Source organism: Bufo bufo, chromosome 4 (assembly GCF_905171765.1).
Source record: "Bufo bufo chromosome 4, aBufBuf1.1, whole genome shotgun sequence".
Lineage (NCBI taxonomy): Eukaryota > Metazoa > Chordata > Amphibia > Anura > Bufonidae > Bufo > Bufo bufo.
Genome location: NC_053392.1, coordinates 15,675,871 through 15,739,886, shown reverse-complemented (window position 1 = coordinate 15,739,886; position 64,016 = coordinate 15,675,871). Strand labels below are relative to the sequence as shown.

General features: G+C 54.7%; 2 protein-coding genes and 1 non-coding gene across 3 annotated transcripts; 2 read left to right on the top strand and 1 right to left on the bottom strand.

The window, feature by feature from the left end:
* The first annotated feature begins 6,335 nt into the window (after positions 1 to 6,335).
* GPN1 (GPN-loop GTPase 1) lies at positions 6,336 to 18,594 on the top strand. The gene is made up of 14 exons (XM_040426918.1): positions 6,336 to 6,499; positions 14,530 to 14,623; positions 14,702 to 14,741; positions 15,579 to 15,645; positions 15,722 to 15,759; positions 15,832 to 15,910; positions 15,982 to 16,076; positions 16,152 to 16,197; positions 16,869 to 17,015; positions 17,089 to 17,171; positions 17,251 to 17,290; positions 17,526 to 17,616; positions 18,118 to 18,225; positions 18,332 to 18,594. Exons 1-14 carry the CDS (start codon positions 6,404 to 6,406, stop codon positions 18,415 to 18,417), a joined length of 1,110 nt encoding a protein of 369 aa, XP_040282852.1. The 5' UTR covers positions 6,336 to 6,403; the 3' UTR covers positions 18,418 to 18,594.
* A 1,882-nt stretch (positions 18,595 to 20,476) lies between these two features.
* ATRAID (all-trans retinoic acid induced differentiation factor) lies at positions 20,477 to 31,287 on the bottom strand. The gene is made up of 7 exons (XM_040426917.1): positions 31,174 to 31,287; positions 24,349 to 24,473; positions 24,154 to 24,225; positions 23,958 to 24,029; positions 23,766 to 23,884; positions 23,576 to 23,676; positions 20,477 to 20,787 (listed from the first exon to the last, which is right to left on the bottom strand). The coding sequence occupies exons 1-7, from the start codon at positions 31,234 to 31,236 to the stop codon at positions 20,683 to 20,685; spliced, it is 657 nt and encodes a 218-aa protein (XP_040282851.1). The 5' UTR covers positions 31,237 to 31,287; the 3' UTR covers positions 20,477 to 20,682.
* A 26,836-nt stretch (positions 31,288 to 58,123) lies between these two features.
* TRNAM-CAU lies at positions 58,124 to 58,195 on the top strand. The gene has a single exon. It is a non-coding gene; the product is annotated as a tRNA-Met (tRNA).
* The last annotated feature ends 5,821 nt before the right edge of the window (positions 58,196 to 64,016 follow it).

The window sequence follows — 64,016 nt, the reverse complement described above, 5'->3', positions numbered from 1 at the left end:
TATCGGGGACCTCCCCACTGCTCCGTACGCCGCGCGCCCCTCCCCACTGCTCCATACACCGCGCGCCCCTCCCCACTGCTCCATACGCTCCTCCCCACTGCTCCGTACGCCCCGCGCTCCTCCCCACTGCTCCGTACGCCCCGCGCTCCTCCCCACTGCTCCGTACGCCGCGCGCCCCTCCCCACTGCTCCGTACGCCGCGCGCCCCTCCCCACTGCTCCGTACGCCGCGCGCTCCTCCCCACTGCTCCGTACGCCCCGCGCTCCTCCCCACTGCTCCGTACGCCCCGCGCTCCTCCCCACTGCACCGTACACCCCACGCTCCTCCCCACTGCTCCGTACGCCGCGCGCTCCTCCCCACTGCTCCGTACGCCGCGCGCTCCTCCCCACTGCTCCGTACGCCGCGCGCTCCTCCCCACTGCTCCGTACGCCGCGCGCTCCTCCCCACTGCTCCGTACGCCGCGCGATCCTCCCCACTGCTCCGTACGCCGCGCGATCCTCCCCACTGCTCCGTACGCCGCGCGATCCTCCCCACTGCTCCGTACGCCGCGCGATCCTCCCCACTGCACCGTACGCTCCTCCCCACTGCTCCGTACGCCGCGCGCTCCTCCCCATTGCACCGTACGCTCCTCCCCACTGCTCCGTACGCCGCGCGCTCCTCCCCACTGCTCCGTACGCCGCGCGCTCCTCCCCACTGCTCCGTACGCCGCGCGATCCTCCCCACTGCTCCGTACGCCGCGCGATCCTCCCCACTGCTCCGTACGCCGCGCGATCCTCCCCACTGCTCCGTACGCTCCTCCCCACTGCTCCGTACGCCGCGCGCTCCTCCCCACTGCTCCGTACGCCGCGCGCGCCTCCCCTACTGCTCCGTACGCCGCGCGCTCCTCCCCACTGCTCCGTACGCCGCGCGCTCCTCCCCACTGCTCCGTACGCCGCGCGCTCCTCCCCACTGCTCTTCCCATGACAGAGGTTAGAAGATCTGAGAGACTGGCTGCACGTGCGGTTATCTGACAGCATCTCGGTTTTCCCTTGTTGCAGTGTTGTTGTTGGTAACGACCACACCTCTTGTCTCAGGTGCAGCTTGTGGTCATTACTGCTCCTCTATTTGGTCTGGACTCACACTTCATACCATGCGGTTGATATTCTCTGCCTGGAGTTGGAAGAGCTGGTGTGTGGTCCTCATCCGAGTTCCTGCTCATCCATTTTCTATTGAAGATAAGTGTTCTTCTCTTTATATTTTGTTGTTCCCAGGGAGACGCTGGTTCCTTCATTTGGGAAGCATCCAGTAGTCTCAGACCCGGTCACTACTCCTAGGGATATTCAGGGTTACCAGGGCCTAGGGTTCCAGTGTATGAATATTCCCACCTTCAGGGTCTATTTATACTGACAGGAGTCAGGGCTAGGTTTAGGGTTTTCACAGGTGGTGACCGTTTCCCTTTCCCTAGCCTTGAGGCCTAGTTCCTGGTCATTTTCCTTCTGTTGTCATTCTGGTGTTCCTCAACTCTCCTTACACTGTGACATTATCAACCGCATGGTATGAAGTGTGAGTCCAGACTAAATAGAGGAGCAGTAATGACCACAAGCTGCACCTGAGACATGGAAGGGACCGTGACACCACTGCCCACTACACCGCAGGGTCTTCCCCACTGCCCACTACACTGCAGGGTCGGCCCCACTGCCCACTACACCGCAGGGTCGTCCCCACTGCCCACTACACCGCAGGGTCGTCCCCACTGCCCACTACACCGCAGGGTCGTCCCCACTGCCCACTACACCGCAGGGTCGTCCCCACTGCCCACTACACCGCAGGGTCGTCCCCACTGCCCACTACACCGCAGGGTCGTCCCCACTGCCCACTACACCGCAGGGTCGGCCCCACTGCCCACTACACCGCAGGGTCGGCCCCACTGCCCACTACACCGCAGGGTCGTCCCCACTGCCCACTATACCGCAGGGTCGGCCCCACTGCCCACTATACCGCAGGGTCGGCCCCACTGCCCCCTATACCGCAGGGTCGTCCCCACTGCCCACTACACCGCAGGGTCGTCCCCACTGCCCACTATACCGCAGGGTCGTCCCCACTGCCCACTATACCGCAGGGTCGTCCCCACTGCCCACTATACCGCAGGGTCGTCCCCACTGCCCACTATACCGCAGGGTCGTCCCCACTGCCCACTACACCGCAGGGTCGTCCCCACTGCCCACTATACCGCAGGGTCGTCCCCACTGCTCACTATATAGCTGTAAGGAAATACTATGGACCCGTCCAGAACCACAGCCAGCAAACTCAGAAACAGCTGGCAGAAGTCCTTAAAGCGGCTCTGTCACCAGGATCAACCCTAATAAACCAGACATACTGGCTGGTAGGGCTCATCATGCTGATTAAAACTATACCTTTCTTTTGTCTGTACAATAAATATCTGCAGAGAAATCTGTGTTTTTATTCATATGCAAATGAACAATTGGAGCACCAGGAGGCGGGGCCGAATCCTCTAAGCACTGCTTCCCCTTGATTGACAGGTCTAGACACGGTGAGGGCAGAGCTGTGTCCTAGTATCTACATATCATATCACTATGTACTATAGCTCTGTATATAGCACGGTCCCGTGCACCGCTCTGTATATAGCACGGTCCCGTACACCGCTCTGTATATAGCACGGTCCCGTACACCGCTCTGTATATAGCACGGTCCCGTACACCGCTCTGTATATAGCACGGTCCCGTACACCGCTCTGTATATAGCACGGTCCCGTACACCGCTCTGTATATAGCACGGTCCCGTACACCGCTCTGTATATAGCACGGTCCCGTACACCGCTCTGTATATAGCACGGTCCCGTACACCGCTCTGTATATAGCACGGTCCCGTACACCGCTCTGTATAGAGCACGGTCCCGTACACCGCTCTGTATAGAGCACGGTCCCGTACACCGCTCTGTATAGAGCACGGTCCCGTGCACCGCTCTGTATATAGCACGGTCCCGTACACCGCTCTGTATATAGCACGGTCCCGTACACCGCTCTGTATATAGCACGGTCCCGTACACCGCTCTGTATATAGCACGGTCCCGTACACCGCTCTGTATATAGCACGGTCCCGTACACCGCTCTGTATATAGCACGGTCCCGTACACCGCTCTGTATATAGCACGGTCCCGTACACCGCTCTGTATATAGCACGGTCCCGTACACCGCTCTGTATATCGCACGGTCCCGTACACCGCTCTGTATAGAGCACGGTCCCGTACACCGCTCTGTATATAGCACGGTCCCGTACACCGCTCTGTATATAGCACGGTCCCGTACACCGCTCTGTATATCGCACGGTCCCGTACACCGCTCTGTATATCGCACGGTCCCGTACACCGCTCTGTATATAGCACGGTCCCGTACACCGCTCTGTATATAGCACGGTCCCGTACACCGCTCTGTATATAGCACGGTCCCGTACACCGCTCTGTATATAGCACGGTCCCGTACACCGCTCTGTATATAGCACGGTCCCGTACACCGCTCTGTATATAGCACGGTCCCGTACACCGCTCTGTATATAGCACGGTCCCGTGCACCGCTCTGTATATAGCACGGTCCCAGACACCGCTCTGTATATAGCACGGTCCCGTACACCGCTCTGTATATAGCACGGTCCCGTACACCGCTCTGTATATAGCACGGTCCCGTACACCGCTCTGTATATAGCACGGTCCCAGACACCGCTCTGTATATAGCACGGTCCCGTACACCGCTCTGTATATAGCACGGTCCCGTACACCGCTCTGTATATAGCACGGTCCCGTACACCGCTCTGTATATAGCACGGTCCCGTACACCGCTCTGTATATAGCACGGTCCCGTACACCGCTCTGTATATAGCACGGTCCCGTACACCGCTCTGTATATAGCACGGTCCCGTACACCGCTCTGTATATAGCACGGTCCCGTACACCGCTCTGTATATAGCACGGTCCCGTACACCGCTCTGTATATAGCACGGTCCCGTACACCGCTCTGTATATACCACGGTCCCGTACACCGCTCTGTATATAGCACGGTCCCGTACACCGCTCTGTATATAGCACGGTCCCGTACACCGCTCTGTATATAGCACGGTCCCGTACACCGCTCTGTATATCGCACGGTCCCGTACACCGCTCTGTATATCGCACGGTCCCGTACACCGCTCTGTATATAGCACGGTCCCGTACACCGCTCTGTATATAGCACGGTCCCGTACACCGCTCTGTATATAGCACGGTCCCGTACACCGCTCTGTATATAGCACGGTCCCGTACACCGCTCTGTATATAGCACGGTCCCGTGCACCGCTCTGTATATAGCACGGTCCCGTGCACCGCTCTGTATATAGCACGGTCCCGTACACCGCTCTGTATATAGCACGGTCCCGTACACCGCTCTGTATATAGCACGGTCCCGTACACCGCTCTGTATATAGCACGGTCCCGTACACCGCTCTGTATATAGCACGGTCCCGTACACCGCTCTGTATATAGCACGGTCCCGTACACCGCTCTGTATATAGCACGGTCCCGTACACCGCTCTGTATATAGCACGGTCCCGTACACCGCTCTGTATATAGCACGGTCCCGTACACCGCTCTGTATATAGCACGGTCCCGTACACCGCTCTGTATATAGCACGGTCCCCTACACCGCTCTGTATATAGCACGGTCCCGTACACCGCTCTGTATATAGCACGGTCCCGTACACCGCTCTGTATATAGCACGGTCCCGTGCACCGCTCTGTATATAGCACGGTCCCGCGCACCGCTCTGTATATAGCACGGTCCCGCACACCGCTCTGTATATAGCACGGTCCCGCACACCGCTCTGTATATAGCACGGTCCCGCGCACCGCTCTGTATATAGCACGGTCCCGTACACCGCTCTGTATATAGCACGGTCCCGTACACCGCTCTGTATATAGCACGGTCCCGTACACCGCTCTGTATATAGCACGGTCCCGTACACCGCTCTGTATATAGCACGGTCCCGTGCACCGCTCTGTATATAGCACGGTCCCGTACACCGCTCTGTATATAGCACGGTCCCGTACACCGCTCTGTATATAGCACGGTCCCGTACACCGCTCTGTATATAGCACGGTCCCGTACACCGCTCTGTATATAGCACGGTCCCGTACACCGCTCTGTATATAGCACGGTCCCGTACACCGCTCTGTATATAGCACGGTCCCGTACACCGCTCTGTATATAGCACGGTCCCGTACACCGCTCTGTATATAGCACGGTTACACCAGTTGTCAGTCAGCTATCCCAGATAAACCCGATTACTGGAGGTCCCAGTTGGACCCAGTATGACGTTCCTGCACTGCCTGTAACGTTCTGCTGGGACCCCCCAGTGTTCACCATCACTGACCCCCCCTCCGACTAGCGGAATCAGCGCACGATCTCCAGACACCGCGCTCCGGCACGCTGCACTGATCGGATGTGACAGGGACGCCCCAGAGACCCGGCCGCTGGTTCCAGGATGAGCTGCAGGTAATTAAGAGCCGGTCCCAAGAGGAGGAGGAGGAGGGAGCGGTGTAATTATCAGAACCAGAGAGGGCGCAGACCGCTACTACCGCCAGAGAGGGCGCAGACCGCTACTACCGCCAGAGAGGGCGCAGACCGCTACTACCGCCAGAGAGGGCGCAGACCGCTACTACCACCAGAGAGGGCGCAGACCGCTACTACCACCAGAGAGGGGGGCGCAGACCGCTGACTGCCGCCAGAGAGGGGGCGCTGACCGCCGCCAGAGAGGGGGCGCTGACCGCCGCCAGAGAGGGGGCGCAGACCGCTGACCGCCGCCAGGGAGGGGGCGCAGACCGCTGACCGCCGCCAGAGAGGGGGCGCAGACCGCTGACCGCCGCCAGAGAGGGGGCGCAGACCGCTGACCGCCGCCAGAGAGGGGGCGCAGACCGCTGACTGCCGCCAGAGAGGGGGCGCAGACCGCTGACTGCCGCCAGAGAGGGGGCGCAGACCGCTGACTGCCGCCAGAGAGGGGGCGCAGACCGCTGACTGCCGCCAGAGAGGGGGCGCAGACCGCTGACTGCCGCCAGAGAGGGGGCGCAGACCGCTGACCCCCGCAGAGAGGGGGCGCAGACCGCTGACCCCCGCAGAGAGGGGGCACAGACCGCTAACTGCCGCCAGAGTGTGATATTAGGTTCAGGTTGCTCATCAGTCACGTGTTCTCCCCATTAGTTATAATAGTCACGTGCTCTTAGTGCTAGCAGACGTCACGTGACCAGTATTTGTGTTTGTAATGCCGGGTGTTTCTAATAAAGTTATTTGCAGGGGGCGGGGAGTTGGACATAGTGTATCCCATAGGAAGCGGAGGGGCGGCCGCTCTGTACAGCGCTCAGTGGTAGTGGAGGACCGAACAACATGGCTGAAGGCGGCGGCGACGATGAAGCGGGAGCTTCTCCCCTGTGTATGATCGTGCTGGGCATGGCCGGCTCCGGGAAGACCACGTTAGTACAGGTGAGTGTGTGACCGCGGGCCTGATGGAGAGCGATCCCTCCGCCGGCTCCTCCTGTCACATCCTCGGTGATCCCCCCGCCGGCTCCTCCTGTCACATCCCCGGTGATCCCCCCGCCGGCTCCTCCTGTCACATCCCCGGTGATCCCCCCGCCGGCTCCTCCTGTCACATCCCCGGTGATCCCTCCGCCGGCTCCTCCTGTCACATCCCCGGTGATCCCTCCGCCGGCTCCTCCTGTCACATCGGGGGCGATCCCTCCGCCGGCTCCTCCTGTCACATCCCCGGTGATCCCCCCGCCGGCTCCTCCTGTCACATCCACAGCGATCCCCCCGCCGGCTCCTCCTGTCACATCCTCGGTGATCCCCCCGCCGGCTCCTCCTGTCACATCCCCGGTGATCCCTCCGCCGGCTCCTCCTGTCACATCCCCGGTGATCCCTCCGCCGGCTCCTCCTGTCACATCCTCGGTGATCCCTCCGCCGGCTCCTCCTGTCACATCCTCGGTGATCCCCCCGCCGGCTCCTCCTGTCACATCCTCGGTGATCCCTCCGCCGGCTCCTCCTGTCACATCCTCGGTGATCCCTCCGCCGGCTCCTCCTGTCACATCCTCGGTGATCCCTCCGCCGGCTCCTCCTGTCACATCCCCGGTGATCCCCCCGCCGGCTCCTCCTGTCACATCCCCGGTGATCCCTCCGCCGGCTCCTCCTGTCACATCCTCGGTGATCCCTCCGCCGGCTCCTCCTGTCACATCCCCGGTGATCCCCCCGCCGGCTCCTCCTGTCACATCCTCGGTGATCCCTCCGCCGGCTCCTCCTGTCACATCCTCGGTGATCCCTCCGCCGGCTCCTCCTGTCACATCCTCGGTGATCCCTCCGCCGGCTCCTCCTGTCACATCCTCGGTGATCCCTCCGCCGGCTCCTCCTGTCACATCCTCGGTGATCCCCCCGCCGGCTCCTCCTGTCACATCGGGGGCGATCCCTCCGCCGGCTCCTCCTGTCACATCCTCGGTGATCCCCCCGCCGGCTCCTCCTGTCACATCGGGGGCGATCCCTCCGCCGGCTCCTCCTGTCACATCGGGGGCGATCCCTCCGCCGGCTCCTCCTGTCACATCGGGGGCGATCCCTCCGCCGGCTCCTCCTGTCACATCCCCGGTGATCCCTCCGCCGGCTCCTCCTGTCACATCCCCGGTGATCCCCCCGCCGGCTCCTCCTGTCACATCCCCGGTGATCCCTCCGCCGGCTCCTCCTGTCACATCCCCGGTGATCCCTCCGCCGGCTCCTCCTGTCACATCCTCGGTGATCCCTCCGCCGGCTCCTCCTGTCACATCCTCGGTGATCCCTCCGCCGGCTCCTCCTGTCACATCCTCGGTGATCCCTCCGCCGGCTCCTCCTGTCACATCCTCGGTGATCCCTCCGCCGGCTCCTCCTGTCACATCCTCCGGTGATCCCTCCGCCGGCTCCTCCTGTCACATCCTCGGTGATCCCCCCGCCGGCTCCTCCTGTCACATCCTCGGTGATCCCCCCGCCGGCTCCTCCTGTCACATCCTCGGTGATCCCTCCGCCGGCTCCTCCTGTCACATCCTCGGTGATCCCTCCGCCGGCTCCTCCTGTCACATCCCCGGTGATCCCCCCGCCGGCTCCTCCTGTCACATCCTCGGTGATCCCTCCGCCGGCTCCTCCTGTCACATCCTCGGTGATCCCTCCGCCGGCTCCTCCTGTCACATCCTCGGTGATCCCTCCGCCGGCTCCTCCTGTCACATCCTCGGTGATCCCTCCGCCGGCTCCTCCTGTCACATCCTCGGTGATCCCCCCGCCGGCTCCTCCTGTCACATCGGGGGCGATCCCTCCGCCGGCTCCTCCTGTCACATCCTCGGTGATCCCCCCGCCGGCTCCTCCTGTCACATCCTCGGTGATCCCCCCGCCGGCTCCTCCTGTCACATCGGGGGCGATCCCTCCGCCGGCTCCTCCTGTCACATCGGGGGCGATCCCTCCGCCGGCTCCTCCTGTCACATCGGGGGCGATCCCTCCGCCGGCTCCTCCTGTCACATCCTCGGTGATCCCCCCGCCGGCTCCTCCTGTCACATCCTCGGTGATCCCTCCGCCGGCTCCTCCTGTCACATCCCCGGTGATCCCCCCGCCGGCTCCTCCTGTCACATCCCCGGTGATCCCTCCGCCGGCTCCTCCTGTCACATCCCCGGTGATCCCTCCGCCGGCTCCTCCTGTCACATCCTCGGTGATCCCTCCGCCGGCTCCTCCTGTCACATCCTCGGTGATCCCTCCGCCGGCTCCTCCTGTCACATCCTCGGTGATCCCTCCGCCGGCTCCTCCTGTCACATCCTCGGTGATCCCTCCGCCGGCTCCTCCTGTCACATCCTCCGGTGATCCCTCCGCCGGCTCCTCCTGTCACATCCTCGGTGATCCCCCCGCCGGCTCCTCCTGTCACATCCTCGGTGATCCCCCCGCCGGCTCCTCCTGTCACATCCTCGGTGATCCCTCCGCCGGCTCCTCCTGTCACATCCTCGGTGATCCCTCCGCCGGCTCCTCCTGTCACATCCCCGGTGATCCCCCCGCCGGCTCCTCCTGTCACATCCCCGGTGATCCCTCCGCCGGCTCCTCCTGTCACATCCTCGGTGATCCCTCCGCCGGCTCCTCCTGTCACATCCTCGGTGATCCCTCCGCCGGCTCCTCCTGTCACATCCTCGGTGATCCCCCCGCCGGCTCCTCCTGTCACATCGGGGGCGATCCCTCCGCCGGCTCCTCCTGTCACATCCTCGGTGATCCCCCCGCCGGCTCCTCCTGTCACATCGGGGGCGATCCCTCCGCCGGCTCCTCCTGTCACATCGGGTGCGATCCCTCCGCCGGCTCCTCCTGTCACATCGGGGGCGATCCCTCCGCCGGCTCCTCCTGTCACATCGGGGGCGATCCCCCCGCCGGCTCCTCCTGTCACATCCTCGGTGATATCCCCCGCCGGCTCCTCCTGTCACATCCTCGGTGATCCCTCCGCCGGCTCCTCCTGTCACATCCTCGGTGATCCCCCCGCCGGCTCCTCCTGTCACATCCTCGGTGATCCCCCCGCCGGCTCCTCCTGTCACATCCTCGGTGATCCCTCCGCCGGCTCCTCCTGTCACATCCTCGGTGATCCCCCCGCCGGCTCCTCCTGTCACATCGGGGGCGATCCCCCCGCCGGCTCCTCCTGTCACATCGGGGGCGATCCCTCCGCCGGCTCCTCCTGTCACATCGGGGGCGATCCCTCCGCCGGCTCCTCCTGTCACATCGGGGGGCGATCCCTCCGCCGGCTCCTCCTGTCACATCGGGGGGCGATCCCTCCGCCGGCTCCTCCTGTCACATCGGGGGCGATCCCTCCGCCGGCTCCTCCTGTCACATCGGGGGCGATCCCTCCGCCGGCTCCTCCTGTCACATCGGGGGCGATCCCTCCGCCGGCTCCTCCTGTCACATCGGGGGCGATCCCTCCGCCGGCTCCTCCTGTCACATCGGGGGCGATCCCTCCGCCGGCTCCTCCTGTCACATCGGGGGCGATCCCTCCGCCGGCTCCTCCTGTCACATCGGGGGCGATCCCTCCGCCGGCTCCTCCTGTCACATCGGGGGCGATCCCTCCGCCGGCTCCTCCTGTCACATCGGGGGCGATCCCTCCGCCGGCTCCTCCTGTCACATCGGGGGCGATCCCTCCGCCGGCTCCTCCTGTCACATCGGGGGCGATCCCTCCGCCGGCTCCTCCTGTCACATCGGGGGCGATCCCTCCGCCGGCTCCTCCTGTCACATCGGGGGCGATCCCTCCGCCGGCTCCTCCTGTCACATCGGGGGCGATCCCTCCGCCGGCTCCTCCTGTCACATCGGGGGCGATCCCTCCGCCGGCTCCTCCTGTCACATCGGGGGCGATCCCTCCGCCGGCTCCTCCTGTCACATCGGGGGCGATCCCTCCGCCGGCTCCTCCTGTCACATCGGGGGCGATCCCTCCGCCGGCTCCTCCTGTCACATCGGGGGCGATCCCTCCGCCGGCTCCTCCTGTCACATCGGGGGCGATCCCTCCGCCGGCTCCTCCTGTCACATCGGGGGCGATCCCTCCGCCGGCTCCTCCTGTCACATCGGGGGCGATCCCTCCGCCGGCTCCTCCTGTCACATCGGGGGCGATCCCTCCGCCGGCTCCTCCTGTCACATCGGGGGCGATCCCTCCGCCGGCTCCTCCTGTCACATCGGGGGCGATCCCTCCGCCGGCTCCTCCTGTCACATCGGGGGCGATCCCTCCGCCGGCTCCTCCTGTCACATCGGGGGCGATCCCTCCGCCGGCTCCTCCTGTCACATCGGGGGCGATCCCTCCGCCGGCTCCTCCTGTCACATCGGGGGCGATCCCTCCGCCGGCTCCTCCTGTCACATCGGGGGCGATCCCTCCGCCGGCTCCTCCTGTCACATCGGGGGCGATCCCTCCGCCGGCTCCTCCTGTCACATCGGGGGCGATCCCTCCGCCGGCTCCTCCTGTCACATCGGGGGCGATCCCTCCGCCGGCTCCTCCTGTCACATCGGGGGCGATCCCTCCGCCGGCTCCTCCTGTCACATCGGGGGCGATCCCTCCGCCGGCTCCTCCTGTCACATCGGGGGCGATCCCTCCGCCGGCTCCTCCTGTCACATCGGGGGCGATCCCTCCGCCGGCTCCTCCTGTCACATCGGGGGCGATCCCTCCGCCGGCTCCTCCTGTCACATCGGGGGCGATCCCTCCGCCGGCTCCTCCTGTCACATCGGGGGCGATCCCTCCGCCGGCTCCTCCTGTCACATCGGGGGCGATCCCTCCGCCGGCTCCTCCTGTCACATCGGGGGCGATCCCTCCGCCGGCTCCTCCTGTCACATCGGGGGCGATCCCTCCGCCGGCTCCTCCTGTCACATCGGGGGCGATCCCTCCGCCGGCTCCTCCTGTCACATCGGGGGCGATCCCTCCGCCGGCTCCTCCTGTCACATCGGGGGCGATCCCTCCGCCGGCTCCTCCTGTCACATCGGGGGCGATCCCTCCGCCGGCTCCTCCTGTCACATCGGGGGCGATCCCTCCGCCGGCTCCTCCTGTCACATCGGGGGCGATCCCTCCGCCGGCTCCTCCTGTCACATCGGGGGCGATCCCTCCGCCGGCTCCTCCTGTCACATCGGGGGCGATCCCTCCGCCGGCTCCTCCTGTCACATCGGGGGCGATCCCTCCGCCGGCTCCTCCTGTCACATCGGGGGCGATCCCTCCGCCGGCTCCTCCTGTCACATCGGGGGCGATCCCTCCGCCGGCTCCTCCTGTCACATCGGGGGCGATCCCTCCGCCGGCTCCTCCTGTCACATCGGGGGCGATCCCTCCGCCGGCTCCTCCTGTCACATCGGGGGCGATCCCTCCGCCGGCTCCTCCTGTCACATCGGGGGCGATCCCTCCGCCGGCTCCTCCTGTCACATCGGGGGCGATCCCTCCGCCGGCTCCTCCTGTCACATCGGGGGCGATCCCTCCGCCGGCTCCTCCTGTCACATCGGGGGCGATCCCTCCGCCGGCTCCTCCTGTCACATCGGGGGCGATCCCTCCGCCGGCTCCTCCTGTCACATCGGGGGCGATCCCTCCGCCGGCTCCTCCTGTCACATCGGGGGCGATCCCTCCGCCGGCTCCTCCTGTCACATCGGGGGCGATCCCTCCGCCGGCTCCTCCTGTCACATCGGGGGCGATCCCTCCGCCGGCTCCTCCTGTCACATCGGGGGCGATCCCTCCGCCGGCTCCTCCTGTCACATCGGGGGCGATCCCTCCGCCGGCTCCTCCTGTCACATCGGGGGCGATCCCTCCGCCGGCTCCTCCTGTCACATCGGGGGCGATCCCTCCGCCGGCTCCTCCTGTCACATCGGGGGCGATCCCTCCGCCGGCTCCTCCTGTCACATCGGGGGCGATCCCTCCGCCGGCTCCTCCTGTCACATCGGGGGCGATCCCTCCGCCGGCTCCTCCTGTCACATCGGGGGCGATCCCTCCGCCGGCTCCTCCTGTCACATCGGGGGCGATCCCTCCGCCGGCTCCTCCTGTCACATCGGGGGCGATCCCTCCGCCGGCTCCTCCTGTCACATCGGGGGCGATCCCTCCGCCGGCTCCTCCTGTCACATCGGGGGCGATCCCTCCGCCGGCTCCTCCTGTCACATCGGGGGCGATCCCTCCGCCGGCTCCTCCTGTCACATCGGGGGCGATCCCTCCGCCGGCTCCTCCTGTCACATCGGGGGCGATCCCTCCGCCGGCTCCTCCTGTCACATCGGGGGCGATCCCTCCGCCGGCTCCTCCTGTCACATCGGGGGCGATCCCTCCGCCGGCTCCTCCTGTCACATCGGGGGGCGATCCCTCCGCCGGCTCCTCCTGTCACATCGGGGGCGATCCCTCCGCCGGCTCCTCCTGTCACATCGGGGGCGATCCCTCCGCCGGCTCCTCCTGTCACATCGGGGGCGATCCCTCCGCCGGCTCCTCCTGTCACATCGGGGGCGATCCCTCCGCCGGCTCCTCCTGTCACATCGGGGGCGATCCCTCCGCCGGCTCCTCCTGTCACATCGGGGGCGATCCCTCCGCCGGCTCCTCCTGTCACATCGGGGGCGATCCCTCCGCCGGCTCCTCCTGTCACATCGGGGGCGATCCCTCCGCCGGCTCCTCCTGTCACATCGGGGGCGATCCCTCCGCCGGCTCCTCCTGTCACATCGGGGGCGATCCCTCCGCCGGCTCCTCCTGTCACATCGGGGGCGATCCCTCCGCCGGCTCCTCCTGTCACATCGGGGGCGATCCCTCCGCCGGCTCCTCCTGTCACATCGGGGGCGATCCCTCCGCCGGCTCCTCCTGTCACATCGGGGGCGATCCCTCCGCCGGCTCCTCCTGTCACATCGGGGGCGATCCCTCCGCCGGCTCCTCCTGTCACATCGGGGGCGATCCCTCCGCCGGCTCCTCCTGTCACATCGGGGGCGATCCCTCCGCCGGCTCCTCCTGTCACATCGGGGGCGATCCCTCCGCCGGCTCCTCCTGTCACATCGGGGGCGATCCCTCCGCCGGCTCCTCCTGTCACATCGGGGGCGATCCCTCCGCCGGCTCCTCCTGTCACATCGGGGGCGATCCCTCCGCCGGCTCCTCCTGTCACATCGGGGGCGATCCCCCCGCCGGCTCCTCCTGTCACATCGGGGGCGATCCCCCCGCCGGCTCCTCCTGTCACATCGGGGGCGATCCCTCCGCCGGCTCCTCCTGTCACATCGGGGGCGATCCCCCCGCCGGCTCCTCCTGTCACATCGGGGGCGATCCCCCCGCCGGCTCCTCCTGTCACATCGGGGGCGATCCCCCCGCCGGCTCCTCCTGTCACATCCTCGGTGATCCCTCCGCCGGCTCCTCCTGTCACATCGGGGGCGATCCCCCCGCCGGCTCCTCCTGTCACATCCCCGGTGATCCCCCCGCCGGCTCCTCCTGTCACATCCCCGGTGATCCCCCCGCCGGCTCCTCCTGTCACATCCCCGGTGATCCCCCCGCCGGCTCCTCCTGTCACATCCCCGGTGATCCCCCCGCCGGCTCCTCCTGTCACATCCTCGGTGATCCCTCCGCCGGCTCCTCCTGTCACATCGGGAGACGTTGCCGTCAGTGTCCTGAAAGCAGCATTATACTATAGTGTCTGGCATCATTCTCCCGCACTGGTAACGTACTGGTCGGCCTGAGCACAAGAACTGGCATCAGAGCGGGCAGATGGCGACTTTTCACTGATGTGAATTGGCGCGGCTGCGATCACATTTGTGCTTTATGTGCAGTCATTGTTTTTCCATTTTTTTCACCTTTCTGCCATTTCTTCTGCCTGGAGTCCATTCGGGTCCGGCTGATCTTAACTGTATCTCAAGTGGGGCCACACCCTGTATGTGCTGGGGGGTGGGATGGTCGCGGCTGGGGGGTGGGATGGCCGCAGCTGGGGGGGTGGGATGGTCGCGGCCGGGGGTGGGATGGTCGCGGCTGGGGGTCGGGCTGTGGCGATTGGCTGTTGACCCCTGATTTCGGCTGTTTTCATCCTCAGAGACTGACCTCCTATTTACATGGAAAGAACAGCCCTCCGTATGTGATCAACCTGGACCCCGCCGTGCACGAGATCCCCTTCCCTGCTAACATAGGTACTGCCGCCCCCCCAATAACGAGGTAAGTAACCCTTTCCTGGGGGAGTCTCTTACCTTCTCCTCTTCTCTCCATAGATATACGGGACACTGTGAAGTACAAGGAGGTGATGAAGCAGTATCCTTCTCATGGGCGGGGGTCATCCGCTGGGTGTGGGTGGGGCACCCCCTGTGTATAGATCAATGGTGAGCGCCCCTCACTGGTGACCTCACCTAGAAGACCACATGCCCTGTGATATGCCCTCACCTAGAAGACCACATGACCTGTGACGTGACCTCACCTAGAAGACCACATGACCTGTGATATGCCCTCACCTAGAAGACCACATGACCTGTGATATGCCCTCACCTAGAAGACCACATGACCTGTGATATGCCCTCACCTAGAAGACCACATGACCTGTGATATGCCCTCACCTAGAAGACCACATGACCTGTGATATGCCCTCACCTAGAAGACCACATGACCTGTGATATGCCCTCACCTAGAAGACCACATGACCTGTGATATGCCCTCACCTAGAAGACCACATGACCTGTGATATGACCTCACCTAGAAGACCACATGACCTGTGATATGCCCTCACCTAGTAGACCACATGACCTGTGATATGCCCTCACCTAGTAGACCACATGACCTGTGATATGCCCTCACCTAGAAGACCACATGACCTGTGATAGGCCCTCACCTAGAAGACCACATGACCTGTGATATGCCCTCACCTAGAAGACCACATGACCTGTGACATGACTGATGACCTCACATAGAACACAATACATCACATAACATATTACATCACTGATGACAACGTGACTTATGACATCACTGAAGACCACATGGCCGGTGACATCACTGATGACCTGTCAGTGCTCGGTGGTCTCCTTTTTATACAGTCCAGGTTGGGGGAGGGGTTACTGTACATATGGTTACCATTCCTGAGCTGCTCCTCCTCAGATATGGCCTTGGCCCCAATGGCGGCATCGTCACCTCCCTTAACCTCTTTGCCACTCGGTTTGACCAGGTGAGTGGTTGGCGCAGTCATGTGACGGCCTTGCTCGCTGCTCCTCCGCCGCGCTCACCTCTCTCTCTCCTCACAGGTGGTGAAGTTCATAGAGAAAAGGCAGAAGAACTGTAGGTAGGTATCTCGGGGTCACAGTCTGGTCCCGCCGGGTGGACATGGACACTGACTGCTCCTCCCCCTCCACAGGTTCGTCCTTATAGACACACCCGGGCAGATCGAGGTCTTCACGTGGTCAGCATCAGGGTCCATCATCACCGAGGCGTTGGTAAGTGGTGAAAAGGGTCGTGGCCTGTATGTAAAATGGCGCAGGAAGTCACCGCTGTCTTCTCCCCACAGGCGTCCTCCTTCCCCTCGGTGGTGGTGTACGTCATGGACACGTCGCGTAGCACCAACCCAGTCACCTTCATGTCCAACATGCTTTACGCCTGCAGGTGGGTGTCAGCCGTGGGAGGTGAGGGGACCGGGTGAGGTCACCTGACCCCTGTATGACCTGCCTTCTCTTCCAGCATCATGTACAAGACCAAGCTGCCCTTCATCGTGGTCATGAACAAGGTATGTCCTGAGTCAGACAGGAGTAATCTATCACAGCCTCACCATGGAGTGGTTATAGGGTCTAGGCCTCTCCTGCAGACACAAGTGTAGGATTCAGGCAGGAGTAATCGATCACTTCTGTACCATGTAACCAGGATTCAGGCAGGAGTAATCGATCCCTTCTGTACCATGTAACCAGGATTCCGGCAGGAGTAGCTGTATGGTATGCAGGGTGCCTCTGCAGACAGGAGTAATCGATCACTTCTGTACCATGTATCCAGGATTCAGGCAGGAGTAATCGATCACTTCTGTACCATGTAACCAGGATTCAGGCAGGAGTAGCTGTATGGTATGCAGGGTGCCTCTGCAGACAGGAGTAATCGATCACTTCTGTACCATGTAATCAGGATTCAGGCAGGAGTAATCGATCCCTTCTGTACCATGTAACCAGGATTCAGACAGGAGTAATCGATCACTTCTGTACCATGTATCCAGGATTCAGGCAGGAGTAATCGATCACTTCTGTACCATGTAACCAGGATTCAGACAGGAGTAATCGATCACTTCTGTACCATGTATCCAGGATTCAGGCAGGAGTAGCTGTATGCAGGGTGCCTCTGCAGACAGGAGTAATTGATTGCTGCTTGGCTGTTGTGCATTCCTCAGACATTAGACATCTATCTTTCCTGCAGACAGACATAATCGATCACAGCTTTGCGGTGGAGTGGATGCAGGATTTTGATAGTTTCCAGGACGCGCTGAACCAGGAGACGTCGTACGTCAGTAATCTGACGCGCTCCATGAGCCTGGTCCTGGACGAGTTCTACAACGCCCTGCGGGTAACGCCCGTGTCCTGTCTGTGGTGGCGGGGTGTGTGGTCGCATGATCCTCATGCTGTTCCTCTCTGTCTAGGTGGTCGGGGTCTCGGCGGTGACCGGGGCCGGTATGGACGAGTTCTTTGTGAAGGTTTCAGAGGCAGCAGAAGAATATCAGAGGTGAGGAGGCACCGAGGCACCAGACCTCGTGCACGTCCATTACTGTGTCCTTCCATAACAGTCTCTTCTCCCCGTGCAGAGAGTACCGGCCGGAGTATGAGCGCCTCCGACAGGCTGCTGTAAGTGTGGGGGTATCGGAGCCCGCTGTATGGGGGGGCGATACTGATCCGGGATTTACCCCATCCCTGAGGGGGGGGGGGGGGGGGGCGGGCTGACCCTCGTCTTATCCTGGGATTTACCCGATCCCTGAGGGGGAGGGGGGAGCTGATGCTGACCCTGGTCTTATCCCGGTATTGCGGTGGGGGGGTCTCGGGGTGGAGCTGATACTGATCGGTCTCTTTTCCTGGGATCCAGGAGCAGGAGAAGCTGAAGGAGCAGCAGCAGCAGTTGGATCGGTTGCACCAGGATCTGGGATCTGTGTCTCTGAACCCAGGACTCTCATCAGGTACCGATAAGAGAGGTGGAGGCGCTCACCGGTACGTGGGATCCACAGGGACCTGAGGTCATGTGACTGGGGGCCCGGGAGACTGTCTCGGGGTCATGTGACTGGGGTCTCGGCCCATGTAGATGACTGTCACTAGGTCATGTGCCTGCGGTCTCGGCCCATGTAGATGACTGTCACTAGGTCATGTGCCTGCGGTCTCGGCCCATGTAGATGACTGTCACTAGGTCATGTGCCTGCGGTCTCGGAGACTCTCTCTGGGTCATGTGACTGGGGTCTCGGCCCCTGTAGACGGCTGTCTTGGGGGGGTCATGTGACTGGGGTCTCGGAGACTCTCTCTGGGTCATGTGACTGGGCTCTCGGCCCCTGTAGACGGCTGTCTTGGGGGTCATGTGACTGGGCTCTCGGCCCCTGTAGACGGCTGTCTTGGGGGTCATGTGACTGGGCTCTCGGCCCCTGTAGACGGCTGTCATGTGACAGGTCATTCTCTTCTCTCCCCCTCAGGACTGGATGAAGCGGCTGCCGGACCGTCAGATCTGATCCTCACCCGGGGTAACATGGAGGATGAGGACGAGGCGGAGGACAGTGACACGGATGACATCGATCATTCAGGTGACTCCTGCAGCTGCTCCTAATAGGGTGGACGTGGTGGACAACGCTGTCACCGGGCTCCCGTATTGTGTACGCAGCGCTCACTTCCGCACTCTTTCCTCTGCAGTGGCGGAGTCGCGGCTGGAGGAGCCGGCCTTCCAGAACTTCCTGCAGCAGGCACAGAGCAAATACCGGGAGCTGGTGAACAAGTGATGGCGCTGGCGGCCATGTTCTACGAGTCAGCGAGAGGTCAGGACCCTGTGCCGCCTCCCAGGATCTGCTTCGATGGCCAGCGGGGCCGGGTCATGTGACTTGCTGGCGCTGTGTGTAAAGATTTATATTTTTCTGTGGAATGAGCTGTTTCTTGTATAATAGACGAGGTTTTGTTAATTGTTGTCGTCTTATGACTTGTACGGCGGTGACTCCTCCCACTACAGCACGGCGCCCCCTGTGCCTGGACTGCGGCGGGGTGCACGTCCTCCGATAGTCCAACCCTACCCCTGCCTGTGTTCACGCCTTACTCTGTGACCCTGGCCCCTGTAGCTACCCTTATTTTATCACAGGGATCAGCAACCTCCAGCTGTTCTGAAACTACAACTCCCAGCATCCACCTGCTAGAACAGCCAAGCAGGTGTGCATCCTGGGAGTTGTAGTTTCACAGTAGCTGGAGGTTACAGCCCCCTGCAGCTTCCCCCTGTCCCCGCGTGTAAACTACCTGCAGCTTCCCCCTGTCCCCGCGTGTAAACTACCTGCAGCTTCCCTCTGTCCCCGCGTATAAACTACCTGCAGCTTCCCTCTGTAACCGCACCCCGTGTATAAACTACCTGCAGCTTCCCTCTGTAACCGCACCCCGTGTATAAACTACCTGCAGCTTCCCTCTGTCCCCGCGTATAAACTACCTGCAGCTTCCCTCTGTAACCGCACCCCGTGTATAAACTACCTGCGGCTTCCCTCTGTCCCCGCGTATAAACTACCTGCAGCTTCCCTCTGTCCCCGCGTATAAACTACCTGCAGCTTCCCTCTGTCCCCGCGTATAAACTACCTGCAGCTTCCCTCTGTCCCCGCGTATAAACTACCTGCAGCTTCCCTCTGTAACCGCACCCCGTGTATAAACTACCTGCAGCTTCCCTCTGTAACCGCACCCCGTGTATAAACTACCTGCGGCTTCCCTCTGTCCCCGCGTATAAACTACCTGCGGCTTCCCTCTGTAACCGCACCCCGTGTATAAACTACCTGCGGCTTCCCCCTGTCCCCGCGTGTAAACTACCTGCGGCTTCCCCCTGTCCCCGCGTGTAAACTACCTGCGGCTTCCCCCTGTCCCCGCGTGTAAACTACCTGCGGCTTCCCCCTGTCCCCGCGTGTAAACTACCCGCGGCTTCCCCCTGTCCCCGCGTGTAAACTACCCGCGGCTTCCCCCTGTCCCCGCGTGTAAACTACCCGCGGCTTCCCCCTGTCCCCGCGTGTAAACTACCCGCGGCTTCCCCCTGTCCCCGCGTGTAAACTACCCGCGGCTTCCCCCTGTCCCCGCGTGTAAACTTCCCCCTGTCCCCGCGTGTAAACTACCCGCGGCTTCCCCCTGTCCCCGCGTGTAAACTACCCGCGGCTTCCCCCTGTCCCCGCGTGTAAACTACCCGCGGCTTCCCCCTGTCCCCGCGTGTAAACTACCCGCGGCTTCCCCCTGTCCCCGCGTGTAAACTACCCGCGGCTTCCCCCTGTCCCCGCGTGTAAACTACCCGCGGCTTCCCCCTGTCCCCGCGTGTAAACTACCCGCGGCTTCCCCCTGTCCCCGCGTGTAAACTACCCGCGGCTTCCCCCTGTCCCCGCGTGTAAACTACCCGCGGCTTCCCCCTGTCCCCGCGTGTAAACTACCCGCGGCTTCCCCCTGTCCCCGCGTGTAAACTACCCGCGGCTTCCCCCTGTCCCCGCGTGTAAACTACCCGCGGCTTCCCCCTGTCCCCGCGTGTAAACTACCCGCGGCTTCCCCCTGTCCCCGCGTGTAAACTACCCGCGGCTTCCCCCTGTCCCCGCGTGTAAACTACCCGCGGCTTCCCCCTGTCCCCGCGTGTAAACTACCCGCGGCTTCCCCCTGTCCCCGCGTGTAAACTACCCGCGGCTTCCCCCTGTCCCCGCGTGTAAACTACCCGCGGCTTCCCTCTGTCCCCGCGTCGGCTGAGGGCAGAGACATGGACGCCAGAGTTACGGGTCAGAGGCAAGAATCTGGGCCACAGAAACCTGCAGGATTTGGATTAGTCGGTGACTTCCTCGTCCCGAGTCCTTTCTGATGTTTTTATTCAAACGACGTCTATACAGAATGGAAAATGTACAGATTTATTTACACATTAACCCCTCAATGATCGCTGCTGACGCTTGATCGGTAGTCTTTTGCCCCTACTCCAGTAGCAGTGAAGCGGGTACCCCCCCTCTGGTAGGAGCAGGCGGAGGTCACCTGTGAGGTCATCATCATGGAGGATCCTGCAGCTACAGGCTCTTCACCTTCTTCCGCTGCGTGCACCACAGCAGGATGGAGAGGGTGAGCGTGACCGAGGCCAGGATCCCGAAGAACAGGAGCGTGGGGAAGGAGCCCTGCAAAACCGCAAGATCATGTCATGTGACCAAACACCAGTGTGTGCGCCGCCGGCACTGAGCCCCCCTCTGACACTGGTTACCGCCAGCACTGAGCCCCCCTCTGACACTGGTTACCGCCAGCACTGAGCCCCCCTCTGACACTGGTTACCGCCAGCACTGAGCCCCCCTCTGACACTGGTTACCGCCAGCACTGAGCCCCCCTCTGACACTGGTTACCGCCGGCACTGAGCCCCCCTCTGACACTGGTTACCGCCAGCACTGAGCCCCCCCCATTATTACCTCAATGACACTGGTTACCGCCAGCACTGAGCCCCCCTCTGACACTGGTTACCGCCGGCACTGAGCCCCCCCCCCTCTGACACTGGTTACCGCCAGCACTGAGCCCCCCCCCTCTGACACTGGTTACCGCCAGCACTGAGCCCCCCCCCTCTGACACTGGTTACCGCCAGCACTGAGCCCCCCTCTGACACTGGTTACCGCCAGCACTGAGCCCCCCCCTCTGACACTGGTTACCGCCAGCACTGAGCCCCCCCCTCTGACACTGGTTACCGCCAGCACTGAGCCCCCCCCCTCTGACACTGGTTACCGCCAGCACTGAGCCCCCCTCTGACACTGGTTACCGCCAGCACTGAGCCCCCCCCCCCCCCCTCTGACACTGGTTACCGCCAGCACTGAGCCCCCCCCCCTCTGACACTGGTTACCGCCAGCACTGAGCCCCCCCTCTGACACTGGTTACCGCCAGCACTGAGCCCCCCCTGACACTGGTTACCGCCGGCACTGAGCCCCCCCCCTCTGACATTGGTTACCGCCAGCACTGAGCCCCCCCCCTCTGACACTGGTTACCGCCAGCACTGATCCCCCCCCCCTCTGACACTGGTTACCGCCAGCACTGAGCCCCCCTCTGACACTGGTTACCGCCAGCACTGAGCCCCCCCCCTCTGACATTGGTTACCGCCAGCACTGAGCCCCCCCCCCCCCCCTCTGACACTGGTTACCGCCAGCACTGAGCCCCCCCCCCTCTGACACTGGTTACCGCCAGCACTGAGCCCCCCCCCCCGACACTGGTTACCGCCAGCACTGAGCCCCCCTCTGACACTGGTTACCGCCAGCACTGAGCCCCCCCCCCCCCGACACTGGTTACCGCCAGCACTGAGCCCCCCTCTGACATTGGTTACCGCCAGCACTGAGCCCCCCCCCCCCCGACACTGGTTACCGCCAGCACTGATCCCCCCCCCTCTGACATTGGTTACCGCCAGCACTGAGCCCCCCCCCCTCTGACACTGGTTACCGCCAGCACTGAGCCCCCCTCTGACACTGGTTACCGCCAGCACTGAGCCCCCCCCCCCCGACACTGGTTACCGCCAGCACTGAGCCCCCCCCCCCTCTGACATTGGTTACCGCCAGCACTGAGCCCCCCCCCCCTCTGACACTGGTTACCGCCAGCACTGAGCCCCCCCTCTGACACTGGTTACCGCCAGCACTGAGCCCCCCCTCTGACACTGGTTACCGCCAGCACTGAGCCCCCCTCTGACACTGGTTACCGCCAGCACTGAGCCCCCCCCCCTCTGACATTGGTTACCGCCAGCACTGAGCCCCCCCCCTCTGACACTGGTTACCGCCAGCACTGAGCCCCCCTCTGACACTGGTTACCGCCAGCACTGAGCCCCCCTCTGACACTGGTTACCGCCAGCACTGAGCCCCCCTCTGACGCTGGTTACCGCCAGCACTGAGCCCCCCTCTGACACTGGTTACCGCCAGCACTGAGCCCCCCCCCCCCCCCCCCCCCTGACACTGGTTACCGCCAGCACTGAGCCCCCCCCCTCTGACATTGGTTACCGCCAGCACTGAGCCCCCCCTCTGACACTGGTTACCGCCAGCACTGAGCCCCCCCTCTGACACTGGTTACCGCCAGCACTGAGCCCCCCTCTGACATTGGTTACCGCCAGCACTGAGCCCCCCCCTCTGACACTGGTTACCGCCAGCACTGAGCCCCCCCTCTGACACTGGTTACCGCCAGCACTGAGCCCCCCCTCTGACACTGGTTACCGCCAGCACTGAGCCCCCTCTGACACTGGTTACCGCCAGCACTGAGCCCCCCTCTGACACTGGTTACCGCCAGCACTGAGCCCCCCCCTCTGACACTGGTTACCGCCAGCACTGAGCCGCCCCCTCTGACACTGGTTACCGCCAGCACTGAGCCCCCCTCTGACATTGGTTACCGCCAGCACTGAGCCCCCCCCTCTGACACTGGTTACCGCCAGCACTGAGCCCCCCTCTGACACTGGTTACCGCCAGCACTGAGCCCCCCTCTGACACTGGTTACCGCCAGCACTGAGCCCCCCCCCCCCCCCCCGACACTGGTTACCGCCAGCACTGAGCCCCCCCCCCTCTGACATTGGTTACCGCCAGCACTGAGCCCCCACCCCCCCCCCGACACTGGTTACCGCCAGCACTGAGCCCCCCCCCCTCTGACATTGGTTACCGCCAGCACTGAGCCCCCCCCCCTCTGACACTGGTTACCCCCAGCACTGAGCCCCCCTCTGACACTGGTTACCCCCAGCACTGAGCCCCCCTCTGACACTGGTTACCCCCAGCACTGAGCCCCCCTCTGACACTGGTTACCGCCAGCACTGAGCCCCCCTCTGACACTGGTTACCGCCAGCACTGAGCCCCCCTCTGACACTGGTTACCGCCAGCACTGAGCCCCCCTCTGACACTGGTTACCGCCAGCACTGAGCCCCCCTCTGACACTGGTTACCGCCAGCACTGAGCCCCCCATTATTACCTCTCTCAGACACTTGTATCCGCTGAATCCCGGCACACACAGACACTGCGTATACCCCGGGCCGGCAGGGGCGCACAGAGAGTTCTCCGGACACAGCGGAGCTGCCAACGAGACAAAGTCACCACATGTGTCAATGTGACCCCATATAAGAGCAGGAGGAGCGTGGCCCACACCTCTGCGCTGCACTCACCCACGTCTGTGGTGTTGCACCCGTCCCTCTGATCCTGGCAGATCCGGACGTCGGCGCTGATGTTCACTCTGGTCCACGCCCCGTCGCCCCCAGGACAGCTGATATTGGGGGGCAGGGCACTAACAAAACAGAAGGGGTTAATATTTTGCAGATAAATTTAAAGGGGGGGGGGGCAGTCACATGACGACTCACATGTACTCCAGACCCGTAAGACCCTGGAACGTCTTATTACACAGGTCCTGCAGAGGATTCTGGGAGAGGTCTCTGGGGGGGAACACAGGGGTCACAGGTCACATACATCGGCATCACTCCTAGGGTTAACCCTTTACTGCTGGTTTCCTGGAGACTCACCAGTTACACCATGGGTACTAATGGGAGGAGCACTTACATGGCAGCCAGAGCGGCGGTCAGATTGATGGTGGGGTCCAGGTGGGACAGCGAGCAGTTATGGAGGTCAAGCCTGAAGAAGGAGACGTCACAGATATGTAATTTATATAAAGAACCCCCCCCCCCAAGTGTAACACCCCCTCCCATATGTAACACCCCCGGTGATGAAGTCCTTCCCCGTGACGTCGGTGTTTACCCGGTGATGGTGTCGGCCCCGGTCACACAGCAGCGGGACACTATCCGGGCCCCGGGGGTGGCCGCACATCGTCTCCCCAGTTCAGTCACGTTTGTCATCTCTCCAGGACATGAGGTGCAAACGAGCTGTGAAGACACAAGGGTTAATCAGTGACTGCCCCAGAGCACAGTCATATCTGGAGATGTCACCCGACCAGTAACCACTGGTTCGACCAGTGCTGAACCAGGAGGCTGGTGCCGACAAGAGACCTAGAAGATGGGGCCGACAATCCTAGTGCCTCCGGGGCCTGGACTATATTCTGGGGGGATAGCAGTATTCTGATCACCATGAGACCCGGCGGCTGTGACCCCGGTATTATATCCTTCAGCTGGTGCCGTACTGTACTCCTCCGCACACTTCTACTCCAACATAAACTGCTACTCCTCCTCCACCGTACGCTGCTACTCCTCCTCCACCGTACACTGCTACTCCTCCTCCGCCACCGAACACTGCTACTCCTCCTCCACCGTACACTGCTACTCCTCCTCCACCGTACACTGCTACTCCTCCTCCACCGTACACTGCTACTCCAACGTACACTGCTCCTCCTCCTTCTCCGCTGTACACTGCTACTCCTCCTCCGCCACCGTACACTGCTACTCCTCCTCTGCCACCGTACACTGCTACTCCTCCTCTGCCACCGTACACTGCTACTCCTCCTCTGCCACCGAACACTGCTACTCCTCCTCTGCCACCGAACACTGCTACTCCTCCTCTGCCACCGAACACTGCTACTCCTCCTCCACCGTACACTGCTACTCCTCCTCCACCGTACACTGCTACTCCAACGTACACTGCTCCTCCTCCTTCTCCGCTGTACACTGCTACTCCTCCTCCGCCACCGTACACTGCTACTCCTCCTCTGCCACCGTACACTGCTACTCCTCCTCTGCCACCGAACACTGCTACTCCTCCTCTGCCACCGAACACTGCTACTCCTCCTCCGCCACCGAACACTGCTACTCCTCCTCCGCCGAACACTGCTACTCCTCCTCCACCGTACACTGCTACTCCAACGTACACTGCTCCTCCTCCTTCTCCGCTGTACACTGCTACTCCTCCTCCGCCACCGTACACTGCTACTCCTCCTCTGCCACCGTACACTGCTACTCCTCCTCCGCCATACACTGCTACTCCTCCTCCGCCATACACTGCTACTCCAACGTACACTGCTCCTCCTCCTTCTCCGCTGTACACTGCTACTCCTCCTCCGCCACCGTACACTGCTACTCCTCCTCTGCCACCGTACACTGCTACTCCTCCTCTGCCACCGTACACTGCTACTCCTCCTCTGCCACCGTACACTGCTACTCCTCCTCTGCCACCGTACACTGCTACTCCTCCTCCGCCGAACACTGCTACTCCTCCTCTGCCACCGTACACTGCTACTCCTCCTCCGCCGAACACTGCTACTCCTCCTCTGCCACCGAACACTGCTACTCCTCCTCTGCCACCGTACACTGCTACTCCTCCTCTGCCACCGTACACTGCTACTCCTCCTCCGCCGAACACTGCTACTCCTCCTCTGCCACCGAACACTGCTACTCCTCCTCTGCCACCGTACACTGCTACTCCTCCTCCGCCGAACACTGCTACTCCAATGTACACTGCTACTCCTCCTCCACCGAACACTGCTACTCCTCCTCCACCGTACACTGCTACTCCTCCTCTGCCACCGTACACTGCTACTCCTCCTCTGCCACCGTACACTGCTACTCCTCCTCCGCCGAACACTGCTACTCCAATGTACACTGCTACTCCTCCTCCACCGAACACTGCTACTCCTCCTCCGCCGAACACTGCTACTCCTCCTCTGCCACCGAACACTGCTACTCCTCCTCTGCCACCGTACACTGCTACTCCTCCTCCGCCGAACACTGCTACTCCAATGTACACTGCTACTCCTCCTCCACCGAACACTGCTACTCCTCCTCCACCGTACACTGCTACTCCTCCTCTGCCACCGTACACTGCTACTCCTCCTCTGCCACCGAACACTGCTACTCCTCCTCTGCCACCGTACACTGCTACTCCTCCTCCGCCGAACACTGCTACTCCAATGTACACTGCTACTCCTCCTCCACCGAACACTGCTACTCCTCCTCTGCCACCGAACACTGCTACTCCTCCTCTGCCACCGTACACTGCTACTCCTCCTCCGCCACCGAACACTGCTACTCCTCCTCTGCCACCGAACACTGCTACTCCTCCTCTGCCACCGAACACTGCTACTCCTCCTCTGCCACCGTACACTGCTACTCCTCCTCTGCCACCGTACACTGCTACTCCTCCTCTGCCACCGTACACTGCTACTCCTCCTCTGCCACCGAACACTGCTACTCCTCCTCTGCCACCGAACACTGCTACTCCTCCTCTGCCACCGTACACTGCTACTCCTCCTCTGCCACCGTACACTGCTACTCCTCCTCTGCCACCGTACACTGCTACTCCTCCTCTGCCACCGTACACTGCTACTCCTCCTCTGCCACCGAACACTGCTACTCCTCCTCTGCCACCGAACACTGCTACTCCTCCTCTGCCACCGTACACTGCTACTCCTCCTCTGCCACCGAACACTGCTACTCCTCCTCTGCCACCGTACACTGCTACTCCTCCTCTGCCACCGTACACTGCTACTCCTCCTCCGCCGAACACTGCTACTCCAATGTACACTGCTGCTACTCTAACGTACACTGCTACTCCTCCTCCGCCGCTGTACACTGCTACTCCTCCTCCGCCACCGTACACTGCTACTCCTCCTCCTCCGCTGTACACTGCTACTCCTCCTCCTCCGCTGTACACTGCTACTCCTCCTCCTCCGCTGTACACTGCTACTCCTCCTCCGCCGCTGTACACTGCTACTACTCCTCCGCCGCTGTACACTGCTACTCCTCCTCCTCTGTACACTACTGCTACTCCTCCTCCGCTGTACACTGCTACTCCTCCTCCGCCGCTGTACACTGCTACTCCTCCTCCGCTGTACACTGCTACTCCTCCTCCGCCGCTATACACTGCTACTCCAACGTACACTACTACTCCTCCTCCTTCGCTGTACACTGCTACTCCTCCTCCGCCGCTGTACACTGCTACTCCTCCTCCGCCGCTGTACACTGCTACTCCTCCGCCGCTGTACACTGCTACTCCTCCTCCTCCGCTGTACACTGCTACTCCTCCTCCTCCGCTGTACACTGCTACTCCTCCTCCACCGTACACTGCTACTCCTCCTCCACCGTACACTGCTACTCCTCCTCCTCCACCGTACACTGCTACTCCTCCTCCTCCGCTGTACACTGCTACTCCTCCTCCACCGTACACTGCTACTCCTCCTCCACCATACACTACTCCTCCTCCTCCACCGTACACTGCTACTCCTCCTCCGCCGCTGTACACTGCTACTCCTCCTCCGCCATACACTGCTACTCCTCCTCCACCGTACACTGCTACTCCTCCTCCGCCGCTGTACACTGCTACTCCTCCTCCGCCATACACTGCTACTCCACCGTACACTGCTACTCCTCCTCCACCGTACACTGCTACTCCTCCTCCACCGTACACTGCTACTCCTCCTCCACCGTACACTGCTACTCCTCCGCCACCATACACTACTCCTCCTCCTCCACCGTACACTGCTACTCCTCCTCTGTACACTGCTACTCCTCCTCCGCCATACACTGCTACTCCTCCTCCACCGTACACTGCTACTCCTCCTCCACCATACACTGCTACTCCTCCTCTGTACACTGCTACTCCTCCTCCGCCATACACTGCTACTCCTCCTCCACCGTACACTGCTACTCCTCCTCCACCGTACACTGCTACTCCTCCTCCACCGTACACTGCTACTCCTCCTCTACCGTACACTGCTACTCCTCCTCCTCCGCTGTACACTGCTACTCCTCCTCCGCTGTACACTGCTACTCCTCCTCCTCCTCCGCTGTACACTGCTACTCCTCCTCCGCCGCTGTACACTGCTACTCCTCCTCCGCCACCGTACACTGCTACTCCTCCTCCTCCGCTGTACACTGCTACTCCTCCTCCTCCGCTGTACACTGCTACTCCTCCTCCTCCGCTGTACACTGCTACTCCTCCTCCTCCGCTGTACACTGCTACTCCTCCTCCGCCGCTGTACACTGCTACTACTCCTCCGCCGCTGTACACTGCTACTCCTCCTCCTCTGTACACTACTGCTACTCCTCCTCCGCTGTACACTGCTACTCCTCCTCCGCCGCTGTACACTGCTACTCCTCCTCCGCTGTACACTGCTACTCCTCCTCCGCCGCTATACACTGCTACTCCAACGTACACTACTACTCCTCCTCCTTCGCTGTACACTGCTACTCCTCCTCCGCCGCTGTACACTGCTACTCCTCCTCCGCCGCTGTACACTGCTACTCCTCCTCCTCCGCTGTACACTGCTACTCCTCCTCCTCCGCTGTACACTGCTACTCCTCCTCCACCGTACACTGCTACTCCTCCTCCACCGTACACTGCTACTCCTCCTCCTCCACCGTACACTGCTACTCCTCCTCCTCCGCTGTACACTGCTACTCCTCCTCCACCGTACACTGCTACTCCTCCTCCACCATACACTACTCCTCCTCCTCCACCGTACACTGCTACTCCTCCTCCGCCGCTGTACACTGCTACTCCTCCTCCGCCATACACTGCTACTCCTCCTCCACCGTACACTGCTACTCCTCCTCCGCCGCTGTACACTGCTACTCCTCCTCCGCCATACACTGCTACTCCACCGTACACTGCTACTCCTCCTCCACCGTACACTGCTACTCCTCCTCCACCGTACACTGCTACTCCTCCTCCACCGTACACTGCTACTCCTCCGCCACCATACACTACTCCTCCTCCTCCACCGTACACTGCTACTCCTCCTCTGTACACTGCTACTCCTCCTCCGCCATACACTGCTACTCCTCCTCCACCGTACACTGCTACTCCTCCTCCACCATACACTGCTACTCCTCCTCTGTACACTGCTACTCCTCCTCCGCCATACACTGCTACTCCTCCTCCACCGTACACTGCTACTCCTCCTCCACCGTACACTGCTACTCCTCCTCCTCCGCTGTACACTGCTACTCCTCCTCCTCCGCTGTACACTGCTACTCCTCCTCCTCCTCCGCTGCACACTGCTACTCCTCCTCCTCCGCTGTACACTGCTACTCCTCCTCCTCCGCTGTACACTGCTACTCCTCCTCCTCCGCTGTACACTGCTACTCCTCCTCCGCCGCTGTACACTGCTACTCCTCCTCCGCTGTACACTGCTACTCCTCCTCCGCCGCTATACACTGCTACTCCAACGTACACTACTACTCCTCCTCCACCGCTGTACACTGCTACTCCTCCTCCACCGCTGTACACTGCTACTCCTCCTCCACCGCTGTACACTGCTACTCCTCCTCCACCGCTGTACACTGCTACTCCTCCTCCGCTGTACACTGCTACTCCTCCTCCTCCGCTGTACACTGCTACTCCTCCTCCTCCGCTGTACACTGCTACTCCTCCTCCTCCGCTGTACACTGCTACTCCTCCTCCTCCGCTGTACACTGCTACTCCTCCTCCGCCATACACTGCTACTCCTCCTCCGCTGTACACTGCTACTCCTCCTCCGCCGCTGTACACTGCTACTCCTCCTCCTCTGTACACTACTGCTATTCCTCCTCCGCTGTACACTGCTACTCCTCCTCCGCCGCTGTACACTGCTACTCCTCCTCCGCTGTACACTGCTACTCCTCCTCCGCCGCTATACACTGCTACTCCAACGTACACTACTACTCCTCCTCCTTCGCTGTACACTGCTACTCCTCCTCCACCGCTGTACACTGCTACTCCTCCTCCACCGCTGTACACTGCTACTCCTCCTCCACCGCTGTACACTGCTACTCCTCCTCCGCTGTACACTGCTACTCCTCCTCCTCCGCTGTACACTGCTACTCCTCCTCCACCGTACACTGCTACTCCTCCTCCGCCATACACTGCTACTCCTCCTCCGCTGTACACTGCTACTCCTCCTCCTCCACCGTACACTGCTACTCCTCCTCCTCCTCCGCTGTACACTGCTACTCCTCCTCCACCGTACACTACTCCTCCTCCTCCACCGTACACTGCTACTCCTCCTCCGCCGCTGTACACTGCTACTCCACCGTACACTGCTACTCCTCCTCCACCGTACACTGCTACTCCTCCGCCGTACACTACTCCTACTCCTCCTCCTCCGCCGTACACTACTCCTACTCCTCCTCCTCCGCCATACACTACTCCTCCTCCTCCGCCATACACTGCTACTCCACCGTACACTACTCCTCCTCCTCCACCGTACACTGCTACTCCTCCGCCGTACACTACTCCTCCTCCTCCGCCATACACTACTACTCCTCCTCCACCCTACACTGCTACTCCTCCTCCGCCGTACACTGCTACTCCTCCGCCGCCGTACACTGCTACTCCTCCGCACATGGTTCCTCCAGATTTATTGCCCTCCATTAGGACACTTTTACGCGGCCCATGCAGGGCCACAACAAGGTGTGTATATGGGGGGTCTGCTCTGGGGTTGGTATATACAGACCAGACCTCCTATATACAACCCCCCTGTATATACAGACCCCAGACCGCACCTCCTCCATATACAGACCCTATATATATATATATAGACAGTCCGGGTGTTGGGGGGGCTCTGCTGCAGCCGGCGCCTATTACACACCCGGCCAGATTTAACCCTCTACATCCCACAGCCCCCAGGCAGGTAGCGGGGCTCCCGTGTGACGTCACCTGCTCCTCGGCCAGAGCTCCGCTCATCAGGAAGAGCAGACACACAAGCCGTCCAGCCGCCATCTTACCCGACCGCGGTCATGTGACACCAGGTATCTATCACGTGACCGTGGTTCTCTGGCGGTAACGCGCCCTCTGCCGGCAGCCTCGCCGCTCACAGGTGTACGGCTCCACGCAGAGCCGACGTCACGGGGTCACGTGATAACCAGAGTAAACTGTGACCTCGCCACAGACCTCACAGAGCAAATACCCGGGAGGTGTTACCATGGGACGGAGAGCGGCCACTCATCGAAAACAATGGGGGGAGGAGGTTTAAATGCATTCTTACTGCAGCATTTTACCCAAACCTGTATGTATGTGTATACACAGCTTAGATACAGCATGAGATACGGCCTCTAGCCAGGATGCAGGATGAGATACGGCCTCTAGCCTGGATATAGCATGAGATACGGCCTCTAGCCTGGATATAGCATGAGATACGGCCTCTAGCCTGGATATAGCATGAGATACGGCCTCTAGCCTAGATACAGGATGAGATACGGCCTCTAGCCTGGATACAAGATGAGATACGGCCTCTAGCCTAGATACAGGATGAGATACGGCCTCTAGCCTGGATACAAGATGAGATACGTCCTCTAGCCTGGATACAGGATGAGATACGGCCTCTAGCCTGGATACAGGATGAGATACGGCCTCTAGCCTGGATACAAGATGAGATACGTCCTCTAGCCTGGATACAGGATGAGATACAGTCTCTAGCCTGGATACAAGATGAGATACGGCCTCTAGCCTGGATACAAGATGAGATACAGCCTCTAGCCTAGATATAAGATGAGATACGGCCTCTAGCCTGGATACAAGATGAGATACGGCCTCTAACCTGGATACAGGATGAGATACGGCCTCTAGCCTGGATACAGGATGAGATACGGCCTGTAGCCTTGATACAAGATGAGATACGGCCTCTAGCCTGGATACAGGATGAGATATGGCCTCTAGCCTGGATACAGGATGAGATACGGCCTCTAGCCTGGATACAAGATGAGATACGGCCTCTAGCCAGGATACAAGATGAGATACGGCCTCTGGTTTGGATACAGGATGAGATACGGCCTCTACCCAGGATACAGGATGAGATACGGCCTCTAGCCTGGATACAGGATGAGATACAGTCTCTAGCCTGGATACAAGATGAGATACGGCCTCTAGCCTGGATACAAGATGAGATACGGCCTCTAGCCTAGATATAAGATGAGATACGGCCTCTAGCCTGGATACAAGATGAGATACGGCCTCTAACCTGGATACAGGATGAGATACGGCCTCTAGCCTGGATACAGGATGAGATACGGCCTGTAGCCTTGATACAAGATGAGATACAGCCTCTAGCCTGGATACAGGATGAGATATGGCCTCTAGCCTGGATACAGGATGAGATACGGCCTCTAGCCTGGATACAAGATGAGATACGGCCTCTAGCCAGGATACAAGATGAGATACGGCCTCTGGTTTGGATACAGGATGAGATACGGCCTCTACCCAGGATACAGGATGAGATACGGCCTCTAGCCTGGATACAGGATGAGATACGGCCTCTAGCCTGGATACAAGATGAGATACGGCCTCTAGACTGGATACAGGATGAGATACGGCCTCTAGCCTGGATACAAGATGAGATACGGCCTCTAGCCTAGATACAAGATGAGATACGGCCTCTAGCCTGGATACAAGATGAGATACGGCCTCTAGCCTGGATACAAGATGAGATACGGCCTCTAGCCTGGATACAAGATGAGATACGGCCTCTAGCCTAGATATAACATGAGATACGGCCTCTAGCCTTCATAAAAGATGAGATACGGCCTCTAGCCTAGATACAAGATGAGATACAGCCTCTAGCCTGGATACAGGATGAGATACGGCCTCTATCCCGGATACAAGATGAGATACGGCCTCTAGCCTAGATACAGGATGAGATACGGCCTCTAGCCAGGATACACGATGAGATACGGCCTCTAGCCTGGATACAAGATGAGATACGGCCTCTAGCCTAGATACAAGATGAGATGCGGCCTCTAGCCTGGATACAGGATGAGATATGGCCTCTAGCCTGGATACAAGATGAGATACGTCCTCTAGCCTGGATACAGGATGAGATACGGCCTCTAGCCTGGATACAGGATGAGATACGGCCTCTAGCCTAGATACAGGATGAGATACGGCCTCTAGCCTGGATACAGGATGAGATACGGCCTCTAGCCAGGATACAGGATGAGATACGGCCTCTAGCCTGGATACAAGATGAGATACGGCCTCTAGCCTAGATACAAGATGAGATACAGCCTCTAGCCTGGATACAGGATGAGATACGGCCTCTAGCCTGGATACAAGATGAGATACGGCCTCTAGCCTAGATACCTGATGAGATACGGCCTCTATCCCGGATACAAGATGAGATACGGCCTCTAGCCTAGATACAGGATGAGATACGGCCTCTAGCCAGGATACAGGATGAGATACGGCCTCTAGCCTGGATACAAGATGAGGTACGGCCTCTAGCCAGGATACAGCATGAGATACGGCCTCTAGCCTGGATACATGATGAGATACGGCCTCTAGCCAGGATACAGCATGAGATACAGCCTCTAGCCTGGATACATGATGAGATACGGCCTCTAGCCAGGATACAGGATGAGATACGGCCTCTAGCCAGGATACAGGATGAGATACGACCTCTAGCCTGAATATAAGATTAGATACGGCCTCTAGCCTGGTAACAAGATGAGATACGACCTCTAGCCTGGATACAAGATGAGATACGGCCTCTAGCCTGGATACAAGATGAGATACGGCCTCTAGCCTAGATATAACATGAGATACGGCCTCTAGCCTGGATACAAGATGAGATACGGTCTCTAGGCAGGATACAGGATGAGATACGGCCTCTAGCCAGGATACAGGATGAGATACAGCCTCTAGCCTAGATATAACATGAGATACGGCCTCTAGCCTGGATATAAGATGAGATACAGCCTCTAGCCTAGATATAGGATGAGATACGTCCTCTAGCCTAGATATAAGATGAGATACGGCCTCTAGCCTGGATATAAGATGAGATACGGCCTTTAGCCTGGATATAAGATGAGATACAGCCTCTAGCCTAGATATAAGATGAGATACGGCCTCTAGCCTGGATATAAGATGAGATACAGCCTCTAGCCTAGATATAAGATGAGATACGGCCTCTAGCCTTGATACTAGATGAGATACGGCCTCTATCCTGAATATAAGATGAGATACAGTCTCTAGCCTGGATACAAGATGAGATACGGCCTCTAGCCTGGATACAAGATGAGATACAGCCTCTAGCCTAGATATAAGATGAGATACGGCCTCTAGCCTGGATACAAGATGAGATACGGCCTCTAGCCTAGATACAAGATGATATACGGCCTCTAGCCTGGACACAAGATGAGATACGGCCTCTAGCCTTGATACTAGATGAGATACGGCCTCTAGCCTGGATACTAGATGAGATACGGCCTATAGCCTGGATACAAGATGAGATACGGCCTCTAGCCTAGATACAGGATGAGATACAGCCTCTAGCCTAGATATAAGATGAGATACGGCCTCTAGCCAGGATACAAGATGAGATACGGCCTCTAGCCTGGATACAAGATGAGATACGGCCTCTAGCCTTGATACAAGATGAGATTCGGCCTCTAGCCTTGATACAAGATGAGATACGGCCTCTGGTTTGGATACCAGATGAGATACGGCCTCTAGCCTTGATACAAGATGAGATACGGCCTCTGGTTTGGATACCAGATGAGATACGGCCTCTGGTTTGGATACCAGATGAGATACGGCCTCTAGCCTTGATACAAGATGAGATACGGCCTCTGGTATGGATACCAGATGAGATATGGTTGGGTATGGAGGCACACAGGTTCAGTTTGGTCTCCTGAAGAACACTCGCCCTCAGATGTCACAGCCTGTCCTGTAGATCCTGCACACTCGTAGGTTGGTGAAGCTGGTCTCCCCGCTGGTCCAATAAATCCTGGATTGGTGATAAATCTGGTGACCGGCGGCCGAGGAAGAGCTGTAATCTGGGGGAGACATTCCCGGAAACCCTGCTGTGTGCGGGCGAGTATTATCCTACTGAACAATACCAGCTGTCAGCCCGGCCATGAGAGAAGCATGTGGCGGCAGGACGTCCCGCACGTGTCACCGAGCGGTTAGTGTCCTCCTATCACTTCTGGGGGTGATTGTCGTATGCGATGGCTCCGCAGATCATCACACCAGCAGTTGGGCCAGTGCGTTGCTCTGCAGTACATGCAACTTGAAGCGCTCACCATGAGGCCTCCATTCTCCACCTCGACCATCGCGAGATCAGCGCAATGGTCACCCTGGATTCATCACTAATGACAATGCAGTTCTAGTCCGGAGCAGGCAACGCCACTGCGAACAAAGGTGACGGTGGCCGCTGTCAATGGGGGCGACACGTAATGGGTGCAGTGACACCAAATCTCCTTCTGCTAATGCCAGGAGATGGTCCGGCCAGAGACAGGGGTGTAATGAAGGGGCCACCGGTGTCTGGATGGTGGACAGCAAATCTGTGGGAGCTGCTGGTGCTTGTCAGCAGATCAAACCATCCTCTCCACTGGTGTATGACCCTGCCCCATTACTACTCATCTTATGGCTGACCCCCGTCCTGTCCCCATTACTACTGATCTTATGACTGACCCCCGTCCCATCCCTGTCACTACTGATCCTATGACTGACCCCCCGTCCTGTCCCTGTCACTACTGATCTTATGACTGACCCCCGTCTTGTCCCTGTCACTACTGATCTTATGACTGACCCCCGTCTTGTCCCTGTCACTACTGATCTTATGGCTGACCCCCGTCCTGTCCCTGTCACTACTGATCTTATGACTGACCCCCTGTCCTGTCACTACTGATCCTATGACTGACCCCCGTCCTGTCCCTGTCACTACTGATCTTATGACTGACCCCCGCCCCGTCCCTGTTACTACTGACCTTATGACTGACCCCCCGTCCTGTCCCTGTTACTACTGACCTTATGACTGACCCCCTGTCCTGTCCCTGTCACTACTGATCTTATGGCTGACCCCCGTCCTGTCCCCATTACTACTGATCTTATGGCTGACCCCCGTCCTATCCCTGTCACTACTGATCTTATGACTGACCCCCTGTCCTGTCCCTGTCACTACTGATCTTATGACTGACCCCCTGTCCTGTCCCTGTCACTTATGATCTTATGACTGACCCCCGTCCTGTATCTGTTACTACTGACGTTATGACTGACCCCCCGTCCTGTCCCTGTCACTACTGATCTTTAAATAGACAAATGAGATACAGAGGAACTGACATCATCAGTAAGACTCCTCCCCCTCAGTGATGTAATAGGCCATATAATGAGAAGTATATAGTGGGATGTTATCCAATTTATTTGGTAATCAATTCCGCTAGAAAAAAAAGAAAATACTTTTACAACTACTGTGGCGAAAAACCAACCTCGCCACTGGGTTTTGGAGGGGCCCGTTTGCCAGCCTCTTGCCCCAGGATTATGGGCCCTCTCATCAGCCCATGCAAAACTTAAACCCCATGGCGATTTGACTGTCTTTGTAGCATCTGAGCGCTGTTCGGATATACTGAGCGCTCAGATCCAAGCCATCTGGGGATAAGTTGAATGTGGGGGTTCTGTTCAGGTTGATAGGAGTTATGTATTTTTGTGTAGTTTTGCTGTTGTGAATAGAGGTATTTTCTGTACCTAGTTGGCTTACCACACCCAGTTAAGCCAATTATCTCACACAGCCTAACTCTGTAAAAACTGGTTCTGGGCAGAACAGCCATGCTTCCTTTGTTCGCAAAGGACTTTTACTAACTTTTGAACCCCTGGTCTAATTCGTGCCATTTTGGGATATGTTAAATGTCTATGTGTACTGTATATTTGAGTAGTGATGTCTGTCCTATTGTCTCCACGTGTGTATTGTCGATTTCCCTTTGTCCTGAGAGATAATTGAATTACTCCTCGGTTGTCTCCAGGACAGAAGACATTGTGTATTCTCAAAGGCAGAGGGGAGGATTTTGTGTGGGAGTGTTTTACTGTATTGTACGTGTTTATTGGTTGTTTTTACAAAACCCTGTGGGTGGTACTACTCATCTTATGACTGACCCCCGTCCTGTCCCTGTTACTACTGATCTTATGACTGACCCCCGCCCCGTCCCTGTTACTACTGGAGATTACTATACATTGAGATTACTTGCCCCACTTTTCTAGCTGGTGTAGATTCAGATTTCATACCACCGCATACTAGATGGTGACTTACGTTGGAAAGTGTTTACGCCGGACACAGCCGATCCTGACGGTGCCCCCCACCCCCCACCCCGGGATCCTGTAGAAGATAAACAGGCCACAAGTCCCCGGCGTCTGTCTACGCTTACTTATGCTCACACGTGGGAAATATGCCGTGGATTTTGCATTATGGGATTGCGAGTGGCGTATTTCGGTGGCAGCAACGCAGATAATATTTTACCAAATCACATCTACAGGGCCTGAAAAAATCCACAGCAGAAATCGGCTTGTGGGGCGTATTTTATATGTACATGAACACGGCGGCTCCGCAGAGGATTTCACCCCCTTACAATGTATAGGACGTAACCTGCGACCGATCCATGACAAGTCTGCATGTAACACACATCTATCTATCAGATCCATGTGAAAGTATTCATCCCCCTCGGGGTATTTCCTGTTTGGTACATTTCCGCCTGTTATTACAATGGATTTGGGGGGTTTGTACCATCTGATTGCACAACATGTCGATCCATTTTGTGACACAAAAAATAAGACAAAAAATTGAATTTTATTGTGCATAAGTATTCACCCCCTGAAAGTCCATACTTTGTGGCCCCCTGTTACTGTCTCTGAGGGTATGTATCTAGGGGTAGGTCTGGTGTCTTCAGGTATTTATGTACCCGGCCGTCGGTGGCCTCAGGACGATGGCTCCTCACCCCACCATTCACTCTCATAGGCCACAGACAACCAGGCCTGAAGCCTAAAGGCAGTAGGATGAGGCAGGTGCTCGTGAAGAGATGGTGGACCACTTATAAAGGCCATTACTGAGGGCACTATGGGGACATTTTTTAGACCGATGACCTTTAATACTGGGACTTCTTACTGGTGGGTAACGTAGGACCCTATAAGGGGGCATTATTAATACTGAGAGCTCTATTATTACTGCAGGCACTATAGGGAGGATTATTATTGCTGGGGCACAATTGTGGCATTAGGAATACTATGGAGGCCTTATAATTCATGGGGGCAATATCATTACTACAGGCCCCTATAGGGGGCATTATTATTATTAGTTGGGGCACTATTTTTTCTGCAGTTCAGTATTGGTGGTGGCAGCAGAATGTCTCTGCAGACGTGGCTCAAAGACGTTGTCATGGTGGTCTGGGCCGAATAGAGAAGACGAGGAACACGTCACTGGATGTAAGAGGTACGTAGTGCTGTGTTCTCCTGCATGTTTGGTAATGCTGAAGGTAGGGCCCGCTCGCTGTTCTGTATATTAGTTAGAAACAAATGGAGAAGGAGGACTAAACGTGACCAGGACAGAAGGGCACCTCCTGGAGAAGGTATCTTCTGCTGCTATTTTGGGCTGCAGAATGGTATTGCTGGTCCCACCTTTGGTCAGTTTGGACTTGGCTACATCATGGGGCCACTTTCAGTTTTTTTCATGACCAATTCAGGTTTCCAATCCGCCTCTGCTCCGTCAGGTGCCACCTCCTATGAGATCCGTGCTGAAGTACCTGCTGGCACCAGGTAGCACATACTTCCACGCTCTGGAGACGCAGTCCAGCTGCTGGCAGTGGCTCCCGTGGCCCGCAGCTCCTCAGCAGATGTTCAGAGCATCATTCTGAAAGAACAATCAGGACACAGTCAAACTTCATCCAGAATGGGGCTGAAACGATCACGCGACTAAATCGATTAACTCGACACAAAAAAAAAATCCTCGATGCAAATTTTTTGCATCGATGATTCATTTGTGCCCTGTGACCACGGAGTGCGATCGAATAGCTTGCTATTACTCACGCTCCGCGCGCAGCGCTGCGCTGGATCCTGACGTACACACATCTTCAGGACATAGTGCGCGCTTACGTGCATTATGACCTGACGCTATGTGACGTCACGACGCAGCGCGTGAGGAAGAGGATGGAATATCTCTGGAGTGTCGGCAGCGCACCTACAGGAGAGGCAAGCATTTTAGTTAGGGAACTGATGGCACTGAGGGGAGCTGATGGAAGAACTAATTGCATTGGGGGGGGGGCGCAACTGATGGCACTGCGGAGGAGACTGATGGCACTGCGGAGGAGACTGGTGGCATTTTTTTTATAGAAAACATTCTTTCAATTAGTTTTTTCTTATTAGAGTACTCGATTAATCGGTAGAATACTTGATTACTAAAATAATCTTTAGCTGCCGCCCTAATCCAGAAGTCGCATAGTCTCTATGAGCGCCATCACCAGCCACTGAGCCCCTCAAGAAACCTCCGAGTCCTATCTACTGCGAGGCGTCTCTCACACGGACGATGCGGATTGTGTCAGGGTGCGTTGAGTGGAACTCGCACCATTTTGCAAGTAAGTTCAGTCAGTTTTGTCTTCGATTGCGTTCAGTTTTTTCCACGCGGGTGCGATGTGTGAAGAGAACGCATAGCACCCGCACTGAATCCTTTTTGCGCATCAGTTCTGCGTTGTGTGAGAATCGCAGCATGTTCTATATTCGGATGAGTATGCCCTGGCCCCGTAGAAATGAATGGGGCTGCGTGGTTGCAAGGAGATGCTATTTACTCAAAATGCATCGCACCCGCGTGGAATAAACTGAACGCAATCGCAGACAAAATTGACTGAACTTGCTTACAAAATGGTGCGAGTTTCAATGGTGCCGGGGGGGCTGCAACTCTCATCTTCCTGTCAGACCCTTCAACAAATGTCTGCACCCATCTCCTCATATCCAGCCCTACTCACCGCTACTACTACACCCATCTCTCCTCATCTCCAGCCCTGGTCACCAGCTACTACTACACCCATCTCTCCTCATATCCAGCCCTACTCACCAGCTACTACTACACCCATCTCTCCTCATCTCCAGCCCTACTCACCAGCTACTACTACACCCATCTCTCCTCATCTCCAGCCCTACTCACCAGCTACTACTACACCCATCTCTCCTCATCTCCAGCCCTACTCACCAGCTACTACTACACCCATCTCTCCTCATCTCCAGCCATACTCACCAGCTACTACTACACCCATCTTCTCATATCCAGCCCTACTCACCAGCTACTACTTCACCCATCTCCTCATATCCAGCCCTACTCACCAGCTGCTACTACTACACCCATCTCCTACCATGTCCAGCCCTACTCATCAGCTACTACTACACCCATCTCCCACCATGTCCAGCCCTACTCATCAGCTACTACTACACCCATCTCCCACCATGTCCAGCCATACTCATCAGCTACTACTACACCCATCTCCCACCATGTCCAGCCATACTCATCAGCTACTACTACACCCATCTCCCACCATGTCCAGCCATACTCATCATCTACTACTACACCCATCTCCCACCATGTCCAGCCATACTCATCATCTACTACTACACCCATCTCCCACCATGTCCAGCCATACTCATCAGCTACTACTACACCCATCTCCCACCATGTCCAGCCATACTCATCATCTACTACTACACCCATCTCCCACCATGTCCAGCCATACTCATCATCTACTACTACACCCATCTCCCACCATGTCCAGCCATACTCATCAGCTACTACTACACCCATCTCCCACCATGTCCAGCCATACTCATCATCTACTACTACACCCATCTCCCACCATGTCCAGCCATACTCATCATCTACTACTACACCCATCTCCCACCATGTCCAGCCATACTCACCAGCTACTACTACACCCATCTCCCACCATGTCCAGCCATACTCACCAGCTACTACTACACCCATCTCCCACCATGTCCAGCCATACACATCAGCTACTACTACACCCATCTCTCACCATGTCCAGCAATACTCACCAGCTACTACTACACCCATCTCCCACCATGTCCAGCCCTACTCATCATCTACTACTACACCCATCTCCCACCATTTCCAGCCCTACTCACCAGCTACTACTACACCCATCTCCCACCATGTCCAGCCCTGCTCATCAGCTACTACTACGCCCATCTCCCACCATGTCCAGCCATACTCATCATCTACTACTACACCCATCTCCCACCATGTCCAGCCCTGCTCATCATCTACTACTACACCCATCTCCCACCATGTCCAGCCATACTCATCAGCTACTACTACACCCATCTCCCACTATGTCCAGCCATACTCATCAGCTACTTCTACACCCATCTCCCACCATGTCCAGCCCTGATCATCATCTACTACTACACCCATCTCCCACCATGTCCAGCCATACTCATCAGCTACTTGTACACCCATTTCCCACCATGTCCAGCCCCGCTGATCAGCCACTTCTACACCCATCTCCCACCATGTCCAGCCTTGCTCATCATCTACTACTATGCCCATCTTCACCATGTCCAGCCATGCTCATCATCTACTACTACGTCCATCTCCACCATGTCCAGCCATGCTCATCATCTACTACTACGCCCATCTCCCTCCACGTCCAGCCATACACATCATCTACTACTACGCCCATCTCCACCATGTCCAGCCATACTCATCATCTACTTCTACACCCATTTCCCACCATGTCCAGCCCCGCTGATCAGCCACTTCTACACCCATCTCCCACCATGTCCAGGCCTGCTCATCATCTACTACTACACCCATCTCCACCATGTCCAGCCGTACTCATTATCTACTACTACACCCATCTCCCACCATGTCCAGCCGTACTCATTATCTACTACTACACCCATCTCCCACCATGTCCAGCCATGCTCATCATCTACTACTAGACCCATCTCCCACCATGTCCAGCCCTACTCATCATCTACTACTACACCCATCTCCCACCATGTCCAGCCATGCTCATCATCTACTACTACGCCCATCTCCACCATGTCCAGCCATGCTCATCATCTACTACTACACCCATCTCCCACCATGTCCAGCCATGCTCATCATCTACTACTACGCCCATCTCCACCATGTCCAGCCATGCTCATCATCTACCACTACGCCCATCTCCCACCACGTCCAGCCCCGCTGATCAGCCACTTCTACATCTATCTCCCAGCTCACTTTGTTCCACTTCTTCACACTGACCCTTGGTGTTGGTCAGCCTTATGGTCATCTTCTTTCCTGCTCTTCCACACACTCCCCGATAAGCAGCAGCTGCTGGATTTCCTGCTGTAGCTTCAGTTCCAAGACTTCCACAAGAATTGACTGACGTAAACCCTCTTCTTGAATTCCTATTCTCTGCAGCAAATTATCCGTCAACCTCAGCAGAGCTCGTCCTGCAAGGAAATGCTGGAAATGTTGTATTACAGTTCCTCTCACATCACCTTCCATCACAAATCATGCCCCCTCACGTCAGTCATCCTCCATCATTAATCTTGTCCTCTCACATCATTTATCTTCCACCACTAATCAGGTCATCTTCACATCATCCTCCATCAATACTCAACTCCTCGCACACATTTTCCATCTCTAATTGTGTCCTCTCACATCATAGTAATAGAGATTTGTGGATTAACTTCTCGCACCTGAGATGTGATGGGAATAAGCTGCTTGGACCAGGCCGGCTGCGTTCTGTAAGGGTCCATATTGCAGCCAGGAGCAGACGTCTTGTACTGACCAGTCACTGACCGGCTTCTCCCAGATCTCCTCATCCTCTGATTCCTGTGCCACTAAACCCTGGAAGAGAAGACATCTGTCTATAGAACGGCAGATATAATCAGTGATGAATGGTAACTACTGACGGGGGCCCCCACTGCGGTGGGTCCAGGATCTGCACCTGCGATGTTCTACCTTGGGAAATCCAGATCCTTTACATGAGAACCTTTTCTGGGGACCAAGCAAAAGGCTAGAAAATAATCTAGTGTGCATCTAGTCTAGGCAAAGTGCATGGAGAACATGGGAGGAACTCTTCTAGTACATGGGAGGAACTCTTCTAGTATCAAGCACCTGAAGCTTAAGGTCTAGACTTTGTACACGGTGGAGACTTTCCACATGAGAGGTTACTGGGTATATTACTGCTGTACTCTCTCACTCACCCTGGGTATATTACTGCTGTACTCTCTCACTCACCCTGGGTATATTACTGCTGTACTCTCTCACTCACCCTGGGTATATTACTGCTGTACTCTCTCACTCACCCTGGGTATATTACTGCTGTACTCTCTCACTCACCCTGGGTATATTACTGCTGGACTCTCACACTCACCCTGGGTATATTACTGCTGTACTCTCTCACTCACCCTGGGTATATTACTGCTGTACTCTCTCACTCACCCTGGGTATATTACTGCTGTACTCTCTCACTCACCCTGGGTATATTACTGCTGTACTCTCTCACTCACCCTGGGTATATTACTGCTGTACTCTCACACTCACCCTGGGTATATTACTGCTGTACTCCCTCACTCACCCTTGGTATATTACAGCTGGACTCTCTCACTCACCCTGGGTATATTACTGCTGTACTCTCTCACTCACCCTGGGTATATTACTGCTGTACTCTCTCACTCACCCTGGGTATATTACAGCTGGACTCTCTCACTCACCCTGGGTATATTACTGCTGTACTCTCTCACTCACCCTGGGTATATTACTGCTGTACTCCCTCACTCACCCTGGGTATATTACTGCTGTACTCTCTCACTCACCCTGGATATATTACTGCTGTACTCTCTCACTCACCCTGGGTATATTACAGCTGGACTCTCTCACTCACCCTGGGTATATTACTGCTGTACTCTCTCACTCACCCTGGGTATATTACTGCTGTACTCTCTCACTCACCCTGGGTATATTACTGCTGTACTCACTCACCCTGGGTATATTACTGCTGTACTCTCTCACTCACCCTGGGTATATTACTGCTGTATTCTCTCACTCACCCTGGGTATATTATTGCTGTACTCTCTCACTCACCCTGGGTATATTACTGCTGTACTCTCTCACTCACCCTGGGTATATTACCGCTGTACTCTCTCACTCACCCTGGGTATATTACCGCTGTACTCTCTCACTCACCCTGGGTATATTACCGCTGTACTCTCTCACTCACCCTGGGTATATTACCGCTGTACTCTCTCACTCAACCTGGGTATATTACTGCTGTACTCTCTCACTCAACCTGGGTATATTACTGCTGGACTCACTCACTCACCCTGGGTATTACAGCTGGACTCTCACTCACCCTGGGTATATTACTGCTGTACACTCTCACTCACCCTGGGTATTACAGCTGGACTCCCACTCACCCTGGGTATATTACCGCTGTACTCTCTCACTCACCCTGGGTATATTACCGCTGTACTCTCTCACTCACCCTGGGTATATTACCGCTGTACTCTCTCACTCACCCTGGGTATATTACTGCTGTACTCTCTCACTCACCCTGGGTATATTACCGCTTTACTCTCTCACTCACCCTGGGTATATTACTGCTGGACTCTCTCACACTCACCCTGGGTATATTACTGCTGTACTCTCTCACTCACCCTGGGTATTACAGCTGGACTCCCACTCACCCTGGGTATATTACTGCTGTACTCTCTCACTCACCCTGGGTATATTACAGCTGGACTCTCACACTCACCCTGGGTATATTACTGCTGTACTCACTCACCCTGGGTATTACAGCTGTACTCTCTCACTCACCCTGGGTATATTACTGCTGTACTCACTCACCCTGGGTATTACAGCTGTACTCTCTCACTCACCCTGGGTATATTACAGCTGTACTCTCTCACTCACCCTGGGTATTACAGCTGTACTCTCTCACTCACCCTGGGTATATTACTGCTGTACTCTCTCACTCACCCTGGGTATATTACAGCTGGACTCTCTCACTCACCCTGGGTATATTACTGCTGGACTCTCTCACTCACCCTGGGTATATTACTGCTGTACTCTCTCACTCACCCTGGGTATATTACTGCTGTACTCTCTCACTCACCCTGGGTATATTACTGCTGTACTCACTCACCCTGGGTATATTACTGCTGTACTCTCTCACTCACCCTGGGTATATTACTGCTGTATTCTCTCACTCACCCTGGGTATATTATTGCTGTACTCTCTCACTCACCCTGGGTATATTACTGCTGTACTCTCTCACTCACCCTGGGTATATTACCGCTGTACTCTCTCACTCACCCTGGGTATATTACCGCTGTACTCTCTCACTCACCCTGGGTATATTACCGCTGTACTCTCTCACTCACCCTGGGTATATTACCGCTGTACTCTCTCACTCAACCTGGGTATATTACTGCTGTACTCTCTCACTCAACCTGGGTATATTACTGCTGGACTCTCTCACTCACCCTGGGTATTACAGCTGGACTCTCACTCACCCTGGGTATATTACTGCTGTACACTCTCACTCACCCTGGGTATTACAGCTGGACTCCCACTCACCCTGGGTATATTACCGCTGTACTCTCTCACTCACCCTGGGTATATTACCGCTGTACTCTCTCACTCACCCTGGGTATATTACCGCTGTACTCTCTCACTCACCCTGGGTATATTACTGCTGTACTCTCTCACTCACCCTGGGTATATTACCGCTTTACTCTCTCACTCACCCTGGGTATATTACTGCTGGACTCTCTCACACTCACCCTGGGTATATTACTGCTGTACTCTCTCACTCACCCTGGGTATTACAGCTGGACTCCCACTCACCCTGGGTATATTACTGCTGTACTCTCTCACTCACCCTGGGTATATTACAGCTGGACTCTCACACTCACCCTGGGTATATTACTGCTGTACTCACTCACCCTGGGTATTACAGCTGTACTCTCTCACTCACCCTGGGTATATTACTGCTGTACTCACTCACCCTGGGTATTACAGCTGTACTCTCTCACTCACCCTGGGTATATTACAGCTGTACTCTCTCACTCACCCTGGGTATTACAGCTGTACTCTCTCACTCACCCTGGGTATATTACTGCTGTACTCTCTCACTCACCCTGGGTATATTACAGCTGGACTCTCTCACTCACCCTGGGTATATTACTGCTGGACTCTCTCACTCACCCTGGGTATATTACTGCTGTACTCTCTCACTCACCCTGGGTATATTACCGCTGTACTCTCTCACTCAACCTGGGTATATTACCGCTGTACTCTCTCACTCACCCTGGGTATATTACCGCTGTACTCTCTCACTCACCCTGGGTATATTACTGCTGTACTCTCTCACTCACCCTGGGTATATTACTGCTGTACTCTCTCACTCACCCTGGGTATATTACTGCTGTACTCTCACACTCACCCTGCGTATATTACAGCTGGACTCTCTCACTCACCCTGGGTATATTACTACTGTACTCTCTCACTCACCCTGGGTATATTACAGATGTACTCTCTCACTCACCCTGGGTATATTACAGCTGGACTCTCACACTCACCCTGGGTATATTACTGCTGTACTCTCTCACTCACCCTGGGTATATTACAGCTGGACTCTCACACTCACCCTGGGTATATTACTACTGTACTCTCTCACTCACCCTGGGTATATTACTGCTGTACTCTCACACTCACCCTGGGTATATTACAGCTGTACTCTCTCACTCATCCTGGGTATATTACTGCTGTACTCTCACACTCACCCTAGGTATATTACAGCTGTACTCTCACACTCACCCTGGGTATATTACTGCTGTACTCTCTCACTCACCCTGGGTATATTACAGCTGGACTCTCTCACTCACCCTGGGTATATTACTGCTGTACTCTCTCACTCACCCTGGGTATATTACTGCTGTACTCTCTCACTCACCCTGGGTATATTACTGCTGTACTATCTCACTCACCCTGGGTATATTACTGCTGTACTATCTCACTCACCCTGGGTATATTACAGCTTGACTCTCTCACTCACCCTGGGTATATTACAGCTTGACTCTCACACTCACCCTGGGTATATTACTGCTGTACTCTCTCACTCACCCTGGGTATATTACAGCTGGACTCTCACACTCACCCTGGGTATATTACTGCTGTACTCTCTCACTCACCCTGGGTATATTACAGCTTGACTCTCACACTCACCCTGGGTATATTACTGCTGTACTCTCTCACTCACCCTGGGTATATTACAGCTGGACTCTCACACTCACCCTGGGTATATTACTGCTGGACTCTCTCACTCACCCTGGGTATATTACTGCTGTACTCTCTCACTCACCCTGGGTATATTACTGCTGTACTCTCTCACTCACCCTGGGTATATTACTGCTGTACTCTCTCACACTCACCCTGGGTATATTATAGCTGGACTCTCACACTCACCCTGGGTATATTACTGCTGTACTCTCTCATTCACCCTGGGTATATTACTGCTGTACTCTCACACTCACCCTGGGTATATTACTGCTGTACTCTCTAACTCACCCTGGGTATATTACTGCTGTACTCTCTCACTCACCCTGGGTATATTACTGCTGTACTCTCTCACTCACCCTGGGTATATTACAGCTGTACTCTCACACTCACCCTGGGTATATTACTGCTGTACTCTCTAACTCACCCTGGGTATATTACTGCTGTACTCTCACACTCACCCTGGGTATATTACTGCTGTACTCTCTCACTCACCCTGGGTATATTACAGCTGGACTCTCACACTCACCCTGGGTATATTACTGCTGTACTCTCTCACTCACCCTGGGTATATTACAGCTTGACTCTCACACTCACCCTGGGTATATTACTGCTGTACTCTCTCACTCACCCTGGGTATATTACAGCTGGACTCTCACACTCACCCTGGGTATATTACTGCTGGACTCTCTCACTCACCCTGGGTATATTACTGCTGTACTCTCTCACTCACCCTGGGTATATTACTGCTGTACTCTCTCACTCACCCTGGGTATATTACTGCTGTACTCTCTCACACTCACCCTGGGTATATTATAGCTGGACTCTCACACTCACCCTGGGTATATTACTGCTGTACTCTCTCATTCACCCTGGGTATATTACTGCTGTACTCTCACACTCACCCTGGGTATATTACTGCTGTACTCTCTAACTCACCCTGGGTATATTACTGCTGTACTCTCTCACTCACCCTGGGTATATTACTGCTGTACTCTCACACTCACCCTGGGTATATTACTGCTGTACTCTCACACTCACCCTGGGTATATTACTGCTGTACTCTCACACTCACCCTGGGTATATTACAGCTGTACTGTACTCTCACACTCACCCTGGGTATATTACTGCTGTACTCTCTCACTCACCCTGGGTATATTACTGCTGTACTCTCACACTCACCCTGGGTATATTACTGCTGTACTCTCTCACTCACCCTGGGTATATTACTGCTGTACTCTCTCACTCACCCTGGGTATATTACTGCTGTACTCTCTCACTCACCCTGGGTATATTACTGCTGTACTCTCTCACTCACCCTGGGTATATTACTGCTGGACTCTCACACTCACCCTGGGTATATTACTGCTGGACTCTCACACTCACCCTGGGTATATTACTGCTGTACTCTCTCACACTCACCCTGGGTATATTACAGCTGGACTCTCACACTCACCCTGGGTATTACAGCTGGACTCTCACACTCACCCTGGGTATATTACTGCTGGACTCTCTCACTCACCCTGGGCATATTACAGCTGGACTCTCTCACTCACCCTGGGTATATTACTGCTGGACTCTCTCACTCACCCTGGGTATATTACTGCTGTACTCTCTCACTCACCCTGGGTATATTACTGCTGTACTCTCTCACTCACCCTGGGTATATTACTGCTGTACACTCTCACTCACCCTGGGTATATTACTGCTGGACTCTCTCACTCACCCTGGGTATATTACAGCTGTACTCTCTCACTCACCCTGGGTATATTACTGCTGTACTCTCTCACTCACCCTGGGTATATTACTGCTGTACTCTCTCACTCACCCTGGGTATATTACTGCTGTACTCTCTCACTCACCCTGGGTATATTACTGCTGTACTCTCTCACTCACCCTGGGTATATTACTGCTGTACTCTCTCACTCACCCTGGGTATATTACTGCTGTACTCTCTCACTCACCCTGGGCATATTACAGCTGGACTCTCACACTCACCCTGGGTATATTACTGCTGTACTCTCTCACTCACCCTGGGTATATTACTGCTGTACTCTCTCACTCACCCTGGGTATATTACTGCTGTACTCTCTCACTCACCCTGGGTATATTACTGCTGTATTCTCTCACTCACCCTGGGTATATTACTGCTGTATTCTCTCACTCACCCTGGGTATATTATTGCTGTACTCTCTCACTCACCCTGGGTATATTACTGCTGTACTCTCTCACTCACCCTGGGTATATTACTGCTGTACTCTCTCACTCACCCTGGGTATATTACTGCTGTACTCTCTCACTCAACCTGGGTATATTACTGCTGTATTCTCTCACTCACCCTGGGTATATTACAGCTGTACTCTCTCACTCACCCTGGGTATATTACTGCTGTACTCTCACACTCACCCTGGGTATATTACAGCTGTACTCTCACACTCACCCTGGGTATATTACTGCTGTACTCTCTCACTCACCCTGGGTATATTACTGCTTTACTCTCTCACACTCACCCTGGGTATTGCAGCTGGACTCACACTCACCCTGGGTATATTACTGCTGTACTCTCTCACTCACCCTGGGTATATTACCGCTGTACTCTCTCACTCACCCTGGGTATATTACCGCTGTACTCTCTCACTCACCCTGGGTATATTACCGCTGTACTCTCTCACTCACCCTGGGTATATTACCGCTGTACTCTCTCACTCACCCTGGGTATATTACCGCTGTACTCTCTCACTCAACCTGGGTATATTACTGCTGTACTCTCTCACTCAACCTGGGTATATTACTGCTGGACTCTCTCACTCACCCTGGGTATTACAGCTGGACTCTCACTCACCCTGGGTATATTACTGCTGTACACTCTCACTCACCCTGGGTATTACAGCTGGACTCCCATTAACCCTGGGTATATTACCGCTGTACTCTCTCACTCACCCTGGGTATATTACCGCTGTACTCTCTCACTCACCCTGGGTATATTACCGCTGTACTCTCTCACTCACCCTGGGTATATTGCTGCTGTACTCTCTCACTCACCCTGGGTATATTACCGCTTTACTCTCTCACTCACCCTGGGTATATTACTGCTGGACTCTCTCACACTCACCCTGGGTATATTACTGCTGTACTCTCTCACTCACCCTGGGTATTACAGCTGGACTCCCACTCACCCTGGGTATATTACTGCTGTACTCTCTCACTCACCCTGGGTATATTACAGCTGGACTCTCACACTCACCCTGGGTATATTACTGCTGTACTCACTCACCCTGGGTATTACAGCTGTACTCTCTCACTCACCCTGGGTATATTACTGCTGTACTCACTCACCCTGGGTATTACAGCTGTACTCTCTCACTCACCCTGGGTATATTACTGCTGTACTCTCTCACTCACCCTGGGTATTACAGCTGTACTCTCTCACTCACCCTGGGTATATTACTGCAGTATTCTCTCACTCACCCTGGGTATATTACAGCTGGACTCTCTCACTCACCCTGGGTATATTACTGCTGGACTCTCTCACTCACCCTGGGTATATTACTGCTGGACTCTCTCACTCACCCTGGGTATATTACTGCTGTACTCTCTCACTCACGCTGGGTATATTACCGCTGTACTCTCTCACTCACCCTGGGTATATTACCGCTGTACTCTCTCACTCACCCTGGGTATATTACTGCTGTACTCTCTCACTCACCCTGGGTATATTACTGCTGTACTCTCTCACTCACCCTGGGTATATTACTGCTGTACTTTCACGCTCACCCTGGGTATATTACAGCTGGACTCTCTCACTCACCCTGGGTATATTACTACTGTACTCTCTCACTCACCCTGGGTATATTACAGCTGTACTCTCTCACTCACCCTGGGTATATTACAGCTGGACTCTCACACTCCCCCTGGGTATATTACTGCTGTACTCTCTCACTCACCCTGGGTATATTACAGCTGGACTCTCACACTCACCCTGGGTATATTACAGCTGTACTCTCTCACTCATCCTGGGTATATTACTGCTGTACTCTCACACTCACCCTAGGTATATTACAGCTGTACTCTCACACTCACCCTGGGTATATTACTGCTGTACTCTCTCACTCACCCTGGGTATATTACAGCTGGACTCTCTCACTCACCCTGGGTATATTACTGCTGTACTCTCTCACTCACCCTGGGTATATTACTGCTGTACTCTCTCACTCACCCTGGGTATATTACTGCTGTACTTTCACGCTCACCCTGGGTATATTACAGCTGGACTCTCTCACTCACCCTGGGTATATTACTACTGTACTCTTTCACTCACCCTGGGTATATTACAGCTGTACTCTCTCACTCACCCTGGGTATATTACAGCTGGACTCTCACACTCCCCCTGGGTATATTACTGCTGTACTCTCTCACTCACCCTGGGTATATTACAGCTGGACTCTCACACTCACCCTGGGTATATTACTGCTGTACTCTCTCACTCACCCTGGGTATATTACTGCTGTACTCTCACACTCACCCTGGGTATATTACAGCTGTACTCTCTCACTCATCCTGGGTATATTACTGCTGTACTCTCACACTCACCCTAGGTATATTACAGCTGTACTCTCACACTCACCCTGGGTATATTACTGCTGTACTCTCTCACTCACCCTGGGTATATTACAGCTGGACTCTCTCACTCACCCTGGGTATATTACTGCTGTACTCTCTCACTCACCCTGGGTATATTACTGCTGTACTCTCTCACTCACCCTGGGTATATTACTGCTGTACTATCTCACTCACCCTGGGTATATTACAGCTTGACTCTCTCACTCACCCTGGGTATATTACAGCTTGACTCTCACACTCACCCTAGACATATAACTGCTGTACTCTCTCACTCACCCTGGGTATATTACAGCTGGACTCTCACACTCACCCTGGGTATATTACTGCTGGACTCTCTCACTCACCCTGGGTATATTACTGCTGTACTCTCTCACTCACCCTGGGTATATTACTGCTGTACTCTCTCACTCACCCTGGGTATATTACTGCTGTACTCTCTCACACTCACCCTGGGTATATTATAGCTGGACTCTCACACTCACCCTGGGTATATTACTGCTGTACTCTCTCATTCACCCTGGGTATATTACTGCTGTACTCTCACACTCACCCTGGGTATATTACTGCTGTACTCTCTCACTCACCCTGGGTATTACAGCTGGACTCTCACTCACCCTGGGTATATTACTGCTGTACTCTCTCACTCACCCTGGGTATATTACTGCTGTACTCTCTCACTCACCCTGGGTATATTACTGCTGTACTCTCTCACTCACCCTGGGTATATTACTGCTGTACTCTCTCACTCACCCTGGGTATATTACTGCTGTACTCTCTCACTCACCCTGGGTATATTACTGCTGTACTCTCACACTCACCCTGGGTATATTACTGCTGTACTCTCACACTCACCCTGGGTATATTACAGCTGTACTGTACTCTCACACTCACCCTGGGTATATTACTGCTGTACTCTCTCACTCACCCTGGGTATATTACTGCTGTACTCTCACACTCACCCTGGGTATATTACTGCTGTACTCTCACACTCACCCTGGGTATATTACAGCTGTACTGTACTCTCACTCACCCTGGGTATATTACTGCTGTACTCTCACACTCACCCTGGGTATATTACAGCTGTACTGTACTCTCACTCACCCTGGGTATATTACTGCTGTACTCTCACACTCACCCTGGGTATATTACTGCTGTACTCTCTCACTCACCCTGGGTATATTACTGCTGTACTCTCTCACTCACCCTGGGTATATTACCGCTGTACTCTCACTCACCCTGGGTATATTACTGCTGTACTCTCTCACTCAACCTGGGTATATTACTGCTGTACTCTCACACTCACCCTGGGTATATTACTGCTGTACTCTCACACTCACCCTGGGTATATTACTGCTGTACTCTCTCACTCACCCTGGGTATATTACTGCTGTACTCTCTCACTCACCCTGGGTATATTACCGCTGTACTCTCACTCACCCTGGGTATATTACTACCCTGTAGACAGTATACTAGGCCCCTTGGAGTAAGAGCTGTGGAGCACCTGCTGGAAGAGAGAATGTTACCTGGTGGGGTGCGGCCATGTTTAGAGTCCAGGGCGCCGTGCGACCCGACAGCAGATATGACTTCCTGTCTGCAACTGTAAATAACAAATAATTGAATACAAGCTGGAGAATCCCTGAGGTCACGTTATATGTGGTGCAGCTCATGTATATATCCATACAGCGTCTGATACCGGGAGCAGAGACCCCCGATGTTACAGTAACACATAACTTCAGGTTCATCATCATCTCAGGCCGGTCACAGAGATCATACAGAACACAGCGGAGTGCACTGAGGTGAGAGGAACCCCAAACCTCTCCATTGTCAAGGGCCGACTAGGAACTAAAAGTGGACATGGAAAAAGGTAAAAGTGGCCTCCATGTTGCAGGCAGGTCTAAATTGACAGAAAGCGGGACACCATAATTAGACAGTGCCAACATATGTACAGTCAGGTCCATAAATATTGGGACATGGACACAATTCTAGCATTTTTGGCTCTATACACCACCACAATGGATTTGAAATGAAACGGACAAGATGTGCTTTACCTGCAGACTGTCAGCTTTAATTTGAGGGGATTTACATCCAAATCAGGTGAACGGTGTAGGAATTACAACAGTTTGCATATGTGCCTCCCACTTGTTAAGGGACCAAAAGTAATGGGACAATTGTCTTCTCCGCTGTTCCATGGCCAGGTGTGTGTTATTCCCTCATTATCCCAATTATAATGAGCAGATACAAGGTCCAGAGGTCATTTCCAGTCTGCTATTTGCATTTGGAATCTGTTGCTGTCAACTCTCAAGATGAGATCCAAAGAGCTGTCACAATCAGTGAAGCAAGACATCATTAGGCTGAAAAAACACAACAAACCCATCAGAGAGATAGCAAAAACATTAGGCCTGGCCAAAACAACTGTTTGGAACATTCTTAAAAAGAAGGAACGCACCGGTGAGCTCAGCAACACCAAAAGACCCGGAAGACCACGGAAAACAACTGTGGTAGATGACCGAAAAATTATTTTCCTGGTGAAGAAAACACCCTTCACAACAGTTGGCCAGATCAAGAACACTCTCCAGGAGGTAGGTGTATGTGTGTCAAAGACAACAATCAAGAGAAGACTTCACCAGAGTGAATACAGAGGGTTCACCACAAGATGTAAACCATTGATGAGCCTCAAAAACAGGAAGGCCAGATTAAACAACTAAAAAAGCCTTCACAGTTCTGGAACAACATCCTATGGACAGATGAGACCAAGATCAACTTGTACCAGAGCGATGGGAAGAGAAGAGTATGGAGAAGGAAAGGAACTGCTCATGATCCTAAGCATACCACCTCATCAGTGAAGCATGGTGGTGGTAGTGTCATGGCGTGGGCATGTATGGCTGCCAATGGAACTGCTTCTCTTGTATTTATTGATGATGTGACTGCTGACAAAAGCAGCAGGATGAATTCTGAAGTGTTTCGGGCAATATTATCTGCTCATATTCAGCCAAATGCTTCAGAGCTCATTGGACGGCGCTTCACATCGCAGATGGACAATGACCCAAAGCATACTGCAAAAGCAACCATAGAGTTTTTTAAGGGAAAGAAGTGGAATGTTATGCAATGGCCGAGTCAATCACCTGACCTGAATCCGATTGAGCATGCATTTCACTTGCTGAAGACAAAACTGAAGGGAAAATGCCCCAAGAACAAGCAGGAACTGAAGACAGTTGCAGTAGAGGCCTGGCAGAGCATCACCAGGGATGAAACCCAGCGTCTGGTGATGTCTATGCGTTCCAGACTTCAGGCTGTAATTGACTGCAAAGGATTTGCAACCAAGTATTAAAAAGTGAAAGTTTGATTTATGATTATTATTCTGTCCCATTACTTTTGGTTCCTTAACAAGTGGGAGGCACATATGCAAACTGTTGTAATTCCTGCACCGTTCACCTGATTTGGATGTAAATTCCCTCAAATTACAGCTGACAGTCTGCAGGTAAATCACATCTTGTTCGTGTCATTTCAAATCCATTGTGGTGGTGTATAGAGCCCAAAATGTTAGAATTGTGTCCATGTCCCAATATTTATGGACCTGACTGTAGGCAGGGACAACAGATGTAGGCAGTGCCAGCAATACCACAGTGCAGCCCAATATACCGCCCCAGCTGAACCAAATACCACAGAGCAGCGCAAAATACTGCCAACTACACCACAGTATTTAACTGTATCGTTGTCTTGAGGACATTGATACAGTTGAATTCAGGAGGACACCTGCGGCTGCTGGCCAGATCCTTAAGAGGAGGGCTTGGGTGGCCCTCCTAGACATCGGCCCACCGGTATATTTCCCTGTAGGGTCTATGGCTAATCTGCCCCTGTCCATTGTAATACCTCCACCTTCACTTGTATCCCAGGTGCAATTACTACCCTTACATAATATGCAGCCATGTACAATAGAAGATAGACTTGTGCAAATACAGATATTTTGGGGGAGTCTAATGAGCTCCAGCTGGGGTATCAGTGGATATGAGATGAAGGAGACACACCATGCTGGTGGTAAGAAGGGAGACAGGGTTTATTTAGAGGGAAGTTTTTGGACCTGTAAAACTGCATGAACTTTCCAAGAGGGTGGGATTCCTAGGAGAAATCCTGCAACAGGGATGGGATGAGAGGAGCGGAGAAGGTTAAAGACACCATGGAGGGACCGAGAAGAGCAGCAGATAAAGCAGTGTTCACACACCACATTGTAATGGAGAGAGACTCATTTGTGGGACACCAGGTTTAGGTGAGGATGACAGCAGTGTAGGTCTGGATCAGACAAGTCTCAGTGCCAGGACTTGGAGATGTTCTAGATAGAGCATTGGGTGACAGCTGTAGCATCCAACCAGGAGACCACTACATTTGTCACTTAGAGGAGAGGGCCTATGATGCAGCTCTATGTACAGTGAAGCCTCGACTCCTGTGAAGCCTCGACTCCTGGACACTTGCAGGAAGAGAATCTGGCAGAATAAAAGTTCACATTTCCACTGCTCATGATAAAAGCTCCACAAAAGGTAAGTTTGTCCTGCTCTCTCCAGCCCCCACCTGTTAGAATCAAGATTTGAGTTCACCTACTTACTAGTATAATTGAGGCAGTTTCTATGTAACTACCTTGAATCAGTCTTGAATAGGTTATGGCCCAGCTTGGACTGGTTAATTTAGGGTGAAGTTGTTGATTGCTGAGCCTTTATATGTACAGCCTTTTGCTTCTCTAGTTGCTGAGGATAGTATATGCTGTGGATCTTTTTTTTACATATTCTTAGCATCATTTTCTAGTCTAATGTGTTGTATTTGTGTATTCTGGGATTTGTAGTCCTACTGTCTAAGTTGGTCTGTTGCTGAGTTGGTCTTTGGTTTGTCTTGGCTGTCTTGCTGGGTTGGATTCAGAGCAGGATCAGTTCAGTATAGCTTTATTTCTCTTCACTGACATCTGCTATCTAGTATGGTATAGTACAGTATAGTATGGTATAGTATAGTATGGTATAGTACAGTATGGTATAGTATAGTATGGTATAGTATAGTATAGTATAGTATAAAAGTGGAATTGGAGACAGTGTGGTAGTGAACCTGCACCCTCTCTCTGGTATATCACCTGCGCCCTCTCTCCGGTATACCACCGGCGCCCTCTCTCCGGTATACCACCGGCGCCCTCTCTCCGGTATACCACCGGCGCCCTCTCTCCGGTATACCACCGGCGCCCTCTCTCCGGTATACCACCTGCACCCTCTCTCCTGTATACCACCTGCACCCTCTCTCCTGTATACCACCTGCACCCTCTCTCCGGTATACCACCTGCACCCTCTCTCCGGTATACCACCTGCACCCTCTCTCCTGTATACCACCTGCACCCTCTCTCCTGTGTACTACCTGCACCCTCTCTCCGGTATACCACCTGCACCCTCTCTCCGGTATACCACCTGCACCCTCTCTCCGGTATACCACCAGCACTCTTCCTACCTGTTGCTGTCTTTGCAGGTGACCTCACAGTACTGTGCAGGGCTTTGTGAATGATTGACTCTCCAGGGTCAGGGTACAAATCTATGGTCCACGTTCTCCTCCCACATCGGTGTCAGTGTATACAGATCACTGGCTGGAACGTGCCGGCTCCCTGTGTATATCACAGGTCTGAGCCCACATCCCATCCCGACACTCCTCCACTAACTCTTCAGCCTCCCGGTATTCTCACTGTTTTGCTCACATTAAATATTTGCATTAGGTGGAAGGAGGTTTCACTTCATCCTACAAGGAGGGACGTTCAGTCCTACTAGTAATGATCTGCGCCAGGTTCACGGGCAGAAAATGCAGATGCTGATGTCGAAGCCTAGAACTGATTTTCTCAGATGACCTTCAGAACTATTCAGGGACTGTCTCCTCATTAGCAGCTTGACAACGGCTGGCGGACATGATACTACTCCTCAGGGTGCAGCACACGGTAGCAGAGTGGCGCAGCGGAAGCGTGCTGGGCCCATAACCCAGAGGTCGATGGATCGAAACCATCCTCTGCTATCTCCTATTTTTTACAGTCAATTTGCCAAAGGTCTATTATGAATGAAGACTTGGGATTCTGCACAGACGATAACGGTAAAGAGGCCCATATTGTTGGCTGTCTCTTGCTTGAAGTCCAGGATGTCTTCATAATCTCCCAGGTGTCTTCTTTATCTAGGCATTTTGGGTCACCAATCAAAAATTTGTGGAATATTTTTCTTCCTGACAAATCTTTCCTCTATACACATGGAAGACAAACCACTCGCTTGTACTGTTAGACAATCTGTAAGCTCTCCAGTCTATATTCTTCTATGGTGGAAAAGTCCATGGGGGATTAGCTGAAATGGTAAAGTGTTTGCTTTGCATGCAGGAGGTAGTGGGGTCGATGCCCGCGTCATCCAAAATATTCACTTGCTGATGTTTTCAAAGATAGAAATGACTTTTCTGGTTATTTCTTGCTTGTGCAAGAAGTCTAGAAAGCATGACTGCGTAACCCGGGCAAACCTTCGATAGCTCAGCTGGTAGAGCGGAGGACTGTAGTGGAATGCCCCCAGGAATGCCTAGAACCCGTTTGGAAACACCCACTTGTGGGAGGGGATTGTGTTAGCCATGCCCATTTTGGATCCTGGACAACCCCTTTAAGACTTCCTGTCTTTTGAGAGCAGCTACATGGGCCATAGATACAATGGTCAGGAGGGAATCTCACTGACTTCTATGGGAAAGTCTCTCTCTTATCCATATAGAGGTGTTACTTGTCATTGTAATTCTGCCTGTGGTGATAATGACTACTAAAAGGTCACCTGTACAGAACAGGAAACCAGTGTGAAAATTGCAGGACTATATACATTTTTTAAAAATATAATACGGGGAATACTATATCATTCTTAAGGAGAGTGCCTAATCAGCATGAGGAGACTTATAGGCCATACACGCTCCTCTGGAATTCTGGGAAGAAAGGGATGCAAATGAGCTCTTAACAAGTTCTGCCTCTGATGCCACCAGATTTAAGGCAGCTATCCTATAAGTCAATGTTCGACCTTCTAAACAGGCCTTGGGACATGATTGATGCCCTTTCCTCAGGATATATACAGTGGGATGCGAAAGTTTGGGCAACCTTGTTAATCGTCATGATTTTCCTGTATAAATCGTTGGTTGTTACGATAAAAAAATGTCAGTTAAATCTATCATATAGGAGACACACACAGTGATATCTGAGAAGTGAAATGAAGTTTATTGGATTTACAGAAAGTGCTATAATTGTTTAAACAGAATTAGGCAGGTGCATAAATTTGGGCACTGTTGTCATTTTATTGATTCCAAAACCTTTAGAACTAATTATTGGAACTCAAATTGGCTTGGTAAGCTCAGTGACCCCTGACCTACATACACAGGTGAATCCAATTATGAGAAAGAGTATTTAAGGGGGTCAATTGTAAGTTTCCCTCCTCTTTTAATTTTCTCTGAAGAGTAGCAACATGGGGGTCTCAAAACAACTCTCAAATGACCTGAAGACAATGATTGTTCACCATCATGGTTTAGGGGAAGGATACAGAAAGCCGTCTCAGAGATTTCAGCTTCTGTTTCCAGAGTTAGGAACATATTGAGGAAATGGAAGACCACAGGCTCAGTTCAAGTTAAGGCTCGAAGTGGCAGACCAAGAAAAATCTCGGATAGACAGAAGCGACGAATGGTGAGAACAAGGTATCTACCTTTTGACCGTGCACCTGGACCGCGACTGATGCGCAGTGCCGCCCATTCATTCCCTAATTGAATGGTGAGAACAGTCAGAGTCAACCCACAGACCAGCACCAAAGACCTACAACATCATCTTGCTACAGATGGAGTCACTGTGCATCATTCAACCATTCGGAGCACTTTACACAAGGAGATGCTGTATGCGAGAGTGATGCAGAGGAAGCCTTTTCTCCGCTTGAGGTGGGCTAAAGCACATCTGGACAAGCCAGCTTCATTCTGGAATAAGGTGCTGTGGACTGATGAAACTAAAATTGAGTTATTTGGCCATAACAAGGGGCGTTATGCATGGAGGAAAAAGAACACCGCATTCCAAGAAAAACACCTGCTACCTACAGTAAATATGGTGGTGGTTCCATCATGCTGTGGGGCTGTGGGGCCAGTGCAGGGACTGGGAATCTTGTCAAAGTTGAGGGACGCATGGATTCCACTCAGTATCAGCAGATTCTGGAGACCAATGTCCAGGAATCAGTGACAAAGCTGAAGCTGCGCCGGGGCTGGATCTTTCAACAAGACAACGACCCTAAACACTGCTCAGAATCCACTAAGGCATTTATGCAGAGGAACAAGTACAACGTTCTGGAATGGCCATCTCAGTCCCCAGACCTAAATATAATAGAAAATCTGTAGTGTGACTTAAAGAGAGCTGTCCATGCTCGGAAGCCATCAAACCTGAATGAACTAAAGATGTTTTGTAAAGAGGAATCGTCCAAAATACCTTCAACCAGAATCCAGACTCTCATTGGAACCTACAGGAAGCGTTTAGAGGCTGTAATTTCTGAAAAAGGAGGATCTACTAAATATTGATTTCATTTCATTTTTGTGGTGCCCAAATTTATGCACCTGCCTAATTTTGTTTAAACAATTATAGCACACTTTCTGTAAATCCAATAAACTTCACTTCACTTCTCAAATATCACTGTGTGTGTCTCCTATATGATATATTTAACTGACATTTTTTATCGTAACAACCAACGATTTATACAGGAAAATCATGACGATTAACAAGGTTGCCCAAACTTTCGCATCCCACTGTATATCTCCCTAGACAGTGGAGAAGGAACTAGTAGAGGTGCATTACATAGTGACATTTATTAGATAAGTCGCCGGGGTTCTCTGAGGGACTTGTTACGGTTGTGGTTGTGGAACCACCATGTCAACCAACAGATTTAACTTTCAGCTAAATCTAAGGGTATTATCCTAAAAGTCCCCAGGTTTTCACCCTTATACAGGGATCTGGACTTTGCTGCAGGGGAACCACCAGGTTGCTACCCCCTCAAGTAATCGCTGTATGGTTGATAGCTGACTAACGGAGGTCTGAGACACTGGTGCACAGTATTGAGGGGTCAGACAAGACCGTAGTCAAGGACAGGCTGAGTTCATGGCAAAGTAATAGCAATCTGATACAAAGTCCAAAATCAAGGAAGGTAGTGACTGCGGACAGGCACAGGTCATGTCAGGCAGCAGAGGGTCAATATCCAGGAAACAGGCAGAAGTCAGTACACAGACAGACAAACAAACACAGTATACCTTTTCAGGGAACTAGCAAGCTAGGTAGCCTATTGCTTAGGTATCCTTCCACAGGGGCAGATGTCTTCACGGGGTTGTGAAAGAATTGGAGAGTGGACTTAGGGGGTGTAAAGGAAAGTAATCTTTCCTTTAGAGGTCTGGCCAAATAGGGGTTTTGCACCCTACTCTTGCACAACCCATTTAAGTACCCAAAGGTGACCAGCCATTGGCCAGTTTGGACTGGGTGCATAAAAATTAGCCCTTTAAGAGCCGGGAAACGCATGCAAGAGGGGCTTTGCTGGCTAAGCTGCAGCCTGCAGGTAAGGACAAACAGCTCCAGCGGGCTGCCCACTGCGAGGAAGGCCAGTGGGTCCAGGCTGTCAGAGCTGGAGAGGAAGGGTGAGTACAGCAGCTCCCATGTCCGCCTGGGAGAGCGGGATAGTGGTGAGCATGGGCCTTCCCATATAACAGGGCTGTTTTCTATGCAGGGGAGGAAGGGGTTAAGAAGAGCTCACTGCACTGACTCCAGAGATATGCAGATGCTTGATGGTCACATGAACAATCTGCTGCCCACCCACCGCAAGTGAAGAGTCTAGAGCTGCAGATAGGGGAGCAAAAAGCCAAAAGGGTGAACATTACACCGGAGAGAACTTTCTGCCTTCATATTGGTAAAATAATGGTGAGAATTGTTCCGGATATTTTTGTAATTTGTGAGATAACCTCTTTTCCATGGATAATCATAAACGTGATGAAACGATGCTGCAGCCAAAGAGATGATTGAGAGATGGGACACTGTGCTGTCTCAGTAAAAGATGATCCAGACGCTCCTGGAAGTGATGATCTTCAGAGACCACCAGTAATGATAATCTTATCCGACACATACAGTAACTGCGTCAGAATCATTTCAGGGTGCAGGCCTCTTCCAGGCATTATAAAGAGTGCAGCATCCATTACCACGCACCATGTGAAGAACATGAGGGTGCAGGGAGTACAGGGACAATGCTTAATGTAGGGATCAGGTTCTGCAGAATAATGGTGATGAACGGTCAACATAGGGAATGTGCTAGGCTTGCCTAAAAATATGTGTTTTTCTGATTGTCTGGAGTAGTACACTCCAGAGAACTGGTGCAGCACAAGAGAAGTCTCAGAGACAGGAGTGAGAGCTTCAGATTATGGAGGAGGTTAGTCTTCTATAGATCATGCAGAGCACGGTTAGGGTGGTAGACAGAGATGAGAGAAGATATATAGAGGGGTGCACCACTGTGGAGAGCTTTGTGGGGGAGAGCGACCCAAATAAATTGTATTCTTCAGTGGATGGGCACAGTGCAGTGACTGGCAAAGAGTAGAGGCACCAGTAACATGACTGGGACAGGGTGAAGGCAACAATGTTGTAACTGGCACAGGAGCAGTGACCGGCACAGGGCGGAGGCATTGGTGAAATAACTGGCACAGGGTGGAGGCATCAGCTCAGTGAGACTGAGACAGATAAGCCTGGCTCCCACATTCAGGATAGACTGGAGAGGGGGAGTTTAGATGACATCAGAGGTCATAGATTGCAATGATGACATCAGAAGTCACAGATGACATCAGGAGTCATAGATTGAATGGATGACATCAGAGGTTAGACTGTAATGATGACATCAGAGGTGGCAGATTATAATGATGACATTAGAAGTCCATCCCCACAATTGCATATGTGACCTACCCTCCATCCTCACAGCTGCTATACACCCTTTACATACAGTATAATGGTCTTTTATCTATACTCCACCCACACAGAGGCCATAAATGACCCCATTCATCTTATATCTGTTTAATCAATCTAATGAAGAGGCGTACAACCTGGGCGCTGGATATAAGCAGTACTTGTCCACAGACAAAGAATGTTTCTTAACCTAAGGGCCCCCAGCTCCTGTTCACATCACAGGTGGAAGATGTGTCAGTACCTCAATTATAACATAGCTGACAAAGTTCCTGCCATGTGTGCAGGACACGTGGGACTTATTCAGCATTCAGTATGATATCTACTCCACCCAATTTCTATAGGTAATTACCTTACCTTATAACTGTAGGTTGCCCTCCTCTTCGTCCTCTCTACAAGTTGAGACTCATCTCTGACCACCTTGTCTCCACACCATGAATGAGAAGAATCTATATGTGAAGACTGAGGCTATCTGAAACATAATAAGATTTGTTCCAGAATGACCCAACCTCTGTATATCACACTTCCAGCTCTCTGTCTTCGTAGGTGTCTTTGCCTATCTACTCCACCAGATTTCTGTCCAGTCGTCATGTACTGTTAATATGTTCTCATGGAGCATCTTCTTCTATCATGTGTCCAGCACTCTGTCCTCATATGGGGTTACACCGTCTTCGTGGAGGTTGTCTTTGCCTTTCTACTCCACCAGCCTTCTGTCCAGTTGTCATTTACTGATAATAAGTCCTCAAGTAGCTTTTTCTGTGTATCACGTGTCCAGCTTTCTATCCTAATATATAGGATGACTTGGTCTTCGTGGTGCTTGTCTTTGCCTATCTACTCTACCAGTCTTCTGTCCTTCCATGTCCTGACCCTGTTCTGCAC

Coding starts and splice junctions, on each gene's coding strand:
- GPN1 (XM_040426918.1), top strand. CDS start 6,404: ATGGCTGAAGGCGGCGGCGACGATGAAGCGGGAGCTTCTCCCCTGTGT. Junction 15,911..15,981: donor CCATCATCACCGAGGCGTTG/GTAAGTGGTGAA, acceptor TTCTCCCCACAG/GCGTCCTCCTTCCCCTCGGT. Junction 16,077..16,151: donor AACATGCTTTACGCCTGCAG/GTGGGTGTCAGC, acceptor CTTCTCTTCCAG/CATCATGTACAAGACCAAGC.
- ATRAID (XM_040426917.1), bottom strand. CDS start 31,236: ATGGCGGCTGGACGGCTTGTGTGTCTGCTCTTCCTGATGAGCGGAGCT. Junction 24,474..31,173: donor GAGCTCTGGCCGAGGAGCAG/GTGACGTCACAC, acceptor GTGTCTTCACAG/CTCGTTTGCACCTCATGTCC. Junction 24,030..24,153: donor ACCGCCGCTCTGGCTGCCAT/GTAAGTGCTCCT, acceptor GTTCCCCCCCAG/AGACCTCTCCCAGAATCCTC.